General features: G+C 41.2%; 2 protein-coding genes across 2 annotated transcripts; both read right to left on the reverse strand.

Moving 5' to 3' along the window:
- Window positions 1-230: 230 nt before the first annotated feature.
- On the reverse strand, window positions 231-35,600 carry LOC117384720 (vasoactive intestinal polypeptide receptor 2-like). Its single transcript, XM_055228368.1, has 13 exons — window positions 35,531-35,600; window positions 31,119-31,227; window positions 15,776-15,886; window positions 13,621-13,712; window positions 10,729-10,826; window positions 10,283-10,415; window positions 10,061-10,211; window positions 9,926-9,986; window positions 4,960-5,029; window positions 2,907-2,998; window positions 1,707-1,836; window positions 1,531-1,572; window positions 231-643 (listed from the first exon to the last, which is right to left on the reverse strand). Exons 1-13 carry the CDS (start codon window positions 35,573-35,575, stop codon window positions 485-487), a joined length of 1,293 nt encoding a protein of 430 aa, XP_055084343.1. The 5' UTR covers window positions 35,576-35,600; the 3' UTR covers window positions 231-484.
- A 1,318-nt stretch (window positions 35,601-36,918) lies between these two features.
- On the reverse strand, window positions 36,919-55,645 carry LOC117384721 (choline transporter-like protein 5-A). Its single transcript, XM_033981875.2, has 22 exons — window positions 55,565-55,645; window positions 54,483-54,531; window positions 53,576-53,649; window positions 51,479-51,563; window positions 50,833-50,917; window positions 50,008-50,142; window positions 49,650-49,710; window positions 47,816-47,939; window positions 45,828-45,911; window positions 45,644-45,756; window positions 44,221-44,352; window positions 44,011-44,110; window positions 43,820-43,912; window positions 43,498-43,585; window positions 42,279-42,547; window positions 41,056-41,150; window positions 40,061-40,164; window positions 39,460-39,533; window positions 39,303-39,373; window positions 37,705-37,793; window positions 37,471-37,555; window positions 36,919-37,043 (listed from the first exon to the last, which is right to left on the reverse strand). The coding sequence occupies exons 1-22, from the start codon at window positions 55,635-55,637 to the stop codon at window positions 36,955-36,957; spliced, it is 2,172 nt and encodes a 723-aa protein (XP_033837766.1). The 5' UTR covers window positions 55,638-55,645; the 3' UTR covers window positions 36,919-36,954.
- Window positions 55,646-55,964: the final 319 nt, after the last annotated feature.

Genomic DNA, 55,964 nt, shown 5'->3' on the forward strand with positions numbered 1-55,964 from the left:
TGATACAAAAAGTTTAACTGCTGAAGGATTTGGCTTGAAATCAACTTTTTTATATCAGCCCGAGATCAAAGCAGTAGATTGACAGAGACTGATGATCTGCCCAACTGCTGCAAACGTCCAACAACATTTAAAAGTATTACACATGACACACAACTCTCTACAGCGCACTTCTATTTCTCTAACACTTTTTATCATCTTTGTCTCATTGCGGGGTACTCTCTGTGTCACAGCGAGGTTCTTCTGGAGTCACAGAGAGGCACGATCAAGGTTACATTGGGGTACTCTCTGGGTCCGAACGGGCTCACAGTGAGATCGTTTTACTCTCTGGGTCACAGCAGGGTTCTAACAGGAACACATTAGGGTACTCTCTGGGTCACATTGCAGTACTCTCTGGGTCACAGTGGGATCACCGTGGAGTACTCTCTGGGTCACAGTGGGGTTGCATTGGGGTACTCTCAGGGGTCACAGTAGGGCACTCTTTGGGTCACAGTGGGGTACTCTCACACTGGGTGCGCTGGTCGTGCTGGAGGTGGACCATGTGTCCAGAGGTGGTTCTGAACACAGTGTGGGTCAGGGGCAGGTCTCTGGTCAGGGCACAGTTCAGACAGAGGCTCCTCCAGGTCCTCCTCAGCTCCATCTGGACCTGCAGCAGGAAGAAGGGGTCAGTAAACGTTAGCAGCAGAGTCAGGGGTCAGCAGAGTCAGAGGTCAACAGAGTCAGGGGTCATTCAGAGGTCAACAGCAGAGCCAATCATTAGCTGAACTACTTTTTTTTTATTTACTCACCAGAAACAGTTAAAACATTCTTTGATCATGAGAAGAATTTTCACACAAATTCAGTACTGACTCAAATTGAGGAATCACAATTGGCAACACAGTCAGGGGTCAGATAACAGGCAGGGGTCAGCAGCAGAGTCAGGGGTCAGAGTATAGGCAGGGGTCAGCATCAGAGTCAGCAGCAGACCATTACATCACTAGGTTTACATGCACACAGAGATGTTAAGAGGTGTTCCATTTTAGACACAAATGATGGTCTTTTTGCCACAAATAGCTTGTGAGCAATGCTAACCTGTATAAAATAAATAGCTTTAAAGGTGCACAGTATAATTTTTTTTTTGGTGTTACTGCTTATCTCCACTAAGGTCTTTTTGCTTTGCCTGGAATGTTCCACAATTGTATCCTTGCAAACTAACTCATGTTATTATTGTGAGCAGATCACTTCTCCAGTTTCCTGCTTGTCCCCATAGAAATAAATAATGGTATGGTTTAATACCATACTGTGGAATATTCAGGGTAACATTCTCCATGGAGCAAGCATGTGGTGAATAGAGCACCTTTAAGTAAATGAGTTGACATTTCTGAGATGGTAAATGTTTCTTAGCCCCAGTTTGCAATTTTGTGGCTTTCTGATCTGCTGTAGACTGAACAAAAGTGTTCTGAACTCTGCTCTGGACAGCAAGTGTGATACTGTGCATATAAATATAGAGAAAAATAGAGTGAATATAGAATCTACAAGTTTATCAGGACTGACCTCAGAGTTAAGGAAGCAGTACAAGATGGCCACCACCAAACCCTGTAAACAGAACCAGTGAGAACATTACACCACAACATGATGGAGTACCTAAAACCACTCCACCACTGACCATGAAGGAGTATCTAAGGATCACATGTGTCTGAACATGAGTGATTACTTCAGGGAGGGAGTACCTGGAAAGACCCAAGGGCCAGGTCAAAGAAGATCTTGGACCTCTCGGCCACTGACTCGCTCAGAGACACAAAGACAATGTAGTGAACTCCAAACAGAGGGATGAGGAGGAGGGTGGACTTGGCCAGTCTCCTGAAACACAGAAAGCACCTCTTTACCAGATGAGAACACCACACCTATATACAAAAAGCTACGATTCTGGTGCATGGATTAACTTATATGATACGATTCATGTTTGCTTCACCCTTGTGCATCAGTTTTGTGGTTGCTGTGTTCAAAAGAGGGGTATTCAAAAAAAGTATCAGTGTGGGTAACCCATAGTGAGTGAGCTCACAGTGTTATGTCCCACCCAAAAGGCAAAGTAACAAAAGTCTAAAATGTCTAAAGTATTTACACAAATGTATAAACAAAAGAACCTAAACTAAGAAACCAAAAATAACAGTTTTAACAGATAACAAGTTTAGTGTGTCTCAAAAAACTGGTCACTTAAGTCTATTAAAACAAGTGACAAAATAAAAGACACAAAAACTTGTCTCTCTCACACACAAAGTTAGACACAGAGACAAATGAGTGACTAACGGAATGAGACACAGACGCAAAATGGCAGACTGGCCACAAAGGCCAGCAGACATGAACGGGTGTGTTGAATCTCCTTAAATAGGGGAGGCTGCAGGTGGATTTGGTCAGGTGGGAAAAACAGCCACCCAATCCAGAGCGAGGGCTCACACAGCCAGGATTCCATGGAAAATCACACTCAAAACAAAACAGACAGATACTAAAAAGGGAAGAGAGTTGAAGACTTGGTTGGGATCTCTAAATACACTTTAATCAAAATTTTCTGCACATGCACGCACAGAGACTCATGAAGATCTACAGCAGCCCTGTTTGTGCCATTAAAACACATGTAAACTTTAGGTAACCCTGTTAGATCAGGCTAAGGAAGAGGCCCCCCTCCAGGCCATAAAAGAGTCAGGTTTGTGGAGATGCAAGCCCACTCACAGTAGAGATGTTTTTCAGAGCAATAGAAATGAAAAAAACAACAACAAATAAACATGTTTTTATTGTAGTCTATTTCTTAGGTAAAAAGTTGCATATTGTGGCTTTGCAGTGTTTAATCCCATGTGTCTCTTTTTGCTACAGTGTTGCCAACTTAACAATTTAGTAGTGTACATTTAGTTGGAGCACAGTGTCACATGTTGCACCTGTACTGAGATTGGTCATGTCCTCCAATGTCTGCACCTCGGAGCTTCTGCATCAGCACACGCACAATCCTGATGAAGAGGAAGAAGTTCACCTGGACCAAAACACAGGAGATGAAGTCATGGAGATGCACAGGTGTGTGTGGGAGGGGGCGTCCTACAGGAAACCATTCTCAAAGGGTTAAAATAAGGAAAGAAAAGTAAAATAGCAGTAACTCAGAAACATCACACACATTTTTGCAGAATTATTGAAGCTCTAAACTCACTTGTGGTGGGAGATGTTTGATTTTGTCACTCTCTTTATGAATCCTTTTGCTCAAAAGGATTCATTAACCATGTTTAAGTACTGTTTAACGTTCATTTCAGTATGTGTAATGTGATATGTAGTGTTTCTCACAATTCTTGGTCCCACCTTTTGATTAGTGATGCACCAGTACAATACTGGTATCAGATCTGGTCCAGAGGTAGGTTCCAGGACCATTATGTTTTTATTCATGCTAAGACTTACTTTAGTAACTGGAAAAATAAAAACACATATTCAGTTTTGTGATGAGTTAAGAAATACATCTGTACGTTTTGTTTCTGTACTAATATTGACAGCTATCGGGTAAAGATGTAAGCTTTTGTGTTTTTAAAGAAATACTGTGTAACTTTCTGGAGATGGTACATCATCTGCATGATTCCATGAAAATAGAAAACCATACTTTGGAGCATTCTTCTTGGAGATTGATAATGCCATACTTTGGAATATTATAGCCAAAGGAACAACATTTCCATGGAAACAAGCAGGAAGAGTCCCTCCTTCAGGCCAAATAAGAGTCAGATTTGTGGAGATGCAAGCCCTAACACAGTATGGATGCATGTTTATCTTGAAGTATCCAGATGCTTGTGTCCATATGTGCTTCACACGGCCTGAATAATGCATGAGAGTGGACCTTTAAAGCTGTGCTCACACTGAGGCTGCTGCAGTGAGCGTCCTCTCTGTGGAGACACTTCACTAATGACACTACACACTCAGCACAGGCACCAGCACACTCCTTTTACAGGGAAAAAAGAAACTGCTATTGGGCAAAAGTAAATAAAGTCAGATAATCAAACTAATGATGGTCAGTGATGGATTTTTTCAGCCAATTGCTGAGTTTCAGGTGACGTCAAGGAATTCTATAGGTCATTAATATTTAATAGACATAGAGGCAGCAATTCATATTGTTAAAATGGAGATTTTTGCTATAGCACAGTGAGCTCTTGGGTCTAGTCACTAATAGAGATCAGGTTCAACAATTGTGAATTTTCCTTTTGAAAAGGATGACATCATCTCTGAAAAAACCCATCTGAGGTCTTGTCTTTTCACTGATATCAAATTTGTCATTGAAGATATCAATATGTAATCTCTAAAACACATACCAAAAGAAATGTTATAACAAAGACAATGAAAATGGCAAAACATAAGAAAAGCAGCATCAATAATACACTGTATTCGTAAATATTCCCCATCAGGAAGCCTTCAGTCAGTATATTCTGACCTTTATCAGGTTCATTCAGTGTTCAATTGAAATAATTGGTGGACTAAAATAATTGTTAATTTGGTGTACTGTTCAGGACAGTTTCCATAGTAACTCACTGGTCTGTTTAAAAGACACATATCTAATACACTGGGACACACAGGGACACACTGGGACACACTGGAGCACCCTGGGACACACATTCATACAGCAGTGTACGCAGACAGTGTATGCAGTGTGTTAAGGGTGCTGGTTAAGTGGATAGCATTCGTCTGTAGGAGCAGGATTTGAACCACCAGCCTTCAGATCAGTGGACAAACACTACCAACTCAACTACTGTCTTTTACCTGCAAGTTAAGGCACTGGCAACCCAGGTTCGGACGTGATTGTAGCTTTTTAAAAACACTAAGTGTGCAGGCTACATACAATTCATTTAACCTGCTGTACCAGTGTTGCCTCCATATGATTCTACGCTCAAAGACGTGTTTGAATGATGTGATGTCAGACCTAATATGCACAGACCCCCAAATCTAACCCCCCGCTCCTGTACACACCAGGACGGACAAGCTGATGGGGCCGTTGATGAGCCAGTGGGGGATGGGGTGGTCGTTGGTCTCCCAGCACCTGCACAAGCACAGCATAGACACAGCTTTCATCAGGCCAATCAAACAGCACGCTGCCCTTTGGAGATCACACATAGAGCTTTCATTACAAAGGTTATGGAGACTTCCTCAAACACTAAAGAGAGGTTCTAAATAGTGTTAACCACTCTGCCATACTGGGCCACTCCAGAAACATGAGTTTGTTTGACGTTGATATAACGGTTACAGTTTCTATCTGCCTGTCTAGAACGTGTTTGCCTATCGTGCCTATACATCAGCCTAAGCAGATAAACATATGCACAGAAGGGCCCAACCAATATACCGGCTGGCTGATATTGTCAGTGGTTATGGACACATAGAGACATCTCGGTTATCAGCCAAAATCTAGACAAATAGTCCTTGTTGTAGAGTTTAGACTCTCCATATTACAGCCATTTAATCCAATTTACAGGCCCCGTAAATGACCCCAAAAAAATCCATATTGGTCGGGCCATAAAGTAAAATGCAGTCCAGTTTGGAAACACATCCAAACATAGAACATAATGGCGCCTTATACTAAGAACACATAGAACTGTATTCCATAGATAGGGCCTATATTTGAGAGATGTGGTTTGGGTAAGAAAATGGCAAAACAGGCTGTATCCTGGTAAGTCAAATCTATTTCAACTTCTCGCTGCCCTGGCAGAGTCAAATCCCATTTTGTTTTGAAATGAATGTTCATTGCATCGTTTATTCTCATAAGCTGCAAAACACCCACCTACTCTGACATTAATTGTGATTCTATATAAAGCCAGTTTCAAAATGTCAACACATCTGGTTGATGGTGTTTTGGTTTTGGAAAATAATATGTCCGTGTATCCCTCAGTTGTCCTAGACAGAAGAAAACTGAAGTCTGTCAAATAGATATTGAGCATAGCTAATTATGCAAAAGATGCTCAGGTGACAGTTCACACGTTAGGTTAACTGTCACCTTCAATGGTCATAAGCAAAAACAAATACTTCTTACTATGGTGTATTAGTTTCAGTGGAGTTACTTGGACGTGTGGTTTGATGTATTAACTTTAAGAAACGTTGCCCAGTTCACATAATGTATTTTCCAGACTATAAGTCACACTTTGTTTCATAGTTCATTTCATTCATATTCAGATGTGACTTATATGTAAAATTACTAAAATATATAATTTCACATCTTCATTATTGTCACACTGACAACTGTGTGAGGGCACTCTGGGCTTGTGTGGTTAAATTTCCACACAGCTCACCTTTAAAGCTTGTCCTGCGGTCCCAAAAGACAAACGCTCTGATAGTGTAATGATATTTATTACAAAAACAGAGTATATGCCAATTACAGAGAGAAGGCTGGGTATCTCTAAGCCAATACGAGAAGAATCCCGCACAACGGCATTCATATGTATTTATAGTTCTCTGTAGATTGCCTCTTTAACGTATCTTGTCTCCCATCCTCTTAACAGGAGATTTACCATTTACAGAAAGTTGGATGTATAAATCTCCATACCGGAATGTGAACATGTGAACTCATTCACCTCTAAACATGGCTCGAAGATGTACGCATGGATCTAGGAGTGAAGACCAGATACCATACTTGTTTACCAGTATGGCAGCCACGTGGAAACGACACTTCATCCATTTCTGAAGCAGGCAGAGTTGTTCAGAAGCGACACCGAAAATGAAGAATTCAATGGATTTAGTGAGATCGAGAGTAAACTTGTTAGCTTGCTTTTTATGCTTTAATTATCAGGGCGGCTTGCAAAAGTATTCACTTTTTAGTCACAACCACAAATTTTAATATTTTTTAATTTGCATTTTATGTGAATAAGTAACATAAAATGGTACATAAGTCTTAAATAGAAAGAAAATTATAAATCATTTCAAGATAAAAAAAAACAAAAACAAAAAAAAACAACTGAAAAGTGCAGTGTGCAAAAGCATCCAGCCCCCCTAAGTCAATACTTTGTGGAACCGCCTTTTGCTGCAATTACAGCTGCAAGTCTTTTGGGGTATGTCTCCACCAGCTTTACACACCGAAATTTTTGCCCATTCTTCCTGGCAAAACAGTCAAGCTCTGTCAGATTTGATGGAAACGTTTGTGAACTGCAGTTTTCAGATCTGGCCACAGATTTAGGTCCGGACTTTGACTGGGCCATTCTAACACATGAATATGTTTTGCTTTAAACTATTCCATTGTCGCTTTGGTTTTATGTTTAGGATCGTTGTCCTGCTGGAAGGTGAACCTCCGCCACAGTCTCAAGTCTTTTGCAGACTCCAACAGGTTTTCTTCCAAGATTACCCTGTATTTAGCTCCATCCATCTTCTCATCAACTCTGACCATCTTCCCTGCTCCAGCTGAAGAAAAGCCCCTCCACATCATGATGCTGCCACCACCGTGTTTGACTGTGGGGATGGTGTGTTCAGAGTGATGTGCAGTGTTAGTTTTCCTCCACACGTAGCGTTTTGCTTTTAGGCCAAAAAGTTCAATTTTGGTGTCATCAGACCAGAGCGTCTTCTGCCACACATTTGCTGTGTCCAAATGACTTCTAGTGAACTGTAAATGAGACTTCTTATGGATGGTTTTCAACAATGGCTTTCTTCTTGCCACTCTTCCATAAAGACCAAATTTGTGTAGTGCACGACTAAGTTGTCCTGTGAACAGTTCCCCCACCTGAGCTGTGGATCTCTGCAGCTCTTCCAGAGTCACCCTGGGCCTCCTGGCTGCATCTCTGATGAGTGTGCTTCTTGTTCATTCTGTAAGTTTTGGTGGACGGCCATGCCTGAGTAGGTTTGCAGTTGTGCCATACTCTTTCAATTTCTCCTTGAGATGTTCAACACTTGGGAAATCTTTTTTAGATCCAAGCCCCGCTTTAAACTTCAACACAACTTTTTCTCTGACCTGTTTGGTGTGCTCCTTTGACTTCATTTTGTGGTTTGCTCCCCAACACTCTCTTAAACTTCTGTGGCCGTCACAGCACAGCTGCATTTATACTGAGATAAGATTACACACAGGTGGACTCTTTTTAGTCCTTAGGTCAACATTCAATCTTTCAAAAATCACCAGGCAACTTCTAAAAGCAATTGGTTGCATTCAAGAAAAAGGGGAATACTTTTGCACACTGCAATTTTAAGTATTTTATATAAAAAAAAAAATGGAAATCTTGTAAAATATTTCCTTCCACTTCACACTTGTGTGCCATTTTGTGTTGCTCATTCACATAAAATGCTAAGAAAATGTATTTAAATTTGTGGTTGTGACGTGACAATATGTGAAAAAGTTCTAGGGAGATAAATACTTTTGCAAGCAACTGTATATGTTATGGAATGGTTGATTATATCTGTTAAAGTTCACTTGTTTGACCACTAGATGGCGCTGGTGTGTTTGTAATACCTGTAAGAAAATTTTTATTGACTTGTTATCTTTTATACATTTCATATTTAATTTCCCCTTATTTATTTCTCCTTCATTTATAAGACCATAAAGGAGATAATTTTTCATTTGGAACAATATTGTAAATGTTTAGTTTATCATAAATGTAGTTTAGGGTCATGAAATCTACTTCCTGTTTTCCAGTTCAGCCTTTTACGTTAATGCCAAGTCTTACCCGACAGACCACTATTTATGAAACAATTGAGAAGTAAAATATCAAGTTTTCGGTTCATCAGTTTGTGTACTCGCAGTCCAAAGTGGTATGTATATTTTCCATGTGTTCATTTGCAGTTTTGTGTGTCTATGTGATATGAGCCAGAGCTTATGTTATATTTTGCTAGTTCTACAGTGTGAACTGTGATGAAGAAGTAAGACCACAGTAAACATCAGTGAAAAGAACTCTCCTGTCTCGTGTTTGTGGTTAAGCCACATATGTTACGTTAGAGTAGCGTATCTGATTAACTGTTAATATCTTACGTAAACATACCAGAGAGTTCGTTGTCTATGTGTTACGTTAACTGTGCTATACTACTATTTAGCCTGTTGTGCTCTATTTTATTGTTATAACTTCCCTTGAAAGATAAAATGTCTGTTCTTGGTCTTGGATTTTGTAAAATAAATTTCCTAAAAAAAATGCGACTTATATATTTTTTTCCCTTCATTATTACTATTTTTTTTGCTGGTTTGACTCATACTCTGGAGCGACTTATAGTCTGGAAAACACAGCAATTGAATTTTCTTTTGCTATAAAATAAGCTAAGTTTAATTTTAAAGGGGGGTGTCATTCAAAATAGAGTTTCTTAAGCTGTCTGCCATGTTGTAGCATTGTTCTCACATCAAAAACATGCCTGCAGAAGTCATCCATGATTGTCTGAGTAATACTCTCCCTGGCCCTATTCAAACCCTCCTTATACTTAGCTGTAAGATTCTTCACAATGCTCCACCCACAAGCCTATGCCATCCATTTTCCCACATGACAATTTCCATGAATATACAAAAGCATGATACAAAATTGTACACAGCCACCTCACAAACCTAATGCGATGTGCAGTGGTTTCATTAGGCGCATGCTGACTGTGTTGTGATAGTGGTGTGAAGGACGAGTGACTTTGCGTGGGAGCAAAAGGAGTGTCAAAAAAACATTGAAACTTATAAAATATATGAATACATTGTTTCCGGATATAACATTTTCAAAACAATCAAAGGTAACATGATGATCTAAATATGCTCCATGTTAGCACTTAATACGCCATAAAAGTAAAATACTTCCTCTTTAAAATGTGATGTGACAAAAAAATATGTCTAGTTTTATGCTGATGTCATCTTTTTTTTCTTGAATCTAACTGGATGTACAGTGTAAGATAAGTATTTGAAGTAAGTAAAGATCTTATAGAATGATTTCACCCTACCCTGCAGACAGCACCACTGATCTGAGGGAGTGCGGCTGAAATTCATATTTACGGTGGTTAATTCACTCACCCAGTGTCCTCCAGGTAGAGTCTGGACAGAGCCCACACACACACCAGCACACAGGGAGCTCCTGCAGACACAGAGGAACACGAACCATCAGAGTAGAGATCTTCGCACACATGAGACACTTGATGGAGGACTGACCCCAGCCGATGAACAAGTAGGCCCGAAGGTGTCGGTTATCTGAGAAGATGACCAGGAGCAGCGTGTGAAGGTACAGTCCCTCCACTAGCAGCCACGAGAAGTTAGCCATGACAAAATATTGGAGGATCACCAGACTGGCCCTGCAGCCCACCTGAAACAGGCACATACAGGTTCAAAGGTTCAGGTCTCTATGGGTATTCAGATCATCATGTAGTGTCTCACCAGAGAGCCATGTGGAGAGCACTGGACATCCCTGCTGAAGAGCACCTGGTCTTTGAGAAGCACAGCCACAGCTCTGAAGATGAAGCTAAGGAACAGGTTCAGGTGGATGGAGTTCCTGGTGCAGTGCAGCCTCCTAAGACACAGGACTGTCCTCATCAACTCACAAAACAAGCATGAGCAAGATATTGTGAAGTAGAGCAGCAGGCCTCAGGCACTAAACTGTCAGAGTAAAACATACACATGTGGTAGACTGAAAAAATAAGTTAAACTCTTAAAGATATATAATATTTTCCTCTGGGGCCCAGTAGCAGATGGCCTGGTGCCTGGTTCTGGGCCCTGGCCTGGTGAATGGGGACCCCTAAAGGTTGAGGATCCCTGAGGACCGTGTAGGCCTATGGACTACAGTGTCACATGTAGTGTTCAGCAGTGTGTGTGGAGAGGCTAACCTGCAGAGGCAGAGGATGGCGCTCCCGGTGGTCAGCGCGAGGAGGGACAGGCTGTGGCCCACAGTGTACAAAGCTTGCACCAACACGTAGAATAGCAGCTGAAACACATGTGTGTATGGGCCCTTTATGTACCCATTAGAACTCACATACTATATACACTGCCCGGCCAAAAAAAAGTTGACACCTGAATATACTGAATGACCAGGTTATAGCATTAATGGATTTTTTCTTCCCTGATGGAACGGGCATATTCCAATATGACAATGCCAGGATTCATCGGGCTCAAATTGTAAAAGAGGGGTTTAGGGAGAATGAGACATCATTTTCACACCACAGAGTCAAAGCTAAAGGGAGGCCAATGAAATATTAGAGTGTGTGACCTTTTTTTGGTGGCGACTGTTTTTTTGGCCAGGCAGTGTATATTGTACAAATATGAGCATGTCAGGGTTTCACCAGCGGTGGGGATTACAGGTTTCATTTGTCATCAAATCTTCTATGCAAATGACATAATAACAATCTGATTGGCAAAACATGTGAAAAGATGTTGTTTTTTCTGAAATAAATATTATTAGATAAGGCAGGACTTAGTGTAATCCTGGATGTGATCAGCCCCTGATGTTTAGTTTCAGTATGAGTATGAGTATGAGTATCTCATGTGAAGATGTCAAATATAATGTCCACCCACTGTCCTGAGAACTGATGAAGACAGACACAGCAAACATCACAGTCCCCTTTGCCCTGGTGTCTGTGAGGTGCCAGACCAGTACTGGGGTCAAACCTTAACCTGATCTGTGAGCCTCGGCCTGGTCCAGGTGAGGGAGTATGGTCAGGTACAGTCCCAAGGCAGGAGAGTCGGTCTGGTCTAGTCCCAAGGCGGGAGAGGGGTAGACTCCTCTGGGTCAGGGCAGGTGAGAGTATGTGGTCTGGTCTGGACTCGTCTGGTCCCAGGATAGGAGAGGGGGTCTGGTCCCAGAACGAGAGAGGGGGTCTGGTCTGGTCCCAGGGCAGAAGAGTGGGTCTGGTTTGGTCTGAGGGTTAGAGAGGGGGTACTCGTTTCGGTCAGGGCAGGAGAGGGGTCTGGACCGGCCCAGAGCAGCAGAGGGAGGGGGATGAGAGCGGTGGGTTTGGATGGAGCACTTCAGTGAACTGCACATGGACAAAGGGCTGACCGCAGCTCACCCTCTGCTCTCACACAATTAGAAGCAGTGACACCCAAGGCTGGAGCAGGCACCACACTGTCCCTCCTCTGTCTCTATAACTGTCCTTTGCCTCAGTTTAGTCTGGAGTTTGGAGCCTGGACAAATGCATCACAAAAATGTGACAGTACTAACAGCCTGATCACACCAGAGCCAGAGACAGTCCACTGCAGCCTGAATGTGCATTTAATGTACATGTTATAAATGTAACACAAATATTCAAACATATGGATTTATTTAGGGTAAATATATGAAATCAAACTCTCGATTGTGTTAAACTACAGTTATAATTTTTAAAAAGTTTAAAAAACGATATATTTAAATCTAAATGCTATATTCTTATCTAAATAGGAATATATATATTTTTTAAATTTCATTACATTGTAACTGTATTCAGTCCTACATCCTGAATCGTCCCCACCACAGTCTAGTACTGCTGTAAACTGAACAGACTGATGTTGTGTAGACCTAACCATTTAAAACGGTCTTATTATCTTCTCTAGAGAGTGTTTGCCCGGTACTCATCTGTAGGTTTGATTTCCTCCGGTCTATTCTGCAGACAGGTGGGTATGGTTTTATACATCCTCAAATAAAAATGTTGGAAATAGATATACACTAGTGTTGTCACGATACTAAAATTTTAAACTTTAATTAATCTAATCAAATTTTAAATGTTGATGCTAAGAAATAGACTCGATACTGATTCCAAAAACACAAGGATAATAAAACACTCTTTATTTAGACAATAGAATATGATTTTCAACATTATCATGTGATGTTACATCTGTGTAATCAATAGTCTTATGTGTCTTATACTTGTTCTGATACAGCTGAAGATCTAAAGCTATTTAGGAAAAGTTAATTTCTGTCCTGTGAATGTGACTTTTTTTGTATCGATACATTTGTTCAGATGAGTATCTAGATTAGTATAAACGTAGGGAGAGATGAGATTCTATTGTAAATCCAGAAACCTCTGGAGGGGGAGGAAAGCCGAGATAACAGTCTGTCAGGTCAGCCCACTGTGAGACCACTGGCCTTTACGGACTCACACTGCTCTGCTAATGAGGCTCAGCAGGGAGCAGTCTCGCTACTGTAGCACTGTGGCTCTCGTGCACTGCCCCCTACTGGTCTGAACTTAAGTTCAAACTGCCTTCCACCCACAGTCTGTAAGCACGGTTACAGTCAAAAGTATGAACGCTTTTTCATTTGGGTTCATTTCCATGATTATTTACATTGTAGATTCTCAGTGAAGATATCACAACTATGAATGGCACATATGGAATGTGTCATTCACATAAACTCAAAATAACTGAAAACTTATTTTAGATTTTAAAAATACAACCCTCTGCTTTGAACTCTTAGTATTTCCTGACCCTGGCATGGCACAGCTGTGAAGTGAAAACCATTTCAGGAGAAGCTCACTGAGAGAAGGACAAAGGTTTGCAGTGCTGTCGACAAAAGAAGCAGTGGACACTTTGAGCATTTGAATATAAAACATAAATAAATAAATAAATAAAAGTTAAGTTATTTAACTTTTTTCCTTTGCTGCATAATTCCACGTGTTGTGTCACACATTTGATGTCTTCTGTATGTATATAGAATACAGAGAGTAGTAAACATAAAGAAAAAACATTGAATAAGAGGGTGTGGCCAAAGTTTGACCTGTGGTGTAATAACAGTGGGAGCAGAGGTGTACCTGGTCCTGACTGGTGTCCACTCCACATACAGCCGAGATGTTTGGGAACACCTCGGACCATCCCTCTGACGTGCACCTCCGGCTGATGTTCCCTGGAAACAAAAGAATGTACTATAAGCAGGTTGTCCCTGTAGAAGTAGAGGGTTCTGTCTGTGGGCCTAATGTTGAGACATTTGAGGGGATCTTGAGCTTTGATGTTTTGATGGTTCATATATACAGTATAATATATAATACCCCAATACTCCCTACAAAATCTTGAGTAAGGCTGAATTTGATAACCAAGAACTGAAGTCACTTAACTCCAGCTAACTCGCTCCAGGCCTTCTCCTTTTTCATAATAAATTTACAAGTTTACAAATGCACCACATTATAATTGGTACTAACCTGGGTCTAAACCTGGAACTAGACGGGGACTGGACCAGGGCTAAACCTGGACTAGAACAGTCTACAACAAGACTAACTGGGCTAAAACAAGAATCAAACCAGGACAAACTGTGAATGCACCACTTTGAATGTAAAGTGGATTTTAAAAGCTATGTTTTTAAGACACGGTACAAAGACCACAGGCATAAGGACATTCTGCAACTATGATTTATCTCACACTGATGAAGCACAGCCAGACCACACACTTGACATTTTCAAACACAGTTTGCAGCACAAAGAGGGCTCCAAAATGTGTCACATGCCAGAAAGATAGAACACAGCATGAGCTGGCCTTACATGCGCATACGCTCACATGTACAATAAAAAGGAAATAAAAGGAAGGTAGGATGAAGAGCTGTTTGTGAGCGGCCACAGGTGTGAGCTGGAGGTAACGAGTCTGTTACAGTCAACAGAATCACAGACATGAGGAGTAAAGATGCACCAATCCAACTTTTCCTGTTCCGATACTAATACTTTGGATTTAATACCAGTATAGGAACAGAAAATGGCACGTATTTCCTTAAAACACAGTTAACTTATTACACGAGAGCCAACTGTGTTAGGCAACTGTTATTTATACTTCAAATAACAACTGAAAACTTTGTTTGAATAAAAGTTCAAACATTATGAGACGTTCAAATGTTATTTACAGTTACTTTACACGCAATTAAAGGCCCAACCAGGGTATCACCTTATCATCGAACTGATACTTGATACAGCAATTTTTTTCAGTATCGATGATGACATTTGATGGTGCATCCCTAATGAGGAGTATCATGACCAATCATTGTTTGCCATAAGTACAAGTATGTCTCCTCAAAATCATACTAAATATCCTCTAGTGTGTTTCAGGCTTAAGAAACCTGTACTTATTTATAGAGATTAGGCAGGAATAAAAATAAGATTGAACCAAAATGTCAGAACAGTAATTATAGGGCAGAAAATCAGACAATCACAATAAAATCAAGTCAAACATATTTTGGTGAATCACTGTGTCAATTTGGTGAAATAATTGGATAAGCAGCAGGCCAGTTCTTCACCCACGCACGCAAACAAAGTTTGGAGATGCTGTCCCAGAATGAAGCATAATGACCAAAGTCTATCCAAGTGTGGGCTGGGCTCAGCTCCAGAGAACAGGATTCAGATTGAACTGCTGATGGAACATTTAGCCCCAGATCTGAACCAGGACATAACTACCCCCTCTCAAACTCTATACTCCAGTGTGAAACGGCTGTATTCACATCCAGACTTTGACGATGTCATAATTTCAGACGGAGGGCAGAGGACTATATGACTATGAGAGGTTCCCTGTTCTACAAACATTTAACCAGATTTTTAATGGCTACAGATTTGGTCCACAAATTCTCTTCAAATGACAACATTCACATCTTTGAGGCTGATTAATTATTTCTTTAAACTTTTCTCAAAAACATGTTCCGACATGTGATTCTTGTATTTGTTTGTCAGTTCATCTGGACTCATTTAAAATGTGAACAGAATCCTGTTATTAAAACAAATCACACATTTAATAGCAATCCCAAAGCTTATTAGAAAATCACAATTGAATATTTTCCCAAATCAGTAAACCCTACTGTGTACCAGGTCAAACATCTACATTTTGACAGTTTAACAGCAAATTCTTCAACAGGATTATGACCTGCCCTCCAGCTCAGTTCTTGAACCATAGATAGTTAGAACGCTGTGAGCATAACATACGTGTCATGTCCCGTACCATTTCTGCTGAAGAATGTCCTGAGTGCCCGAGGACAGGGAATCACCACAGTCTGTCCCACTTCTGCTCTGTCCCAGCAGGCCACACTGTCCCACACGCCTCGGCAGATGGCTCCTAACGCACACACACAAACACAAAAACTATTACGTCATGATCATTTCTACCATCGAACTGGATTATCAACTGTCAATTAAAAATGGTTTCTGAATGGAGCTGAAACTTCTTGATCACAAAAACATGTCCAGATGACCACCCTGGTCTCTACATTGGTTAATATAATATTGGACAATAAATAATAAAAGTGTTCCTTATATGCACTCACGTCGAAGAAGAGTCTAATCTAGAGACATGTGCCACTGAGCTCAGCCCATTGACTGGGCGGACATGTTTAGGCCCCAGGGCTTGGTAGTGTCCAATAGTTTAAATTATGTTAGAAGAAGATGAACTGATAAATGTACATTATATTGTCAATAGGTGAACGCTGTGATTGGCCGACAGTGGTGACATGAACTGGGCTGTGAAGGGGACGCTTAATTTGACCTTTATTTCACATTGAGTACTTGAGTTGAATCTGAGTACCCCACTCATGCTGCCTATGTTTCTTTCTGGTAATCATGTCTAAAGTGATTGTTTCCAAAAAAAAAAAGACTCATATACATATGTAAGGTTTAACCTACAGGACGCTATCGACCTAAAAAATAACCTTCAGAAAACCACAGTTTCACAGCAAAGTGCAGTCAGATCTGGGGATGGCAAGATTATTTTAATTGCTATTCAGGCCACATTATATTTGTAAGAACAAAGTTAAGTGACTCCCCCTTCAAAGCACTATCACAACACAAGTGTAACTAGTGTAAATAATTTGATATTAGGCCCATGTACAGGGGAAATGAAAGTTTGGCCAATATGTCAATACAGATTTTTATTTTCCAGATGAGGTGACAGCCAGTATAAGAACAATGTTTTGAGGGGAATCTAATTTTATACTTGTTTATCATATTACATAATATGGAATTTGTGCCAACAGCCATCTTGAAAACTCCACTAACTCCTCCACTGACCTGCTGCCCCCCTCCTGGGCCCCTTTGCACTCTACCCCATCCCTCCTCTCCCCACCTATCCTGCCTCCTTTCCATCAGCCACTTACCTGTCTCACCTAGTCTACCCCAATTTTTGGATTCACTTCTTTCAGCTGACAAAAACTACAACTACAATAAAGCATTTTTTGTTTAATATTTCACCTTAACAAATGTGGCCAAACCTACTTGTCAAAGCCTGATCTCATCAAATCTCAGAAGCTAATCAGGGCTATGCCTGATAAGTACTTGGATAGAAGACAGCTGGGAATATCGGGTGCCACAATGGGGCAGCAGTGGCATAAAACTGTTGTTGTGTCCACAGGCAAGACACTTCACCCACATTGCCTAGTATGAATATGGTGTGTGTGTGAGTGTTTGTGGCGGTAGGAGGAGCCGATGGCACAGATTGGCAGCCTCGTGTCCATCATTCTCCCCCAGGGCAGCTATGACTACAATAATAGTTTGCTATCACTGAGTGTGGAATGAATGAATACCGCACGAAATTGTAACGTGACTTTGAGCGTCTGGAAAAATGTTATATATTATTGCATTATTGGCCCTCGCCACTCACGAAGTGATGGCGAGGGGCATTGTTCTTCCTGGGTTTCTTCTTCTTCTTATTATTATTATTATTTTTCCGCTAAAAGGATCGCATTTTTCACCCCCTGAACGTCGACGAAAAGTCCCACATATATATATAGGATCGACCGGCTTGGTGAAAAATTTCATAAAATTGGCATCGCGACAATGTCCGAAGCACACCGGCTCGACAGCGCCACCTAGAAAATTCAAAATTTTGAAATGAATTGGGAGCCGACACGCATTTTTCGCCCTAGCTTGACGAAATTCACACCAGTGATAGAGCTCATGGAGACAAGCAAAAAAGCCAATCATAGTGCGGCCCTAGGACGGACAGGAAGTCGGCTATATTGAATCGAAAATTCGCCAAATTTTTCGTTGCGTATTTTCAAAACCCTACTAGTCTCAGGTTTTTGGTCCAAATGAGCTCAGATTTCACATGCCACATCCAGACACATGGGTTTTCAGAAGTTATCCACGTTTTCTCCGAATTCCACACGGTTCGCCCGTACGCCGCCACCGAAATACGCCTTCGTTTCCTGTTTTTTCGATGTCCTCTCACGACCACAGGCATTGCCCTACAGAGCTCACATTCACATCACATATGCGAGATTGGGGCATGAATGGAATGCAATATTAATTTTAATCAAAATGAACACTATAGCGCCCCCTACCATAGGGGTGAAACGCAAACATTATCGGATTCCTACGAAATTCGGGGAATAAATTGGGGGCATGACGTGGACCAAAAAATAATATTACGGGCATAGGTCATTTTTCACACTTGGCCACCAGGGGCGCAAAGACTCCAAAAAAAATCATTTAAAAATGTCTGACACGCACATGCATTGGTCTACACAGCTCAAATCACATCACACATGTGATGTGAGGGTATTAATAAAATGGTTTATTAATTGTAATAAAAATGAACACTATAGCGCCCCCTATCATAGGGGTGAAACGCTAATATTATCGGATTCCTACGAAATTTTCGGGAATAAATCAGTGGCATCAGAAGAAACAAAAAATTACATTATGGCTATGAGTCATTTTCCACGGTTGGCCACCAGGGGCGCAAATACTAAAAAAAAAAATCATAAAAAAATTTCTGACACGCACATGCATTGGTCTACACAGCTCAAATTCACATCACACATGTGATGTGAGGGTATTAATAGAATGCACTATTAATTGTTATCTAAATGAACACTATAGCGCCCCCTACAGTATTGGTAAAATACACAACTTTGTCCGATTGGCATGAAACTTGGGGAGATAATTGTGGGCATTAAAAGGGTCAAAAAAGTCCATTACACCATACCTGTATTATGTACACGGTTGCCGGTGCAAAGCCACAGACCCCTCTCATGTAGAGTCAGGGCCACACAGCTCAGGGCCACACTGCATATTAACATTGTTCTTCGTTTTTCCGCCAAAACAATCGCATTTTTCACCCCCTGAACATTCACAAAAAGTCTCACATGGGGGTATAGAATCGACCGGCTCGGCGAAAAATGTCATAAAATTGGTGTCGGGAAAATGTCCTATGCCCCCTGACTCGACGGCGCCACCTAAAAATTTACCCCTATGGGAGAGGAGCCTGGTTTATTTTGGAAAACACACACTAAAATCAGAACAGTGATAGAGAATGGGGGGACAAGCATAAATATGAATTGAAGTACTGCCCTATGACAGACAGGAAGTCGGCCATTTTGGATAAAAAATTCACCACTTCATTCGCAGCGTGTTTTCAAAACGCTACTAGTCTCAGGTTTTTGGTCCAAATGAGCTCAGATTTCACATGCCACATCCACACACATGGGTTTTCATAACTTATCCACGTTTTCTCCAAATCCCACACGGTTCGCCCGTACGCCGCCACCAAAATATGCCTTCGTTTCCTGTTTTTTCTATGTCCTCTCGCGACCACAGGCATTGCCCTACAGAGCTCACATTCACATCACATATGCAAGATTGGGCCTTGAATGGAATGCAATATTAATTTTAATCAAAATGAACACTATAGCGCCCCCTACCATAGAGGTGAAATGCCAACATTATCCAATTCCTATGAAATTTGGGGAATCAATTTATGGTCTCAGAAGAAACAAAAAATTACATTATGGCCATGGGTCATTTTTCACACTTGGCCACCAGGGGCGCAAAGACTCCAAAAAAAATCATTTAAAAATGTCTGACACGCACATGCATTGGTCTACACAGCTCAAATTCACATCACACGTGTGATATGAGGGTATTAATAAAATGGATTATTAATTGTAATAAAAATGAACACTATAGCGCCCTCTACAATAGGGGTGAAACGGCAACATTATCGGATTCCTACGAAATTCGGGGAATAAATCAGTGGCATCAGAAGAAACAAAAAATTACATTATGGCCATGAGTCATTTTCCACGGTTGGCCACCAGGGGCGCAAATACAAAAAAAAAATCATAAAAAAATTTCTGACACGCACATGCATTGGTCTACACAGCTCAAATTCACATCACACGTGTGATGTGAGGGTATTAATAGAATGCACTATTAATTGATATCTAAATGAACACTATAGCGCCCCCTACAGTATTGGTAAAATACACAACTTTGTCCGATTGGCATGAAACTTGGGGAGATAATTGTGGGCATTAAAAGGGTCAAAAAAGTCAATTACACCATACCTGTATTATGTACGTGGTTGCCGGTGCAAAGCCACAGACCCCTCTCATATAGAGTCAGGGCCACACAGCCCAGGGCCACACTGCATATTAACATTGTTCTTCGTTTTTCCGCCAAAACAATCGCATTTTTCACCCCCTGAACATTCACGAAAAGTCTCACATGGGTCGGGAAAATGTCCCATGCCCCCTGACTCGACAGCGCCACCTAAAACTTCACCCCTATGGGAGAGGAGCCTGTTTAATTTTGGAATACATTCACAAAATTCGGAACAGTGATAGAGCACCATCGGACAAGCATAAAAATGAATTGAAGTACTGCTCTATGACAGACAGGAAGTTGGCCATTTTGGATCAAAAATTCACCACTTCATTTGCAGCGTGTTTTCAAAACGCTACTAGTCTCAGGTTTTTGGTCCAAATGAGCTCAGATTTCACATGCCACATCCAGACACATGGGTTTTCATAACTTATCCACGTTTTCTCCAAATTCCACACGGTTCGCCCGTACGCCGCCACCGAAAACGCCTTTGTTTCCTGTTTTTTCAATGTCCTCTCACGGCCACAGGCATTGCCCTACAGAGCTCACATTCACATCACATATGTGTGATTGGGGCATGAATGGAATGCAATATTAATTTTAATCAAAATGAACACTATAGCGCCCCCTACCATAAGGGTGAATCGCCAATATTATCGGATTCCTTCGAAATTCACGGAATAAATCGACGGCATCAGAAGAAACAAAAAATTACATTATGGGCATGATTCATTTTCCACATTTGGCCACCAGGGGCGCAAACACTCAAAAAAAAAATCATTAAAAAATTTCTTACACGCAACTTTGTCTACTCAACTTTGTCCGATTAGCATGAAACTTGGGGAGATAATTTTGGGCATTAAAAGAGGCAAAAAAGTCAATTACACCATACCTGTATTATGTACGCAGTTGCCGGTTCAACGCCTTGCACAGCCATTGTCATGTGTTGGTTACACATATTTATATAGAAAGGGGGGCGGATTGCAGCCGTGGGGTGGCCGGGCGGGGAAAATGGTGCGTGGGGGCGGTGGCCGGCCCCGGGCGGTCGCATGGGGGGGCGGTCGCGCGGGGGGCGAGGGCCATCATCGCCGCTTGCGGCTTTAATTGGCCCTCGCCACTCACGAAGTGATGGCGAGGGGCATTGTTCTTCCTGGGTTTCTTCTTCTTCTTATTATTTTTTTTCTCCCCCTGGGATCGCAATTTTCACCCCCTGAACGTCAACGAAAAGTCTCACATGGGGGTATCAAATCGACCGGCTTGGCAAAAAATTCAAGAAAATATGCATCACGAAAATGACCCACACACACTGGCTCGACAGCGCCACCTAGAAAATTCAAAATTTTAAAATGAATTGGGAGCCGACACGCATTTTTCGCCCTAACTCGACGAAATTCACACCAGTGATAGAGCTCATGGAGACAAGCAAAAAAGCCAATCATAGTGTGGCCCTAGGACGGACAGGAAGTCGGCTATATTGAATCGAAAATTCGCCAAATTTTTCGCAGCGTGTTTTCAAAACGCTACTAGTCTCAGGTTTTTGGTCCAAATGAGCTCAGATTTCACATGCCACATCCAGACACATGGGTTTTCAAAAGTTATCCATGTTTTCTCCAAATTCCACACGGTTCGCCCGTACGCCGCCACCGAAATACGCCTTCGTTTCCTGTTTTTTCGATGTCCTCTCACGACCACAGGCATTGCCCTACAGAGCTCACATTCACATCACATATGCGAGATTGGGGCATGAGTGGAATGCAATATTAATTTTAATCAAAATGAACACTATAGCGCCCCCTACCATAGGGGTGAAACGCAAACATTATCGGATTCCTACGAAATTCGGGAAATAAATTGGGGGCATGACGTGGACCAAAAAATAATATTAAGGGCATAGGTCATTTTTCACACTTGGCCACCAGGGGCGCAAAGACTCCAAAAAAAATCATTTAAAAATGCCTGACACGCACATGCATTGGTCTACACAGCTCAAATTCACATCACACGTGTGATATGAGGGTATTAATAAAATGGATTATTAATTGTAATAAAAATGAACACTATAGCGCCCCCTATCATAGGGGTGAAACGCGAATATTATCGGATTCCTACGAAATTCAGGGAATAAATCAGTGGCATCAGAAGAAACAAAAAATTACATTATGGCCATGAGTCATTTTCCACGGTTGGCCACCAGGGGCGCAAATACTAAAAAAAAAATCATAAAAAAATTTCTGACACGCACATGCATTGGTCTACACAGCTCAAATTCACATCACACGTGTGATATTAGTGTATTAATAGAATGCACTATTAATTGTTATCTAAATGAACACTATAGCGCCCCCTACAGTATTGGTAAAATACACAACTTTGTCCGATTGGCATGAAACTTGGGGAGATAATTGTGGGCATTAAAAGGGTCAAAAAAGTCAATTACACTATACCTGTATTATGTACGTGGTTGCCGGTGCAAAGCCACAGACCCCTCTCATATGGAGTCAGGGCCACACAGCTCAGGGCCACACTGCATATTAACATTGTTCTTCGTTTTTCCGCCAATACAATCGCATTTTTCACCCCCTGAACATTCACAAAAAGTCTCACATGGGGGTATAGAATCGACCGGCTCTGCGAAAAATTTCATAAAATTGGTGTCGGCAAAATGTTCCATGCCCCCTGACTCGACAGCGCCACCTAAAAATTCACCCCTATGGGAGAGGAGCCTGGTTTATTTTGGAAAACACACACAAAAATCAGAACAGTGATAGAAAATGGGGGGACAAGCATAAATATGAATTGAAGTACTGCTCTATGACAGACAGGAAGTCGGCCATTTTGGATCAAAAATTCGCCGCTTCATTCGCTGCGTGTTTTCAAAACGCTACTAGTCTCAGGTTTTTGGTCCAAATGAGCTCAGATTTCACATGCCACATCCAGACACATGGGTTTTCAAAAGTTATCCACGTTTTCTCCGAATTCCACACGGTTCGCCCGTACACCGCCACCGAAATACGCCTTCGTTTCCTGTTTTTTCGATGTCCTCTCACGACCACAGGCATTGCCCTACAGAGCTCACATTCACATCACATATGCGAGATTGTGGCATGAGTGGAATGCAATATTAATTTTAATCAAAATGAACACTATAGCGCCTCCTACCATAGGGGTGAAACGCAAACATTATCGGATTCCTACGAAATTCGGGGAATAAATTGGGGGCATGACGTGGACCAAAAAATAATATTACGGGCATAGGTCATTTTTCACACTTGGCCACCAGGGGCGCAAAGACTCCAAATAAAATCATTGAAAAATGTCTGACACGCACATGCATTGGTCTAGACAGCTCAAATTAAAATCACCCGTGTGATATGAGGGTATTAATAAAATGGATTATTAATTGTAATAAAAATGAACACTATAGCGCCCCCTACCATAGGGGTGAAACGCCAACATTATCGGATTCCTACGAAATTCGGGAAATAAATTGGGGGCATGACGTGGACCAAAAAATAATATTACGGGCATAGGTCTTTTTTCACACTTGGCCACCGGGGGCGCAAAGACTCCAAATAAAATCATTTAAAAATGTCTGACACGCACATGCATTGGTCTACACAGCTCAAATTAAAATCACCCATGTGATATGAGGGTATTAATAAAATGGATTATTAATTGTAATAAAAATGAACACTATAGCGCCCCCTACCATAGGGGTGAAACGCCAACATTATCGGATTCCTACGAAATTCGGGGAATAAATCAGTGACATCAGAAGAAACAAAAAATTACATTATGGCCATGAGCCATTTTCCACGGTTGGCCACCAGTGGCGCAAATACAAAAAAAAAAAAAAATTAAAAAATTTCTTATACGCACATACATGGTTCTAGACAGCTGAAATTCTCATCACACATGTGATATCAGGGTATTAATAGAATGCACTATTAATTGTTATCTAAATGAACACTATAGCGCCCCCTACAGTATTGGTAAAATACACAACTTTGTCCGATTGGCATGAAACTTGGGGAGATAATTGTGAGCATTAAAAGGGTCAAAAAAGTATATTACACCATACCTGTATTATGTACGTGGTTGCCGGTGCAAAGCCACAGACCCCTCTCATATGGAGTCAGGGCCACACAGCTCAGGGCCACACTGCATATTAACATTGTTCTTCGTTTTTCTGCCAAAACAATCGCATTTTTCACCCCCTGAACATTCACGAAAAGTCTCACATGGGGGTATAGAATCGACCGGCTCTGCGAAAAATTTCATAAAATTGGTGTTGGCAAAATGTCCCATGCCCCCTGACTCGACGGCGCCACCTAAAATTTCACCCCTATGGGAGAGGAGCCTGGTTTATTTTGGAAAACACACACAAAAATCAGAACAGTGATAGAGAATGGGGGGACAAGCATAAATATGAATTGAAGTACTGCTCTATGACAGACAGGAAGTCGGCCATTTTGGATCAAAAATTCGCCGCTTCATTCGCTGCGTGTTTTCAAAACGCTACTAGTCTCAGGTTTTTGGTCCAAATGAGCTCAGATTTCACATGCCACATCCAGAAAATAGTCTGACACGCACATGCATTGGTCTACACAGCTCAAATTCATATCACACGTGTGATTTGAGGGTATTAATAAAATGGATTATTAATTGTAGTAAAAATGAACACTATAGCGCCCCCTACCATAGGGGTGAAACGCCAACATTATCGGATTCCTACGAAATTCGGGGAATAAATCGGTGGCATCAGAAGAAACAAAAAATTACATTATGGTCATGGGTTATTTTCCACTGTTGGCCACCAGGGGCGCAATGAATTGAAAAGAAATTGGCACTTGGCACTTTGACTTGCATGTCTATGAATTATATCTACTCCTAGGTTTTTCATCCGAATTACATCAAACTCCACATACAGCATGTACATATGTCGATTGTCAATAATCATCCACGTTTTGGGGATATTCTTTATGGTTCATGAGTAGGATGCCCTCAAAATATGACTTCGTCATTGGATTTAAATTCCTACACGACTTTTCCTTAAGTGCAAATGAAACCTATCTAGTCCTAGGTTTTTCATCCAAATTTCCTCAAACTCCACATACAGCATGTACACATGATTATTGTCAATAATCATCCATGTTTTGGGGATATTCTTTCTGGTTTATGCACAGCACACTGTCAGAATATGACTGCTTTCCTGCATATTTGATTCCTTCTCACAGACACATGGATCAGCCTAAAAAGCTCTAATCACTGATGCGGATTAAAACTGTGAATAGAGAACCATAATAAACATGTGGCCAGTGACCTCCATAGCGCCCCCTACAGTATTGGTAAAAAACACAACTTTGTCCGATTGGCATGAAAGTTGGTGATATCATTGTGGACCTCAAAAGAGGCAAAAAAGTCCATTACACTATACCTGTATTGTGCACGAGGTTGCCGGTTCAACGGCGTGTACCTCCATTATAATGTGTGGGTCACACATATTTATATAGAAACTGTGTGAAGGGGGGCGGATTGCGGGCGTGGGGTGGCGGGGGAAATGGTGCGTGGGGGGGCGGTGGCCGGCCCCGGGCGGTCGCGTGGGGAGGCGGTCGTGCAGGGAGGCGGTCGCGCGGGGGGCGAGGGCCATCATCGCCGCTTGCGGCTTTAATTATTATTTTTTTTCCCCCCCTGGGATCGCAATTTTCACCCCCTGAACGTCAACGAAAAGTCTCACATGGGGGTATCAAATCGACCGGCTTGGCAAAAAATTCAAGAAAATATGCATCACGAAAATGACCCACGCACACTGGCTCGACAGCGCCACCTAGAAAATTCAAAATTTTAAAATGAATTGGGAGCCGACACGCATTTTTCGCCCTAGCTTGACGAAATTCACACCAGTGATAGAGCTCATGCAGACAAGCAAAAAAGCCAATCATAGTGTGGCCCTAGGACGGACAGGAAGTCGGCTATATTGAATCGAAAATTCGCCAAATTTTTCGCAGCGTGTTTTCAAAACGCTACTAGTCTCAGGTTTTTGGTCCAAATGAGCTCAGATTTCACATGCCACATCCACACACATGGGTTTTCAAAAGTTATCCACGTTTTCTCCAAATTCCACACGGTTCGCCCGTACGCCGCCACCGAAATATGCCTTCGTTTCCTGTTTTTTCGATGTCCTCTCACGACCACAGGCATTGCCCTACAGAGCTCACATTCACATCACATATGCGAGATTGTGGCATGAGCGGAATGCAATATTAATTTTAATCAAAATGAACACTATAGCGCCCCCTACCATAGGGGTGAAACGCAAACATTATCGGATTCCTACGAAATTCGGGAAATAAATTGGGGGCATGACGTGGACCAAAAAATAATATTACGGGCATAGGTTATTTTTCACACTTGGCCACCAGGGGCGCAAAGACTCCAAAAAAAATCATTTAAAAATGCCTGACACGCACATGCATTGGTCTACACAGCTCAAATTCACATTACACGTGTGATATGAGGGTATTAATAAAATGGATTATTAATTGTAATAAAAATGAACACTATAGCGCCCCCTACCATAGGGGTGAAACGCCAACATTATCGGATTCCTACGAAATTCGGGGAATAAATCAGTGGCATCACAAGAAACAAAAAATTACATTATGGCCATGACTCATTTTCCACGGTTGGCCACCAGGGGCGCAAATACTAAAAAAAAAAAATCATAAAAAAATTTCTGACACGCACATGCATTGGTCTACACAGCTCAAATTCACATCACACGTGTGATGTGAGGATATTAATAAAATGGATTATTAATTGTAATAAAAATGAACACTATAGCGCCCCCTACCATAGGGGTGAAACGCCAACATTATCGGATTCCTACGAAATTCGGGGAATAAATCAATGGCATCAGAAGAAACAAAAAATTACATTATGGCCATGAGTCATTTTCCACGGTTGGCCACCAGGGGCGCAAATACAAAAAAAAAATCCTTAAAAAATTTCTTACACGCACATACATGGTTCTAGACAGCTGAAATTCTCATCACACATGTGATATCAGGGTATTAATAGAATGCACTATTAATTGTTATGTAAATGAACACTATAGCGCCCCCTACAGTATTGGTAAAATACACAACTTTGTCCGATTGGCATGAAACTTGGGGAGATAATTGGGGGCATTAAAAGGGTCAAAAAAGTCAATTACACCATACCTGTATTATGTACGTGGTTGCCGGTGCAAAGCCACAGACCCCTCTCATATAGAGTCAGGGCCACACAGCCCAGGGCCACACTGCATATTAACATTGTTCTTCGTTTTTCTGCCAAAACAATCGCATTTTTCACCCCTTGAACATTCACGAAAAGTCTCACATGGGGGTATAGAATCGTCCGGCTCTGCGAAAAATTTAATAAAATTGGTGTCGGCAAAATGTCCCATGCCCCCTGACTCGACGGCGCCACCTAAAATTTCACCCCTATGTGAGAGGAGCCTGGTTTATTTTGGAAAACACACACAAAAATCAGAACAGTGATAGAGAATGGGGGGACAAGCATAAATATGAATTGAAGCACTGCTCTATGACAGACAGGAAGTCGGCTATATTGAATCGAAAATTCGCCAAATTTTTCGTTGCGTATTTTCAAAACCCTACTAGTCTCAGGTTTTTGGTCCAAATGAGCTCAGATTTCACATGCCGCATCCAGACACATGGGTTTTCAAAAGTTATCCACGTTTTCTCCAAATTCCACACGGTTCGCCCGTACGCCGCCACCGAAATACGCCTTCGTTTCCTGTTTTTTCGATGTCCTCTCACGACCACAGGCATTGCCCTACAGAGCTCACATTCACATCACATATGCGAGATTGGGGCATGAATGGAATGCAATATTAATTTTAATCAAAATGAACACTATAGCGCCCCCTACCATAGGGGTGAAACGCAAACATTATCGGATTCCTACGAAATTTGGGGAATAAATTGGGGGCATGACGTGGACCAAAAAATTATATTACGGGCATACGTCATTTTTCACACTTGGCCACCAGGGGCGCAAAGACTCCAAAAAAAATCATTTAAAAATGTCTGACACGCACATGCATTGGTCTACACAGCTCAAATTCACATCACACGTGTGATATGAGGGTATTAATAAAATGGATTATTAATTGTAATAAAAATGAACACTATAGCGCCCCCTACCATAGGGGTGAAACGCCAACATTATCGGATTCCTACGAAATTCGGGGAATAAATCAATGGCATCAGAAGAAACAAAAAATTACATTATGGCCATGAGTCATTTTCCACGGTTGGCCACCAGGGGCGCAAATACTAAAAAAAAAATCATTAAAAAATTTCTTACACGCACATACATGGTTCTAGACAGCTGAAATTCTCATCACACATGTGATATCAGGGTATTAATAGAATGCACTATTAATTGTTATGTAAATGAACACTATAGCGCCCCCTACAGTATTGGGAAAATACACAACTTTGTCCGATTGGCATGAAACTTGGGGAGATAATTGTGAGCATTAAAAGGGTCAAAAAAGTCCATTACACCATACCTGTATTATGTACACGGTTGCCGGTGCAAAGCCACAGACCCCTCTCATATAGAGTCAGGGCCACACAGCCCAGGACCACACTGCATATTAACATTGTTCTTCGTTTTTCCGCCAAAACAATCGCATTTTTCACCCCCTGAACATTCACGAAAAGTCTCACATGGGGGTATAGAATCGACCGGCTCTGCGAAAAATTTCATAAAATTGGTGTCGGCAAAATGTCCCATGCCCCCTGACTCGACGGCGCCACCTAAAATTTCACCCCTATGGGAGAGGAGTCTAGTTTATTTTGGAAAACACATACAAAAATCAGAACAGTGATAGAGAATGGGGGGACAAGCATAAATATGAATTGAAGCACTGCTCTATGACAGACAGGAAATCGGCCATTTTGGATCAAAAATTCGCCGCTTCATTCGCAGCGTGTTTTCAAAACGCTACTAGTCTCAGGTTTTTGGTCCAAATGAGCTCAGATTTCACATGCCACATCCAGACACATGGGTTTTCAGAAGTTATCCACGTTTTCTCCAAATTCCACACGGTTCGCCCGTACGCCGCCACCGAAATACGCCTTCGTTTCCTGTTTTTTCGATGTCCTCTCACGACCACAGGCATTGCCCTACAGAGCTCACATTCACATCACATATGCGAGATTGGGGCATGAATGGAATGCAATATTAATTTTAATCAAAATAAACACTATAGCGCCCCCTACCATAGGGGTGAATCGCCAACATTATCGGATTCCTTTGAAATTCGGGGAATAAATCGGTGGCATCAGAAGAAACAAAAAATTACATTATGGCCATGAGTCATTTTCCACGTTTGGCCACCAGGGGCGCGAATACTCAAAAAAAAAAAACATTAAAAAATTTCTTACACGCACATACGTGGTTCTAGACAGCTGAAATTCTCATCACAAATGTGATATCAGGGTATTAATAGAATGCACTATTAATTGTTATCTAAATGAACACTATAGCGCCCTCTACAGTATTGGTAAAATACTCAACTTTGTCCGATTGGCATGAAACTTGGAGAGATAATTGTGGGCATTAAAAGGGGCAAAAAAGTCAATTACACCATACCTGTATTATGTACGCGGTTGCCGGTTCAACGCCTTGCACAGCCATTGTAATGTGTTAGTCACACATATTTATATAGAAACTGTGTGAAGGGGGGCGGATTGCGGCCGTGGGGTGGCCGGGCGGGGAAAATGGTGCGTGGGGGCAGTGGCTGGCATCGGGCGGTCGCAATGGGGGGCGGTCGCGCGGGGGGCGGTCGCACGGGGGGCGAGGGCCATCATCGCCGCTTGCGGCTTTAATTATTGTTATGAATGCTCTGAAATATAAGTCGCACAAGCCAAAAAATGATTAATAATGAAGAAAAAACATATATAAGTCACACTGGACTATAAGTCGCATTTTTGGAGGAAATTTATTTTACAAAATTCGACACCAAGAACAGACATTTTTGTCTTTAAAGCCAAGTTATAATAATAACAATAAATAGAGAACAACAGGCTGAATATCAGTACAGCACACTAATGTAACACATTTATATTTATTCAGGTACATGAAGCATTAACAGCAAACTGAATACGTGTGTACGTATGTTAATGTAAGATATTAACAGTTAATCTGACAGTTAATCTGATAACTAAAGCATAAAAAACAAGCTAAGAAGTTTACTCTGGATTTCTCTCCAAATCACTAAATCCATTGAATTCTTCATCCTCGGTGTCGCTTCTGAACAACTCCGCCTGCTCTGGAGGTAGCCTCCGCTTCCACGAGGCCGTCATCACACTCAGCAGAATATGATTTTCTTTTAGGAGGCATTTTTGTTCAGTCTTTCTTTGATGTTTTTTAAATTACCGTAATGTTGAAATTTTACATTTCCAGTGGTACAGGAGTAGTAGATACTGGTACAAACCTAGAGTGCCCTCGAGGGGTTGTCAGTGTAACAATAACAAAGATGTAAAATGATATATTCTAATAATTTCAGATATAAGTCGCATCTGAGTATAAATCTCAGGCCAAACCATGAAAAAAGTGCGACTTATAACTCGGAAAATACGGTAAATGCTATTTCAGATTCAGTTGTGGCTTTACCCAATAATTACAGAGATATTAACCATGAATGAGAACAACTGAAAAGCATTTAAACAAACGGAATTTATTTAGACCTGCCCCTCACCTGTCTTGTGCGTGTCTACTGCTCCCTCACCTGTCTGACCTGCCCTACTGCTATGACACCTGCCCCTCACCTGTCTCACCCATCTTACTCTTTCCAAACATTACAACCCCCCGACCTGTCTCACTCACTCTATCACTTTGCCACTCGCCCCACACATGTCTTTACCACCCTACTCACCGCCACCCACCCTCACCTGTCTCTCCTGCCCCGTCCTGCTCCTTCAGTCGGGTCCCGCAGTCCGCCCGGTCGCGCTCCAGCTCCAGGAGAAAGTGACAGGTGGGGTGTCGGCCTTGCGCCTGCCCAAAGACAAATCTCTGTTACTCCACACAAAAGCAAAGTTAAACATACTTAAGATTATGTTAAAAAATATAATCATGATTTGTGATTCGTCGATTCTTTTTGAAGAAAACTAAAATGGAAGAATTGACAAAAAGACTGAAATATGAACTGATAAACCACATGGGAATATAAAAGATAGTACTACGAGCGTTTTTATTATCATCGTAGTATCGAGTCAGCCCAATCATACTCACCAATATCTGAAATGATCTCATGCATTTATACATACTATTTACATAACGTGTGCGGGGCGGCTGATGAGACTGTGCCCTGTGTGTGGGCGGTGAGTCACACTGTAAACATGAGAGGTGCTAATGACTACAGACGCCCACACATCTGATTACGTTCACAAATCTGCTGCTGATCAACACAGCACATTACCCACTATATGTACAATGATACTATAGTCTGCAGGGATGTTTTTACATTTACAGTGAACAAAAAGGGTTCATTTAGAGGCTATAGTTCCAAAACACAGTGCTACAGTGACAAAAAAAAAAAAAGAGAAAGGTCCCATATTACGCAATTTTCATATCTATGTAATAATGTTGTTTCCTCATGAAAAACATACCTGGAGATGTGTTTTGTTTCCTTTGCACAAACCTTGCAATTCTAGGCTGAGTTCTTCTCTCAAACTGAAAACACTCTGTTCCACCTTGTGATGTCATGATGTGGTAGTACAGGAAGTGCTCCACTGTGTTTTTAAACTCCATGCACCTTCACTAGAATCATTTACATAATATTAGCCTTGAAATTTCCAATCTTTACTAAACAAAAGGTAAAAGGAGCTGTGAACTTGAAAACTGCCACTACATGACATAACAAGGTGGAAAATAACTTTCTGAGCTCTGGAGAGTTAGACAGATTATTATAAAAGATTACTCAAACGTGTGTGAATGAAACAAAAGGCAGCTACTAATGTGTTTGACGAGGTAACAAAGCTTTTAAAGCAGATCTATTCTGCAAAATTAACTTTTCAGAACTTTTCAGCATGGTATAGTTGTTTCCCCTCACCACTCACTCACCCGAAGTTGTATTTGGAGTGATTTGTGCATGTTTTAACAATCTATAATGACCTATTTTCAAGATGCACTTTTGCCACCCAACTCCTGTTTTCACCTCCACTGGTACTCGCCCAATTTTACTACTCGCTTACATGTGATGTGCAGGAGGGGCCGACAGCATCAAGACTCTTTGCTGTGACATGTTTACGGCTCCCACTGGGCACCACAGTTTTCTAATGCGGAAGTCAGCAGACTTGTTTCATTTAAGTTATTTTAGATGATTATTATGATTATGAAGGTGAGACACTGCTGGTGTACTGTATAGGAAAAAAAAAATCTTACATTTAGAGATATCAATGTAAAACTTCTTCTCTAGTTTACTCACACAAGTGTAAGAAAACAATTTATTTCAAGTTTTTCATCATGTAATATTTTTATAGAAACATAAGGTACTTCATGTTACAAATTTTGGAACATTCGAAACAGAAACATAAAGGTTTAATTTTTCAGTATTTGAGTAAACTAGATCTGACTGAAAACGTGCCTAAAAATTAAAGTTTCATTTTTTTGGGTTAAAACTTTAATAAACCACACTTGGAATTAGATATAAAAAAATCCTTCAGTACATTTTGTCAAAATCTTAAGTACAAGATTGTAAAGTTTGGTGTATGTAGGTGCTACTTTAAGACTGATCCTTATGTCTCTTTGGGGAGAAAAATACATTTGGAGAAAACAGCCTTTGAAGTTACACTGTCCCATATAACTCTGGCTACATATTTTGTTGCAAAATGGACAATTTCGTCGTCTTGAAGTGAAAGCTTCTATGATAAGAGACCAAACTGACCAACCAACAATGAAAAAAATGAACTTTGCCTGTAGTGTCTCCACTTAAAATGTCCAAATTATCACATAATGATCCACGAGTGTCATAGATTACAACTCTGTAGTAGACACAAGGACAATATGTCTGCTTTATAACATTAAGAGCATAGACTACATACAGCTCCTTTAAGGTCACACACAGGTCATGCACCCTCAGCCTGACCCTGCCCTGTCCTTGTTTTGTCCCACTGTCCCACTGTCCCAGCAGAGAGACAGCTTTCTGGCCCAATCGATCGCTCACAACTCTCACTAGAGCCCACTGTGGGAGAGCTACACTGAACACAATGATAATGAGATTAAATAAAAGTCATGTCTGTTCATCTAGACTGATAAGGTCAAGGCCTTCATTTTATGTAGATCCACTAAATATTTGTTTGGATCAACATAACATAAACAGTTTAATTTTGTTGGAATGTGTAAATGCAGATTACAAGCATGTAGTAGTATGCCTAATATTTGATCATGTTATATCAATTTTAAAATATGTGTAGAGACTAGATCCTATTAATTTTCATGGTAGCCTATATATGTATAAACACAGCCCATAGCACCACAGAGGGTTGAACCACATGCAAATCAGCTGTCAGTTAAGACGTAATAGGCCAACAGGGAGTCTACTTAAGCTCAGGATATTAGAATAAAGGGTTATTGCTTCTACTTTGAGTAACAGATTTCATTGATAACATTTGCCAAAGTCATTTTTTTTTTTAATCCTTTAGACTTCATCCTCACAGGCCAATTCACACTCTGCACACCCAAAAAGCACATTTCTCACCTGAGATGCTTTCACTGCCTAAAATGTGCAGTTACAATCAACTCTACTCTCAAATCCTGCATTCATTCGTTTGACCTGCAACTTGGCCCACTGGCTTCATCTGGTCTTGTTCCACAGTATGGCATTAAACTATTCAAGACAAAGTGATTATGTCTCTCTGGAAAAAAGCAGGTGGTCGACCCTACACTAGAAAAGTTACACAGTGCACCTTTAACTTGTATCATATTATAACTACTTTCAAGTCTATGTGTGGTTGTGTGTGGTTGTTTTGTGGCTGTATGTGGTTGTTTTGTGGCTGTGTGTTGTTGTGTGTGGTTGTTGTATGATTGTTGTGTGGTTGTTTTGTGGCTGTGTGTGGTTGTTTTGTGGCTGTGTGTGGTTGTTTTGTGGCTGTGTGTTGTTGTTGTGTGGTTGTTGTATGATTGTTGTGTGGTTGTTTTGTGGCTGTGTGTGGTTGTTTTGTGGCTGTGTGTGGTTGTTTTGTGGCTGTGTGTGGTTGTTTTGTGCCTGTGTGTTGTTGTGTGTGGTTGTTTTGTGGCTGTGTGTTGTTATTGTGTGGTTGTTGTATGATTGTTGTGTGGTTGTTTTGTGGCTGTGTGTTGTGTGGTTGTTTTATGGTTGTGTGTTGTTATTCTGTAGTTGTTTTGTGGTAGTGTGTGGTTGATTTGTGCCTGTGTGTTGTTGTGTGTGGTTGATGTGTGTTACCACTATCTCTTCATCACATTCTGAGTATCTCTCCGAAGGATTATAAATATGACACTGAATAATTTGATTCTTCACACCAGTGGAGTGCAGTCAGTCACGGCAAAAGTATAATTAAATAGTTTTGAATTATATCCAAACAATCTGTTCTTAAGTACTGTCTGTCCTGTGTGTTGCTGCTGTTGTGTCTCTTCATGTGTTATGTGTAGTACATTACACATGTGTAGAGCTCATATGTCACTCATGGTTTTTAGATGCATAATTCTATAGAAAACAACATTACTGAAAGCTCAGCGGCATAAATGAGGTGCAATGAGGTGACACATTTTTAAAGAAACAAACACTGACTGACCCTGTACAAATCTGAATCAGCTCTGTTGGTCCAGGCTTCTCCAGTTTGAGTCCAAAATGGCTCAGTATATTTGCGCATATTATGCCAGTACAAATGAATATATTGATTTGCAATGCAGTTTGTATAAATAGTGGTGTGATTGTTATTGACTATATATTGATCCACTCCACTCCAGGTCTGCTTTCCTACCCACAAGTCACCGGGCTCCTGCATCACATGTCTATTAGACATGACTATGATTCATCATATGCCTGTTATTATGTTCAATCAGTGGACACATTAGACATGTGTCATGTGCACTGACGCAGATGATGGCTGTTCTAAAGACACCTCATCTAAGCCCAGCGTCACATTTATACTGGCGCTAAATGAAGCGCAAACTCTAAAAGGAGCAGCTCTCTGGCATTTTAGTTTTGTAAAAGTAGCTCACAGAGAAAATGGTTTGACACATCTCAAATTAAACGACTAACAGGAGTCTAATTACCATTATTCTGTATAAAGTTTCAACAAAAAGTAACGGAGCAGTGAAGCAAACTGTATCTTACCGCGAAAGGACAGAAACCTAAAATGAAAAGCGCCAAACTTCTCATGTTGACCTCAGCGCGCGTCTGAAGGAGGCGCAGACCGTCACCATCCCGCTCCAGAGGTCACTCATCCTCCAGCAGCATCTCCCCCACCATCTTCTCCACCTGCACGCGGAACACCAGCGTCTACGTCCAAACACCAGCGGTGTGCAGAGGAGCGGGCCGTGTGTGTCAGGGCTCCGGGTGCAACTGGAGCCTGGAGCCCTCTAGTGGAGAGTAGCGTCCACTGACACACCGGGGACAGGCATACATCAGAATAAAAGCAACAAAAATGACTCTAACCGGAACAACTGAGACCAGATTTGAATAAAAGCACAGAGCAGCCCTTTAATGTTTAAACACATAACACATGTTTAAAGCCACATGCAAGAAAAACAATAAAAAAAAAATTCATTACATCATAAAGTCCAGTATAATAGTTCCATGTATGATTGATGTGTGTCGCCTGGTGGTTGCACAGGAAAAGTTGGAGGAGTTGCAGTTACATAGAGGGAAGGTGAATGTATGGCTTGTGACAGCATTCACACCTTTGTAAATAATGCATTTTAAAGATATTGCCTACAATAATTTTGTGAATTATTATTATTATTATTATTAATTTTGTGCTGCAAAGACAATGTTAAACTTTGTTCCAGTTCTTTGTGTAGTGTTAATAGGCAAAATAATAACAGAGATATTAACAATAAATCAGATCAAAACATCTACATCTTCTTCTATCACAGAATTCTGCCTCTGGCACAATGTTAAAGGTGAACTATGTAACTTTTTTGGTGCAGGGTCTGTCAAATTGTCTATATGGTAATTTTTTGTTTGGAATGTTCCACCCAATGGCCTTACTGGCATTGTATCTCCATGAAGACAAGCCGGTGACAAAGTATTTTTGGCTATAAAGCACCTCTAATTGAATGAATGGAAGAAGTTTAATGGCAGGTCACCAGAAAAATGACAGTGCTCCTTTATACTGTGGGTAGAACCCAACCTATTGAGAGCAGGCAGCGTATCAGACTGTAACAACACAGTTGGCACTAGTTTATAAACAAATAGTAAAAAATATGTTTAGAAAAACTTTGAAGGAGAAACAAAGGGAGACATCCACATACTCAAATAAATAAAGAAATAAGCTGCCTGAAATGCCCCATTTCAGTGGACTACAAAAACACGTGCCAGAAACCAGGTATGGTGAGCTCTTATTGTGAAAATTATGTTCATTTTTATGTCAGAAAACTGTAAACTAATGATATGTTAGCCCTGTGAAAGAAGCACATCATAAGATCAGAACAAACACTTAAGGAACATGTGAAAAACAGGATTCAAATTTATGTGATCATATAAAATGTATATATACAAATAGAAAGACAAAGTCCAAAGTGAACTGCGTGCAAATGTCAGTGAGGTTTTCCCAGAATCCTGTGCAGCTCCGGAGACATGAAATATGGCCTCTCTGGGCTCCCATCATTCCTCTCCAGGTCATCACCTGATTGGTCAGAGCAAAGATCAGAACATTCATCCAGGCAAAGCAAAGCTGTACCTGAGCCCACTCCAGACAACTATGACACATCACCCATTTGTGAAGAACAAAGTACACACTTGGATCTGTGGGTTTTAGATTTTGAAGTAAAACAATGTCTAGTCTGTCAGCATATCCTTCTGTTATAGCTCTTTAGCAAAATTGTCTCTTGTTCACTGCCCTGTGTCACGATCTGTTCGCTCTCTCCTGTTCTTTGCTGTGTGCGCGTTGCGTACGCGTGCCCCCCTGGGGGGGGCGCGGTGAGATGCCACTATTTGAGAACCACTGTGTATTATACCTCTGATTATGTAGGCCTGATAAGCACTGAGCTGGCAGTAAGTGCTCTTGGTAGTGCCCAAGAAGCCTGTGTATGTGTGTTTGTGTGTGTACTCACAGAAGCAGAGGAACAGCGTGTCCACACACATGGCATACACACTGAAGAAACCATGAGCAATGAGGTAGGCCCCCAGGACCACCGTCTGTAAAAATACACACAGACGCACACGCGCACACACCCCCACACACACCCCCACACACACACACACACCCCCCCCCACACACACACACACACACAGTCATGTTATATCAAATATACAGAAGAAGTCACAAACATGGAACTGAGGCTGACCAGTAGGGGGACCCAGTAGTAGTTGAGCTGAGGGACCTCGTCCTGGAGCACGGGGAGTTTTTTGGTGAAGAAGCAGAACGCCACTGCCCCTGGAATCACACACAGCAGATATGGCTCATTCATGTGCACATGTAAACACATGATCTCTAGCTTGGACATTACATGTACACAACTTAAAATAATCTATATGTGTATAACCAGGGCAATAAAGGCAAGCTGTACTTGTCCAATAAACTCTAAAATCACATATCAAAAGTATAACTAAATAGTTAGTACAAAATAGTAGTAGTACAAAATAAATCCAAATAATCCCGTTTTCCCGTCACTTCTGCCTGTCTGGAGCATGTTTTTAAATCACAGTGTCCTTAAGTAAATCCTACTGGCCACTGAGCAAACCACAGTTCTGAACGTCTCATTAACTTGTGTGTTGTTGTCCTGTACTACAGAGGCGATGCCATACCACACTCACAACATGTCCTTTTACAACTGTAGAGGCCAGCCAGTTGTTTAAGAGACTTGCATATGTGTACACAGCCGGCTCAAGCAGTGCTGAATAAACCCCATGGACCGAAGAGATTTCTAGTGAGGGCGCATGTGCAGGAGACAACAACAGCAGCTTCATGTTTCAAATGATTAGATGTTATTTGGAAATATAGACAGTCATTTAATCAAACAGTGAGCTATTTTCAGGCCTAGTTTGTGTAAAATGGAGGATCCGGACAGAACAATGAAGTGACAGTGGCTGGGGCAGCTAAGAGCCACAGTCTGGTCAGAGACGTCTGATCTGTGACCCGTGTGTTTATGAAGGAGCGACAGCGTTAGTGGAATAACATGAATATTACACATGTGTAGAGGAACATGTGGCTGTTCTGGACCTGCACCAATAAAGGACGTTTCCTCAAGAAAGAACATGGTTTTGATTTGCATCTGTGAGGTGAGTGTGAGCTCTCTGTCTGACCTGTGCACTGTTGTTAGCATCTCTTCATAAATATACATTTTGAGTAGTAAGTGCATTACACATGTGTAGGGAGAATTACATAGATAACAATAGTACTGAAGGCTCAACTGCATAAATGAGGTGTAGGAGGAGGACAAATCTGTGAATAAATAGCCCAATCCAAAATGTTAACTTCTCTAATTTGACTCTAAATGGCTCAGTATATATACATTTAATGTCAGTAAAAATAAATGCAGTAATTTGCAAGGCACTTTGTATAAAAAGTGGTGTTATTAAATTGTTGAGTATTGATGTTCACCTCAAGAGCTGACCCATAAAGGCCACCGCACACTACTGAAATCTACCATATGAAATGTCTATAAACAAAACTCCAGCAGAGGGCGCTGACTGAGGAGTGAGGGATTATCATGATGTCTTGTTATGTGGACTTTAAAAACATAAAGGGGCTTCACGGATTACCACAATATGTAGCAGTGTGAGGAAAGCATTTTGAGAGCAGTGATAAGGATACGTTATATAATTACATGGTTAAAAGTTCAAAACAGTCTTCCAGTATTGTAGAATAAAATAAAAAACAGTAAAATAATTGTCTACATGTGTGACAAGTTATCATTAAGTAACAAAAACTTAAAAATCTCACCGACTGCTGCGGCGATCAGCACCTTGCCCAGGAACAGCAGAACATCAGTGAGGCGATCCACCACTGCCACCCTGTGGCCAAGTGAAAGTGTAAATGTACTGGAATACTGTATTATCACTACAGGTGTTTACGATAGTTACTTCCCAACAGCTGTTACCTGACCACGTTCCTCATCAGGAGGAAGAAGGCGTTGCGTGCAGATGTACAGAAGTTCTTCCCATACAGAGCCACCTGGTGGGTTTCAACACAACTGCATTACATAAAGACAGAGTCTTACACACTCCATGATCAAAACATATTAAAACATAAACTATAAAACATGTGTCTGATTTCACATTCTGCCCCATGTGTACATGGGTTTCCTTCCTTATATCACAAGTAGTCAAAAGAACTGAAGGAAACGAGACTGCCAATCTATGCCATCAACCTCGGATTTTATAAAATAAATTTCCCCAAAAAATGTGACTTATACTCCAGTACTACTTATATGTGTTTTTCGCTGGTGCTACTTATATTCCAGAGCAACATATAGTCCGGAAAATACGGTACTAGCCAAGCTGACGAGTCTGTCCCTGTACTGTTCTGTGTTTTCTTTTCACTGGATCATTTTCAAATCTACCTTTACTCACTACTATGATTCCATTAACACATATATCACATATATCAAAAGCAGTAGTTTCCTGGAGAGAATGGACCATGAGACAATGGTGCTTTACCCATGCCCTCTAGTGTCAAAAGTAAGTAGTCCCTTCTCTTACCATAATGTAGGCGTTATGGTTCATGTAGCGGAGGAATCTGTCCAGGCACCAGAAGCAGCAGCTCAGACAGCAGAGGACAAAGTGAGACACTGAGTTGTTCAGCCCTGGACACAAGCACACACTGGTCACTCTAATGGACATTAGACTATGGGACAATATACTTAAAGGACAAATATTATCGATTGATTGTGTTGTAGTTAACCGTTAAACATGCTAGTGAGTACCTTTACTTTGACATCTCTTGTTTTAGAACTTTAGAAGAAATAGTAAAAAGATGATAGGTACCATATTTCCACAGCTGTGCTCCTTATACTGGGATCTGGCAGCAGAGGGAATTACCATTGAAAAAACAAAGCAACAACTCCAGTTAGCAACCTTTTCTGACATGCTACACAAGCACACAGTGGTAATGAACCAGAATGGACACACAGGAGGCCTGATCACTGGACTTTTACCTGTGAAGTAGCAATCCTCATGAATTGAAATACAATTCAAAGAACAGAAATTGTGCAAAATTGTTTTTTAACCATGTTATACCAATGTTCTGTTATTTTGCTTTATTCATGCTTGTTTGACAAATCCGTGTTTAGTAGGACCACTCTCATTAAGTTGTTTGTTTTTAAGTTAATAAAATAAATCAAAATCTGAGCATTTCCACTGTCAAATCCCGTTCATTGTGACTGACTGCCTCTGTTAGCATGTTGGAAACAGTTATTAACCCTCGTTGAGATGTTTTAAATGTTATTCCGTCTGCTGCCAGTAGATAGTGTCCTAACCATTTTTGCAGAAACACTGTAAAAACAAGATGTCTACCATCAGAAGACAGACTAAAACAAGAAGCAAAGATACTCAAGAAATGCCTTAAAGCCAACAACAATACAAATAATGCATAATATTTGTTCTTTGACATAGTGGCTGGAAGAGTAGTAGATTCAGGTAGGCATTTAATTATAGACACAGTTAAACCCCATTTGGAGCTCAGGAGTGAGTTGTACCTTTGAGCTTGGTCTCCAGGTACTCCAGCAGGATGCGCACAAACTGTACCAGAGACAAGACCAAAGAGCCGAAGGCCAGAGAGCCGATGTGGTACCTGCACACAACACAACAGGATAATCACTGTCAGTCTGGCCTGTTCTGCCATGGTGAACACAGCATCACCTCAGCTTTATCAACATCATTTGAATTATCAGTGTAACACACAGCTGCCATGTTCCAAATAGGAAGTGCATTGGTGCAAATTGGTTCCATCGACTCCGGCTCCAATCTAATCCTTTTGAAAAATGTAACTGCTGTTATCAGGCTTCCTATTCTGTGCTAAAATGTTCTTATTTTAACCAGCTCTACATGATCCTGGTGTTATTTAGCTATTTGTCCATAAACCAAAATATCGACATTAATAACAGACCAATCAGGTGTCTTCTTTCCTCGAGGTCTGCCAGTGTTATCATCAGATTTGATCGACAGCTATTGTGCCTCGTTGCTAAGTGCCCGCTCCCTGTCAAATCAGCAGTCCAAGTTGAAGGGGTGATACTCTCAACAGCCTCGATCCTGACTGGCTCTTTGGTTGCGCACTCAAAATTCTAAATATGGAACTTGGCTCCATTGCCATGACTGGTTTCATTTGGTTCCAGCTAAATGCTATGGTTGACGTCACACTCCCTCAGTCCACAGTGAGAATTACCATCAAAATCAACATCAACGTGTCACCTTACTGATACTTTACATCAGGGGGGTGTGATGCTAACTGGAGGCGCTGCTCTGTTTGAGGCTCTGTTACTCAAGTTAGACTTTAATCTGAGGTTTAATTTAATGCCATCTGACCAGAGAGAGCTGGCTTAGTTGAAACTTCAACAGCTGAGATGATTTGTTCTGTTAAACAAGTCTGTCAGACATTAGCCAAAAGTTTTTCAGTTAGTCACTCTCACTTTTTTGTTGAAAATCAAACTCTTAAACAGGACCATGGACGCTATTGATCACAAAGTTAAAAAACACAAATCTTAAAACTTTATTGGCAATGTTTGCTAATGTATACACTGTGTCATCATGCTATCTGCTGAATATTTCACCATAGACATACATGCAGAACCCTCCAGTATGATGTCACTGCAAAATATCAATTGTTATATCATCATAATCTTCTTTATTCTAATCTCCATTGTGTAAATCTCCTGCTCAATGCCACCTCAGTATAATGCAGCACTGTATTTCTGTAATGTACCTGAGTGCCCGGCTGAAGGAGGAGTAGACAGGACATGGGGGGAGGTCCTGGGGTCTTCTCTGGGCCCAGTAGTAGGAGGCAAAAGCCCCGGCTAAGGTGCACTGTTCCAAGGCAAGGCTAAAGTTGAGCAGCCAGAGGAAAACTATCAGATTGGCTATCTGCAGAAGAGGCAGGTGTCTGTGGAAGGGCGTCTCTCCCCCGTAAAAGGCGAAGAGGCACTGAGCTCCAGCACAGGAGGGGGCGCTGTGCACAGAAGAGCGGCTGAAGGTCTGGACAAAACATAAGTGTCAGTGTGCTGTCCTAGACTTTCAATGTGTATTTTATGGGGGCTAACCTAGAGGTGGCAGAAGTGTGTGTATTATTAGGTCAACAACGTGGTTTAAAGGCCTAAACTAACTCTGATCTATGTTGTAATGTTGTTTCCTCATAACTGGAGTTGTCTTTTGTTTCATTCACACATGTTGGAGGATTACTCAGATGTGTTTTTAACATAGGTTAAAGCTCACGAGAGTCAATTTTGCATAATATAGGACCTATGAAGCTCAGATATTGGTTTAAATAGGTTATGATTAGGGTTTATATATAACGAGGCCACTACTCGCTGTCTTCATCTAATTAGTAAACATCTGTCTTCTGCAAACTGGTAAGACAGAGCCATGTGAGTCACTATTTCACGATTTGGGATGAGAGCTGATTGGCTGTCCAAGAGTAGTCCATTATGTTTCACTTGTCTATCTGAAAAAGCTGTTCTAAAGCTGTGCTAGTGGCAAAGAAATTCATGCATGCGAATACTAGGGCCATAGTCCTTTAGTCGTTTAGTCGATTAATCGGCTGATAAAGTCCTAGTCAAGCAAAATTTGTATTAGTCAAATAATCATTTTATTTAGATTCTAAGGTTTATATGGGACAACAGCTGAAAGGAGAAGTGAGCGGATGAGTTAGCTGAAGATTTGGTACTTTTTGGTATTTATATGTAAAAAGGCTGATTAACTCATGACTCAAGTTTAATCTGCCTTTGTAAAAATACACTGATTCCTAGTACTTTTTCTGCATAAATAGTAGTTTTTTAATGAACTCTAGTGACGTGTAGTCTTGTGAGTGTAGTTTGGGTCAGATACATACAGATACATAATAGTTTTGAGAACTTTTGCCACTCCCCTTATTATTCGACGAATTGATTGGCAGAACATGTGTATGCGTGTATGCGTGTCTGATTGACCTCTGGGTTGCAGGTGCTGTTGGCCTGAGGACAGCTTTCGTCTGGAGCCATAACTTTGTACACAGCCTCGCCTGAAGAGGACAGGTGTCTGACACTGCAACTCAGGAAAATGTATGTATCTATGTGCATATATATGGAAGGTGAAACATACTGCACAGAAGCACGGGATGGACCTTCATTTCAGTAGCACCTTTAGCACAACTACAAGTTCTTCTTCTATCACTTTGTCTCCTACCAGAACTGCTACTACTGATGGTTCTATTCCTGGTTCTGCTCTGGTTCTGCTCTGATCCAGCCTGTGTGGACATCTGTCAAAGGATACACAGCAGTGAGGGCCCAGTAGGCCACACAGGAGGTCAGCAGGATGAAGGTGACCACAGGGTAAAAAAGTGTAGAGGTGATGCGCCCGATGGCCCTGTCACACACATAAGTATGAAGACCAAAAATGCATTCTATTATGTTTTATCTGTTGTTGTTCCCTTGCTGTGTGTTTTTATGTGTGTGCTTGTTTACTTGCTGGCCTCTCGGAGCAGTGCGATGGCGATGCGCACCCTCCTCCTCATGAAGAGCAGAACCAGTAGAACAGCCACTTCAGCTGAGCCCAGACACACCACTGCACAGGAGGGACAACCATAAGACAGGATACATAAAAATAAAGCACAGGTGTTAAAGTAAATCTGGATAAAAAGTGAGTGAATCTTTTGGAGCTAGCTCTTAACTCACAGAGGAGAGTCCATGTCTGCTGCAGCTGTAGGTACAACTGCAGGTCAGTGTGAAGGCCCAGCTCAGTGATGGTCACCTCAGAGCCAGGACTGTTCCTCAGACGGGACAGCTCCAGGACACACACCCAAATTCCTGCACACACACACAACCACATCAACTGGAGGCTCTGCAGATCTAGGTTTTATTATAGTTTTCTTTAAAGGTCCTATATTACAGAAAAATTACTCCTTTCAGATTTTAGCCATGTTATAATGTTGTTACCTCATCAAAAACATAGCTGGAGTTGTGTTTTATTTCCTTCACACATGTTTGAATAATCCTGCATTATTAGTCTTCTACATCTCCAAAGCTCAAAACGCTCTGTTCCACCTTGTGATGTCATTAAGCTGAAGTTTTCAAGTTAACAGCTACATTTTACCCTTTGCTTAGTAGAGATTGGATATTCCAAGGCTGAAATTATCCAATTTTTTCTAGTGAAGGGAGAATATGGAGTTTGAAAACAGAGTGGAGCACCTGTATTACCACATGACATCACAAGGTGGAACAGAGTGTCTTCTGTTTGAGAGAAGAACTCAGCCTAAATATGCAGGGATTGTGTGTTAAACATGTGTGAATGAAACAAAACCTAGGTATATTTTTTGATAAGGAAACATTACAATAACACAGATGTGAAACTAGTGTAATATAGGCCCTTTAAAGGTCCTCTGTGTAACTTTTAGGTGAAGGTGCCTGCAGTGTTCCACAGTATGGCATTAAACATATATTAGAAACAAGCAGGTGATGTCACTAGGCCAGGTTACGGGTCAGATCAGTGGAGAAAAAAATGTCTATGAATAAATGCCTACGTTTACAGAGACAAGCAGGTGGCAGACCCCAACACCAGAAAAGTTCTATGATGCATCTTTAATGTTACCATGTGTGTATTTATGTTTCAGTATTGAGACCTGCTCAAATGGGTATCTGGTTTCAATAGAAGTTATGCACTGACATCATTTTATTTGAAAAGTGCCCCTCAACATTCTGATAGCGTGGCACTGAGGCAGAACTATGAACAGCACAACAAACAAAAATCTTTCTTTGGCTTTTTCTGCCTCATTTTGTCCATGGAGCAATTTTATTTTTCACCTCAAATTATCTTTATACGGCAAAATGGAAACTAAAACTATTTTCCTGTTACTGCTGTGACTGTGCAGAGCTTAAGGGGAGATAACGGACACTTCAACCTGATCATTTCTATTATTACACCTTATAAATCACTATATTACAACCAAAATCTGAATAACAATATTAATTTTAGCTGTCCCCCATCTGTATTAAGTCCTGTGACGTCATACAAAACCCAGCAATAGTTTTGCATCAATTAGTATCTGGGAATTCATGTTTGTGAAGCTGAATCTTTATCAGCATCAGAGTGAGTACAGACCGTAGGCCAGCAGCAGGATGAAGGCCAGGATGGTGACCCAAAGCAGAAGACCAGCTGTAAACCTCAGGACCAGGATGAAGATCAGGCTGACCACCAGAGCCATCAGGAGCCCCCTGGAGGACAGCACAGGTAACACAGCGCCACAAGGCACAATAGCAGTCTTTGGTATTTGGTCTGGTCTTACATGAGGATCCAGAACCAGGACTTGGCGTAGTCCTCCATGATCTTGAGTCCCATCTCTCTGGTGTCCAGCAGGCCTGTGATCCCCCTGCAGGACACAGATGGTAGATGGTTAAAAAAAAAAAAAAATCAGTTGAAAATGGCTTGAACTCTGAATAACTCTCTAGATTTGAGTAGTTTTGACAAAATTTGAATTATTTTGTCAGTTGGTCAAATCTAGATCAGGGTTATTAAGCAAAATTGACTTTTTGGAGCCTTCTACCATCTTATAACGTTGTTCCCTCATCAAAAACATGCTTGAAGAGGGTTTAGATGTACATGAGATGTACATGTACAACCATAGTTTATGTAGAACAAAGGACAGTTATTTTTCTAACAGTATTGGAACTCTCCTATACTATTTGCAGCAGTAAACAGATTAACAACCCTCCAGCTCCGCTGCCGCTAGAACAAATTTCCACATCTGTGCAATGATTTTGCAGTATTCTTTAATGTTAAGGTTCAGGGCATTAACATTGCCATCCATTCCACAACACAAATTACACCCCTACTGCCACCTAGACCTAGCAAAGTCTCAGTCTTGATCTCATTAGATCTGAGTGCTGCCTTTGACACTGTGGATCTTGGGATCCTCTTACAGAGACTAGAGGACTGGGTGGGCATCTCTGGTACTGCACTAAACTGGTTCAAGTCCTACCTAGAAGACATGGAGTACTTTGTTGAAATGTGTCTCAGATAAAACATCCCTGACATGTGGGGTGCCCCAGGGGTCAATCCTGGGACCCTTGTTGTTCAATCTCTACATGCTGCCATTAGGCCAGTTAATACACAGCAATAATGTGTCCTACCACAACTATGCAGATGACACTCAGATGTGTCTCACTGGCAGCAGGTGAATATGGACCAGTGGATTCACTCTGCCACTGCACCCAACAGATCAGTGTGTGGATGTAAAACAACTTTCTGCAGCAAAACTCAGACAAGACTGAAGTCATCATCTTTGGCCCACAGAAACAAAGAGAAAGTGTCAGCAGTCACCTCCAGTCTCTCTCTCTAAAACCTTCAAATCAGACTACAAATCTAGGGTTAATAATGGACTCAGACTTGAACTTTAACAGCCACATCAAATCAGTACCATCTGCAGCTTTTTACCATCCAAAACATTTCAAAAATCAAAGGTATACTAAACCAGACTTGGAGAGACTTATCCATGTATTTGTCCCCAGTAGGTTAGACTACTAGCCTTTAAAGCAGTTCTGCTTGTGTACAACATGGCCCAGCACCAAAGTACATCTCTGACATGTCAGTGCCATATGAACCATCTCACACTCTAAGGACCTCAGGGTCTGCCCAGAGTCAAGACCAAACATGGGGAATCAGCATTTTTTGCATCTAAAACCTGAAACAGCCTTTGAGCATTTTAGTGATCTCCTCTGGACCCTGTTTGAACACTCCTTAAGGTTAGCTGTAAGATTCTGTAGAATGCTCAGCTCACAAGCCATGCTCGCCCTTGTCTTCAGAAAATATAACATTTTTAAAACAATAAAAGCTAACATGGTGATCAAAATGTTATGTGTTAGCAGTTAATACTCCATAGAAGTAAAAAGACAGAAATACCTTAAAGAGGTGGGTCCTCTTTAAGATATTTCCTAATAATTTTAATAAAAATAGCAAAAAAAATAAATAATCATAAATAAATAATAAATATCATAATAGTGATAATAAAAAAGATAAAATAAATGGACAGACAATTCAGTTTAAAAAATGTAACAAATAAAATAGCTAGAGTAATTCAATTACACTCAATATGTCAGCTCAAAAGTAAAAAAGATAAATAGTATAAATATAAATAGTAAGATAAATATTTACTATGATAAATAGTAAAAAAAAAAAAAAAAACCCTCCTGAAATCAAGTTAAATATTTGTTATTTAAGTCACATAGAGGCCCTTTTGCAGTACGTGATCAGGGCAGTATGTGATAAGGGCAGTACCTGGCGGCCTCCTGCAGCTCTGAGACGCTCCGAGCTTTTTCCAGTGCATCCACAAACTGAGTCTTGTTGGCCACAGTCACAGAGCCATTGTGAGAAGAGAGGTCAGGCAGACACCTCCGCAGAACTGACCAGGAGAAGAGAGCAAGACAAGAGAAACAGGAGTCAGACACATCCTCAGAACTGACCCGGACACAGGAGACAAGAGCAGTGTTATATTCAGACCAAGAAATGATGTAGTGAATATAAAACACAGTTTACATTTGTACCAATAGTACATCACATCGCAAAGCTTTCTGGGATACCACCTTAGACAAACAAACACTAAAGCAGGGGTGGCGAACACGCGGCTCTCTGCCAATAGGAATGCGGCTCTTTGCCTCTCATCATATTTTCTATATATTATGGCTCTTTGCATCGTTTCATGTTTCACTTATTTTTTCTCTCTTAAAACACATTCAAATCCACAAGGGCTTATTAAAACAAACAATAGACAATATATAAAAACTGATTTATCAGCTTTTTTTACGCTGCGTCTGACACGTGACCGCTGGTCATCTGCGCGGGTTACGTCTAATCCCGCGAAAATAAGTAAACATTTCATGTGCGTGCAGACTGTTACCCTTGAGTCAAAATGCAAAACTAAATGAAAATAAGAATGAAGATGCTTACTTTTTTATTGAACGGACTGGCAAATCACTCTGTTTAATCTGCAATACTACAATATCACATTTCAAGGCTTCAAATCTTCAGCGTCATTTTAGCCTCTCCAGGCTCATATGGACAAGGAATTCCCCAAAGGTTCTGAACTACGCAAGCACAAACTGAACACCTTGAAAAAACAGGTAAAAAGACAGTCTCAAATGTTTCAGCAATTGAACAAGCATGGAGAAACTGTGACACTTGCATCCTATAAAGTGGCGTGGAAGATTGCCCATGCTAAAAAATTATTATACAGGCCCTACATGTGTTTCTGAAGTGTGTTCAGTAGTTGTGTGTCAAAGAGAGACAGAGATGAAGATAAAGAGAAAATGTGTGTGTGTTTGATAGAGCGAGCGAAACAGAGAGAGGAAGAGATGCCTGTGTGTGGGTGTGTGTGTGTGTGTTTGTGTTTATATGTGTATGTGGGGGGTATCTGACCTCTGGGTAGGTGCTGTGTTAACTCTGGCTAAGCTGCATTTGATGTGTGTGTTGAGGGTGGACACTTATCTTGAAATGAATAGAAGTACAATGCTTGCTGTTGTTTTGTAAGGAGAGGAGTGTTTTATGGGAAGTAATGTGTGTGTGTGTGTGTGTGTGTGTGTGTGTGTGTCTATCTGTCTTGGCAGGTCAGTGTGTCGTGTGGCTCTTTGACTCTTACGGTTGAAAATTTCCAGTTGTTAACATTCTGAAATCTGAACACGTGCCATGAGCTGGTTCGTTTGTCTGAGGTCATGACTTAATCAGTAAAGTGGCCGATTCCGCAGACAGACTAATGACATTTGTCCTTTCTTTTGTAGTTTTAACATCACAAACCAAGACCCCTGAGATTACCTTGAAAGATTAAACCAAAATGTGATTAGAGTAGTTTGAATATAAAAGTGAAAATGAATAACACCTCCTTTAAAAGCATGTGTATACTAGGGTTGGCAAAAGTATTGAAGCATTAGTCAGTATTCTAATCAATACTAAAATGAGTATAGAAACTATATACGCATTTAAGTAAAAAAGCCACATTCACAGGAATGAAAACTCAAATTTGAAATGTTAGTATCATGACAACACCAGTGTACACAGGGACGTCTGTTAAAAAAATGTAATTAGAAGTAAAACAGCAGAGAAGAGTAGTGGGGCTGACCTGGACGACTGGGCACCAGCATGGAGGGGCAGTCCTCGTCCCGTAGCACCTGGGACACAGGCTGAAACACACAGCACAGGGGTCCCTATAGAGGCCTCGATGGGTCACACTAGGCCTGGCTAAACTCACAGTACAGGGGTCCCTATGGAGGCCTGGATGGGTCACACTAGGCCTGGCTAAACTCACAGTACAGGGGTCCCTATGGAGGCCTGGATGGGTCACACTAGGCCTGGCTAAACTCACAGTACAGGGGTCCCTATGGAGGCCTGGATGGGTCACACTAGGTCTGGCTAAACTCACAGCACAGGGGTCCCTATGGAGACCTAGATGGGTCAGATAGGCCTGACTGTGGGGGTACCTTGAGGGGTTTGTTGAAGCCTGCTCTACAGAAGTGCCGATAGTCCTCCCAGGAGCTCCTGCCCAGGCCGAGCCTCTGCTGCTGCTGCACCTCGGAGTATGTGAGGAACTTACTCGGGCACCTGGACACACACATCTGCACCCACCACAGAACGTTAGCATGTCCTCACAACACAATACTCTGCAAACATGGATCTATGCAACTTACATCTACTTCAAGATATTCACAGTATAAATATGGATTTGAGTAGACTCACTTCCAACGTATTGTTTTGATTAATATGTATGCCAATGTTATGTTTAAATTATTTATTCAAACCATCTTGGTCAAAACGAGACAGCTTTTTTGTGTAACTTTCTGGAGGTGGCACGTTAACTGCATGATTCCATTGAAATAGAAAATACAAACCATACTTTGGAACATACACCATGGAGATACATTTTATGCCATACTGTGGAAGATTATAGCCAGAGGACAAACATTTCCATGGAAACAGGCAGGAGGAGTCAGGTTTGTGGAGATGCAAGCCTGGTCACAGTAAGGACACATGTTTTTATGTTTTTCAGTGCCATTAAAACATTCAAATTGAAAAAAACAATGTCTAGAAAGTTATGTGGTGGGACTTTAAAAAGATGGTTTCCTATAAGACACCTCTAATTGTACTTTATTTGATACACAAACTTGAATCTAAGAACACAGAAAACCACAACACTATTTCTGATTTGTTTCAGAGGGCTTTTGAATTGGTAGTTTGTTTTATGAACTACTCAAAACTACAGTTAACAACATACAGGTCCATGTGCTCTTGTCCAGCCTGTGTGGTACCTGTGTGGTGGGGCACTGCAGGTTGATGAGGATGGCTGGGTTGGCACATTTCAAGAGGTTAAAATAAAACAGGAACAACTTATCCCTGTAAGACACAACACAGATAGAGAACATTTCAGTAGAGGGCATATATACAATACATTCTCAGTACTGTGTAAACGACAGCAAAATGGTCAAATCTTAAAGTGACCATTCAGCGTCTGCTTCCATTGGCCACCGGAAGTCAGTGGGCTTGTTTCTTTTATTAAGTCATTTTGGATGTATATTGCAATTTAAAATGTGCACATTATAACACAATGATCAATGGTTATCATAAATTATAATTATATAGGATCGCAAAGCATTATATAGTGGCTCATATAGCTCTGTCATATGTGTGTGCTATGGGTAAAATGTTTTACTGTTAGATGTGGATAGCACGCAAAGGTGGGTAGTTCAGCTTCCAGAGATAACAAAACTTGTTAATTCAAGACCCAAGAGTTAAATCCTTGAATATTAGATCAACAGCATTGTATAAAGGTTAAAATGTGGGTTAGTTTAGGTTATGGTTAACTCATTTATTGACTATGGTTAAAATTAGGATCAGTTTCCAGGCAATGAATGTAATGTGTGTGTATGTGTGTGAGTGTGTGTGTGTTGCACGTACTCATTGGGGGTCCCTGGCTGCCCACAGAACTGGCCCCGGCTGTCTGTGGGGTGTATCACCTTCCTGGGGTCTCCATGGAGCCAGGCTGGAACACAAGGACCAACAGGTGTCTGGGATTAGATTAGAAAATATTCTTGTCTCAGATCTGAAGAGAAATGGCCAACATTTTAGTTCTATTAATGAAAGCCTAAATCTTAAAATCACCTCAAGAATCACCATGTAACTTTTCTAGAGGAGCATCTGCCACCTTCTTGTCTCCATGGAAATGTTATTGTTTTGCCTAGTATATTGCACAATATAACATTAAACTAATAGATTTTGCATTTATTAAATAACATGTGTTTTATTGCTCAAAGACAAACGTGAAGTAAAAAAACATGACATTACTATGAGGGGGCTAGCCTCTCCACAGACTTGACCCATACCATGGCCTGGTGGCATGCTCTGGCTGTCCCCACAGGATAAGTAAGCTAAATGTCATACCATGGAACATTCCACTTGCATGTCTCCATGCAGATGTTTTTTCTCTGCCTGAAACCTTACACTGAAATAGAACTTAAACGACAGGTCTTTTTTATTGAAATGAAGAACCTGGTCAAACGTGCATGCATGTGCCATCTGTCCACAGATCTAAGCTGGTGGTCCTGTGGCTGCCTGTTTGCCTTTATGGTGAGATTGCTGTGGTTGCCATGGTCGTAGTGGCTGACTGGTTGGCACACTGAGCGCGGGGGCAGACCATCTACCAGTAAAAGGAGGAGTTGTATTCATCCTTAATATTTTTAAAATATGTATCATTCTGTGCTAGCATAAAACAGATGAGTCCAGAAGGAGCTGGGGCCCATCTTCTGCACATCTCTATAATGTCTCGGGCTCGTGGTTTATTCAGGATGTAGGCTCTTCTCTCAGGGAGGGAGGGGCAGTGGACTTCAGACAAACTAGGACAAAAACATGTGAGGAGGCACAAGATGATGTCATCCTATATGATGTCACCCATGTGGAGAGACGGAGGGAGGGAGAGAGGGAGAGGGAAGAAGTGAGGGAGGGAGGGAGGGAGAGAAAGTGAATGAGGGAGTCAGTTAGGGAGTGAGGCAGGAGGAGGGCTGGAGTAGTAGTAGAGGAAGGCACACATGGCTCACATTAAGCTTACTCAAATGACTTCAATTTTAAATATGGTGTTTTCATGTCAGACGACTATCCAAAATGAATAAATACATATTCTGTTATTGGTGTGGTGGCCGTACGATTTGCATTAAAAGTGGAACTTAAACGCACTGATCTTTTAACCATGTTATATAGTCCCCTCGTCAAAAACATACGTGGAGTTGTTTCATTAATCCATTAATCCACAGTCGTCATCTCTGAGACTCAGAAATGCTCAGTTCACATTTTACCCGCTGTGTCACAGATAAAACTCTGGACTTCTCACATAGCTCTTTTAGCACAGCATTCATGGGGGATAAGGACTTCATTTGGTTACCACACCGGAAGCCTAGGTGTCATTTTAGTATATTATCCAAATACAGGCATAATTTTAAGTAAAAAAAAAAAAAAAAGTGAAATACTTCCCAATCCCAAGGTGACCAAAATTGTGTTTGCAAGGGAATTAAAGCCACAAGAATGCATCACATGTGTTCTTTAAAAGAGGGATGTTTTACTTCTATTAGGTATTAACTGCTAACACTTAACATATTTAGATCACCAGGTTACCTTTGATTGTTTTGAAAATGCTCTACTTGCCGTAAACAACATATTTATTAGTTTCAGTTTCAGTTTTTTAGTTTTTGAAGCTTTGAGTCTCCTCTCCCTTTGCTCCCCAAGTTAAGTCACTCCGCCTTCAAGTAGATTTTGACGCACTCTTTTATTTATAAAAGAGCTCAGACTCACCTGTCTTCTTCTGTCAGGCCAAAGCTGGCACACTGTCAAACAGCAGCAACATAGAGAGCATCTAGTGGTGATATGTGAGAAAGCAACAGGGGCGGGTCGGCCTGTCTGATTACATATAGTAGCTTTAAGTCATAAGATTAATATGGCAAATATGTGGAACTGATCCCTAACCAATACTGATGAAGGTACAGCATGAAAAACAGAGCCACTCACCCACGAGCCCCAGCAGACTGTAGGAGAGGAGCACCAGCACAAACAGCACACAGCACAGAAGGTCTGTGCAGCTCCTGAAGACACCACATGAGGGAGAAGAAAGCAGTGAGGAGATCCACATTTTACAAGACCTGATTCTGTGCAGCTGATGTCATCAACATACCCTGGAGGCATAATGCTAACTGAAGGCACTACTCTAATACTACTACTAAAATTGCAGCCACAATCTAGGTAGCATTAGCCAACAGTTTAGTCACTCTCAAATGTATGTTCAATCAAACACCTAAACAGGACATTTGTTTATTTATACTGACAGAGAAGATGTTGACATTGTGCCAGTTTTTCTTCCATGTGTATAGGTCCAGTGATTACAGAGATATAACCATAAACCAGGTCAACAAATCTGCAGTCTGACAGTTAGAGGCCCTATATTACACAAAATGGACTCTTGTGAGCGTTTAGTCATGTTATAAAGTTGCCTCCTCAAAAACATACCTGGAGTTGTGTTTTGTTTCATTCATACATGTTTGAGTAATTCTTTATTATTTGTCTGTCTACATCTCCAAAGCTCAAAAATGCTCTGTTCTTGTGAATGAAACAAAACACAACTCCAGGTCTGTTTTTGATGGGTACAATATTATAACATAGATCAGAAAATAGCATAACATGGGCTCTTTAAACAGCAAATTCCACAATAAAATAATAATAAGGTTCAGTGTTTGTGGATCATAAGTTTGCATATTTATATAGGCCTTTGCTCTCCGTCTGAAACTAAGAACTCATCTTAAACACTTGTTATTACACGATGGAAGTGGGAAAGATCAGATACATGTCATAAACTGCACACACAAAAAACAAAGGAGGAGACAACAGGCGGACTAACAGAACTGTGTCTAACACGCAGTACCTGGAGCGAACGGGTCCTCTGAAGGATGGGTCAAATGCATGTGGCTCTCCTGGAACAGAACACACACTGGTCAAATATGGGAGCAAAGACGTGTGGTATTATGAGAGGCAACAATCATCAACATGAAGAAACATATGCAACCAGAACTAAACCGAAGAAACATATACAACCAGGACTAAACCGGGACTAAACCAGGACTAAACCAGGACTAAACCAGGAATAAACCAGGACTAAACCAGGACTAAACCAGGACTAAACCAGGACTAAACCAGGACTAAACCAGGAATAAACCAGGACTAAACCAGGAGTAAACCAGGAATAAACCAGGACTAAACCAGGAATAAACCAGGACTAAAGCAGAATGAAATCCAGACTAAACCAGAACTAAAGCAGGATTAAACCAGAAATACAGGAGCTCTATGGGACATTTTGTATAGTATTTTGTAATCATGATTATAAATTATTGATTTATCTAAAATAAATTGCCCAGCTACTACAACCCGTGACAAGTAAGACCAAATGATATCGAATCAGTCTGAAGTTTTTGTGTACTTCATCTTAGATACTGTTCTACTTGTGAATATGCCCCATAGATTCATTACATTACTCTAGGCCAATATGTGTTTAATTACCCAACCAGTACTTTGTCTTGTCCGGTGGCTGCACAGGGCAGAGGGCTGAGCTACAACGGCATTAGTGCGCGTTAATACGCACTAATCCTCTGCTCCAAACATGGCACCGTGCGCACCGCTCCGTCAGCGCAATGTCTCCTTATTAACCTGTCTGTGGATGTCAGCTACTACTTTGTTTATTTATTTATTTATTTATTTACCCTGTTTACCTGCTACGCGAACTACTCTCAAGTATGTCTGAGCGATACTTATTTAAGTTCGAGTTTATGTGCCGTGCAATAAGATAATAAAAGTGCAGAAGAAACAAAAAAAAAAAAAAATCCTCTTGAAATGCCTTTGGGTCTAGACAAAGTGAACAACTTCTTAGTAAACTCAATCTTTATTTTGTATGAGTCATCTTAAGTGAGGTAGATGTTATTTTTAAGAGCTGTCACCCCGTGGCAGTCTTACCGTAGTAGGTGCTTGTGGTGCCGCTGCTCTCGCTCTGAACTGCGGAGGACGGAGAGTATCTGTGTGGAGCCATGGAGCCGCAGTGTGTCTCCTCAGCCCGCCCGGAGCGCACAGGCTGCAGGGAGCGTGAGCCAGGTTGTCCCGCGCAGAGTGGTTCATCTGTGCCAAATACGCACGCGCGTGCGCTCAAACGCGCAAACAAACTCACGCACGCGCACTACGCACTGAACCCGCGCTCGTGCCGCTCACCAGACACAAAGGCGCGCGCGGCTGTCTCACAAACACCTGATTACGCACACTAGTGGTGAGGTCATGCTGGCGCACTGAAACCTTTCCAAATGCGCACATGCCCAAAACGCACGGACAAATGAAAACAGGACGCTTAGAAAATCTATTTTAT

The sequence above is a fragment of the Periophthalmus magnuspinnatus genome, chromosome 17 (genome assembly GCF_009829125.3).
Source record: "Periophthalmus magnuspinnatus isolate fPerMag1 chromosome 17, fPerMag1.2.pri, whole genome shotgun sequence".
Classification (NCBI taxonomy): Eukaryota; Metazoa; Chordata; class Actinopteri; order Gobiiformes; family Gobiidae; genus Periophthalmus; species Periophthalmus magnuspinnatus.

Bases quoted from the DNA above. Each gene is read 5' to 3' on its own strand.
- LOC117384720 (XM_055228368.1), bottom strand. From the start codon at position 35,575: ATGAGAAGTTTGGCGCTTTTCATTTTAGGTTTCTGTCCTTTCGCG. The intron at 10,416-10,728 runs GTTAGCCTCTCC...CCTGTGTCTTAG, and splicing joins GCCATCCTCTGCCTCTGCAG to GAGGCTGCACTGCACCAGGA. The intron at 10,212-10,282 runs GTGAGACACTAC...TGCCTGTTTCAG, and splicing joins GCTCTCCACATGGCTCTCTG to GTGGGCTGCAGGGCCAGTCT.
- LOC117384721 (XM_033981875.2), bottom strand. From the start codon at position 55,637: ATGGCTCCACACAGATACTCTCCGTCCTCCGCAGTTCAGAGCGAGAGC. The intron at 49,711-50,007 runs GTACCCCCACAG...TGTGTGTTTCAG, and splicing joins GCTTCAACAAACCCCTCAAG to CCTGTGTCCCAGGTGCTACG. The intron at 47,940-49,649 runs GTCAGCCCCACT...TCTCCTGGTCAG, and splicing joins GCTGGTGCCCAGTCGTCCAG to TTCTGCGGAGGTGTCTGCCT.